This window comes from Scaptodrosophila lebanonensis, unplaced genomic scaffold (genome assembly GCF_003285725.1).
Source record: "Scaptodrosophila lebanonensis strain 11010-0011.00,11010-0021.00 unplaced genomic scaffold, SlebRS2 tig00000043-arrow-pilon, whole genome shotgun sequence".
In the NCBI taxonomy this organism is placed as follows: domain Eukaryota; kingdom Metazoa; phylum Arthropoda; class Insecta; order Diptera; family Drosophilidae; genus Scaptodrosophila; species Scaptodrosophila lebanonensis.
In genome coordinates, this window is record NW_022060545.1 from 8866311 (window position 1) to 8917769 (window position 51459).

Here is a 51459-nt window from a genome sequence, read left to right on the forward strand (position 1 = left end):
CAAGTTTAAAGGTCATATTAATCAACATTTTGTTATAATTTACAGGAACATTTTTTCAAATATGAATTCAATTAAAATATTTTATTATACTGTTTTGGTTTTAAGATTGATTTCCTTGTTGTAAAATAACTAAAACTGTTCATTAAATTATGCCAAAAGCATTTCGCCAAAGCCGTTTAACAACGAGTTTAACCAAAAAAAAGTCGCCAAAGAGCAAATAGTTTCGATGCAGCCGATGGTAAATTTTTAGATCTTTTTCCAGGCTGTTGGTAACACACTTGGTTACTCGCATGGCCACAGGGCGCTGTAGGCAGTAGGCAAAAAAAAAGAAAGCAAGAAAAAAGCAATCAGAAACGCAAAAATCTCAAAGCAACTAACTGCATTTTCTTGCCACAGCAGCGGCGGCTGCAACAACGCGTTGCACAGTTGCGCGATTAGACGCGTGGGCGCAATGCCAGATCTGAAAGCTGAGACTTGGCAGCTTAAGCGTCCACGTTCATAGCAAACACGTCCTACAGATTCGAGCGTCACTCAAAGAAAAATCTGAGCCAAAAGAAAAAAACAAAACAACTATTGGCCAAGCCACTGCTTGAGCTATGGCTTGAAGGCGATGGCAACAACGAGGGCTGAGCGCGGGCTTTGTGATTGGATTTATGTTAATTTCTGGCGAGAGATTTGTGCAACGGCTTTACAGTTGTTGTTGTTGTGTTGCTGTTGTTGTTGTTGTAGTTGTCAGTTGACGGCTGCAAGTTGCTTAAACTGTTTTGTGTGCGTAATTAAATGGTGACATTTTTGATTGGAAGTGTTTAGCGGCAAACTGACAAGTGGGGAAGTTATGGCAGTTAAATAATCTTAACTTGCTCTTATTGTAGCGTCTGAGAAAGATATACGAAGACAGGAAAGCGATTTTGACTTGAATTTCGACAATAGATAATGAGATTCTATTATTTAAACTTGTTGTAAGCTTATTAAGATAGATGCCAGTGACCATTGTTTTTGATATGTAGTACATCCTGAAAGAGCGCGGACCTTAATAGTATATTTCAATCACATTTAAGTCGAACGACCAAAAAGGTGATCAGCTAGGGCTACAGTTGTTACATTCCAATGGAAATCTAGCTAGCCATACTAAAAAAACCTTGATCTGCCTTTCATTAAAAAGAAATGCTATGTATATGTACATTCAAATGCCAAAGATGAATATTTTTCAAGAATTCCATGAATTAATAAAGAAGAAAGAATTAAAATCCTTATAGAAGTGCACGAAAAAGAAAACTTCTTACACAGAGATCCAAAGAAGGGGTTGTTGAATGAAATTTTCTTCACATTGCTCTACACGTATCTGCTTCTAAATTGAAAAGCAAATAAGAGGGATATCGAATTGGAATCTTTTTGGCTTTAAAAGATATTAAATTAAAATGGATTTTCAAAAATAGGTTGCATTTTGTAAATATATAACTATAAATTATGCATTTTTGATTCAATTTGAGTTAAATTAATTCTGTATAGTTTCCCTTTATCCCCTTTTGTGGTTTTGTATCAAAATGATAAGCCAATCATGATCTCGAGTCAGCAACACAGCTCATTAAACTTTAGGTTCGGCTATACCGACTGTTGCAGATCAGTTGGGAGAGCGATGTATGGATCGGTTAGCATCTTGCCATGTCTGTTTTGAAAACGCCAGCAGTGTATTGGGCGAGGTACTACTTCACCCAAATAGCCGGTGACCCAGTGTTGCTTACATTTCCTGCATCTGTCATCCGCTCTGAGCCCATCTTCTTGGCTACTAAGCACTGACCTGCGAGTTTTGAAAATTCGAACTCCAAAGGGGGAAAAGGTGCACCAACGTTGTTAAAGAAAGCCTGAATTTTCCATACGTTTAACTTGGTAGGGTATAAAATAAAGTGCACAATATTCTATATAACAATGTATTATATTTAAAATCAATTTCCGAAGAAATTCTTGTCATTTTATTTTCCATGTTCTGAAAATAAACTATTTTTTATTGTTTCGAATTTATTGCTCTTTTGGCTTAGATGCCATACAACCCGAATATTTTTGTTGTTGAGACTCCACTGCGCTGAATTTTCAATCAGCATAGAGCTTGTGGATATGTTTTGGCTTTCTGTGGGTCACTTAGATGTTGGCCCACTCGCATGCATTCCCACACCTGCCGTTGTCGCTGCGAGCAGACAACAGAAACAACAACGCAATCAACAACACTAGCAACAACAACTACAATAAAAGCAGCAGCTGTAACAAGAAAATAAACCAACGCCAGTGACAACCAAGTGCAAGCAAATGTATCATAAATTTTCATATAATTTCAAGTCTCGTTAGAAAAATAACAAAATATGTTGCAAGCGTTGAACAAAAAATGCGGCACAAGTGCCACAGAGGCTGCCACAGACACTTGGCGGTGGCCACAGGCATAGCCAGCTGGCTGAAGACAAAACCACAACAACAGCAAACAAACAAACAGACAAGCAAGTAAAGAGCAGTTGTAGTTAATTTTTCACATTTACCGGCGGTGGCAACAACAACAACAACAACTGCAACAACTTTTGTGCAATATGTATGTGCACCAAACTGACCTGTCGCGACCGTCGCCAACGTCCACAACACCACAGTCATAGTCATAGCCATCGCCATCGCCATCATCGTTTGAAGCCAGGTGCAAAACTACATAAAACTTTGACTTTTTCTTCATTTTTATTCTGTGGCCTGTTGCGGCTTTTCGGCAGCCACTTAGTGGCCAAAAGTTACGAGACAAAGGCAAAAGGCAACGTGAACGCGCGATAATTAATTTTGGCCATATAGTTGAAAAGAGGGGGTGATGGCGCGTTCGAGGGGGTGGTTCTCTAGCTTACATTGGCATGGCAAGGCAAAGACGAAGAGGAAAACAAAAAAAAAAAAAAAAACAAATCTTAAGCCAGTTCAATTATGGGCAGAAATTCTTTGGGCTTTCCATCAACAATTTGGCATTGCGCTGTGATTTGGCAGTGGGAATTGGCAAATTGGATCAGTTGTCGTTGTTTTTGTTGTTATTCTGATTGCTGTTGTTGTTGTTGCCATGGACAGCCTTGGCGCCCCATTTTTATGCCGCCAGCTGCACATTGAGCCGCCAACTTGGACATGCCAATAATGCTTTGGCAAATTCTCAGGCTTGTTAATTGCCATTGTCAGTTGGCGTTCGAATGCCAGTTGCGGCTATTTATAAAAATAAAACTCGAACCCCAACGAGTGGGAAGTGGGGAATAACTGGAGCGGCATTTTTGTGGTTATACCGTCCGAGACACACATGTGCACAGACTTAAGTAAATACTTATGCATGTCGCTATAAAATAAAGGCACTTATGAAGTGCTTATATTTTTATGAAGAATATCAATACCCATGAGAAAGCAATTGATTTTTTATTCCATTCTCAAAAGTGGTTGCTGCTAAAATTGTATATCACCTGAAGTTCTTCATTCTTGTAAAGGATGGTTCAGATACAGCACATCAACTATTAATTATGGGATTAATTGAAACATGGCTCTACTTTTATAGTAACTTTTAACAGTATTGTATCTCTTCAGCTTAAAATATTGAAAGGTTTTAAATATATTTATGTTGTCATTTGGTTTAGAAATGGTTTAATTTATTAAATTCAATTATAATGCTATAAAAGTGGTTGCTGCTAAAATGGTATATCATATGAAGTCCTTCATTCTTCTAATGGATGGTTCGGTATACAACACATTAACTATTAATTATTATTTATTTATTTATAAAAATATGGCTCTACTTTTCCAGTAACTTTCAACAGTATTCAGCTTTAAATATTGAAAGGTCTGAAATATATTTACAAGTGTATTGTCATTTTTAAACCACATCCATCATAATGTTATAAATTATTGGAAAACAATATTAAAAGATATAAGACACAAATCTTTTATTTATTTTTAAATATATACTTAAATGTTGCAAAGAGAATTTTTTCAAAATTTACATTTCCAGATTTTGAATATAAAAAAGGCGCTTTAAAAACTAATTAAGTGTTCAGTCTGTTTAAGAAAACTTAAACGAAGCCATTATTATATATATATTTATAAACTAAATAATTTAAACAACTTTTTTTTACTTTTCATTTATTAACATATTATTTATTCTAAAAACAAGTTGTTGAATGGAAAAATTGTGGCATTTGTGTTTTAATTAATTATTTATAATGACTTGCTTTTTATTTTTACAACCAAACTCCTCCCACTATATAGCCCACTATATACAAGGTTTTCTATAAAATATATCGCTGCTTTAGCTGCCTATTGAATGCGTCTCAATAGCCTACGAGTGCAGCATTCTTTCACAAGACCTGCATCGGTACTTGACATTTAGCTGGCATCTTCAAGAGCTATCTGGACTCGAAATCAAACTATTTTGCATCACGAAAAAGCTCTTAATCTGAACAATGGGGCGTTGCGATATCGTGCGTATGTCAATACAGTTGCCCCCAGAGGCCATGGTTGGTGTTATGGTTGTTCCGCGCCCATTTCGCACTGCAAGCAGCTGCCTAGACAAAACAGCTGGATATGGGCCCCAACAGCACTCTAAGAAGCCACCGCCAGTCCCCCCTCCCTAAGATGCCGGCAGGCACAGCTGTTGGGCCACTTTGCATAACAAACGACTTTATTAATTTTTTAAATTACCGAAAGTCAGAGGCCGTCTAGGCATTTTGCTTAGACGCGAGCTTTTTTTGTAGCACTTGGAAATGAGTTCGAGCACTTGGTGGGCGTTAATCGCGTGGCGCGTCAAAAAATACAACAACAAAATTATACTATATATATATAGTAAAGGACGGAATGGGGGAAAAAACAGAACTGTGAGAAAATCTTTGCAAATGCCGCGCCAGGTGTGGGCAGGTGGCGTGGCTTCAGTGGTTGTGGCTGCTGCAATTCGCCGCGGGCTCAGTCAAAAATGTTATGCTAATATTTGCAAACAGCTAAAAATCGTTTCTTATAAATCAACAAATTACCTACACGAATACACGGAAAAATATGCATTTTAAGCGCAAGATTGATGCGCGCAGCTGCTTTGTTGACAATTATCCGACTAGAAAAAAAATTGTCTTAACACTTGAATGGTCAGCTTCGTCTGATTGAATCAAAACTTAACCGAATGGAAACTTAGAGCTACGAATTGAGACCATTTTAAAGTCTCCGAATATTCGTCAATTGTTTTAAATCGAAAACGATCAGTCTACTGTAATGAGTTCTAGATATATGAATATAACATTTCAGACTAAAATCAGGTATGAGGGAGAAATTTCTAATTATTATAAACTTTAGTAATTAGTGGCGTTATGAGAAATTTGATCGAGCTGGACAAAAGGCAGTTCCTCAAACGGTAAGTGTTTAATAGTAGAAAATTCAATGAATAAATGCGTTTAAAATAAACTAAAATAAAACTCACAAATTGTTGACAATAAAGGAAACAAAAGTTGCAATTATTCGATAGTTATTTAATTTAATACACGAGCTTACAAAATTTGCTCTTCTTTTGGAAACGCGCAAACATTCTTGTGTAAATCAAACTTTTGTCTACAAATAGGAAAAATAATACAGGAAATGGGCATAAAAGAACTCTTCTTAAAACTCTTCTCTTGAGAATCAATTTCGAAATATGTACCACACATCAGGATAGGGAAGATGAAATTAAATCGAAAACAAATCATTACTATATATTTCAAATTCCTTGAATATGAATATTACAATTCGAATTGCACAAATTAAACAAATTGCTGCAATATACACATTTACATGGAATTAAAAATGACTTAACCGTTTAAGTGTTAAAGAAAAAACTACAAATTACAGATTTTATAATAGAAATTTCTCAATTTACTTGCAAGGCATTAACATAAATGTTTGGGCAATGTTAGGAAAATGCCCATAAATCATACAATTAAAAACTAATCAAGCAATGACACAAAGCATCAAAAGCGACAACCAGCAATTGCAATGCTACAACAGCAACAACAACAAAAACAATAGCTGCAGCAACAACAACTAGCATACTTGTCTATTGGCAAGTTTTTCTCGCCAGTCGGCCTTTTGGGCCACTTCAAAGACAAATTTATGTATTGTCAGCGACAAAACAAAAAGAACAACAATAATAAAAGAAAAAAAAAAAATAAGAAAAGGCTTACAACAACTGCATAATTCAAAAATTATGAGACCCATTAGAGGCGCTGGAAAACGCTGGCAACTTGGCAGCCGGCGGCAACTTGGAGGCTGGCAACTTGCGGCTGCGCCTCAGGCATTTCCTCACACACAATCTTAGACTAAGACTCTGAGACTCAGACTCAGTCGCAGTTGCAGTCTCAGTTAAAGACTCAAGCCCCAAGAGCCAGGCCGGGCCTTAAGCCGCAAAGCCGCACGCTGCAGCCGTAAAAACTTCAACTTGCACACAAATGGCTAGAAAATTATTTTAAGTTATTTGTTGATTGTTTTCAAAATTGTTGCAATGTAATGCGATGCCTGGCAATGCGTCAGACATTGTGGCAGCCAATCTAGTGAGGAGTAGTCGAAGCGCAGTTGGCGCGGGGGGGAGAGGAAAGAAGCTCAACTCCATTGTGGCTGAAGGCATGGCGAGACAGCTTGGCTTTGGCTTTTGTGTGTGGCATTTGCAGAGGCCACATTGTTGACGTTTAACGCTTTTCCATGGGTGTGTGGATGTGTGTGTGTGTGTGTGTTAGCGTGTGTGCTTTTGTGTGTATTGTGTGTGGGCAGGTGTAGGCAGGCCAAGGCAGCGCACAATTTGGCAGCGCCTAATGACTGCGCCCCCAAAGGCTGGGCTCTGGGCACGTTTCTCGCCATAAGTTATGAGAGTTCTTTCTGGGTTAGTAGTTGCAGTAGATTCATTGCTCATGTTTAGCATTTGCACTGCTATTAGTTTTGAAAACATAGGCGAGCATATTGATGAGAGAAAACTCAATTCTTAGACAAGTGGACTAACAAGGAATACAACTTCAACAATAGAAGATGGCAAAATAGCGGAAAAGCCCAGGTTTATCATTTGTCTAACCACAATACGAATATTCCAATTTTTTATAATTTCATCTTTTTTATTTATGAACGGAGATGTCACTTACTTTAAAACATTAAGCAAACAAATAAAGTCTTCAAGTATTCCATGTACAGACTATTATATTAAGGAATATTATATCGAATCTAAAATAGATTAAAAGGTTATTTGGAATTAGTCCAAATAGATTATCTAAATTCTTATCAGTAAAAGCTTAAATCATAACTATAACCGAACTTAATTTCAAATAAACATAACTCCTTCTTCTAGTGATAAAAAATCTAAAATATTAAACAAATTTTGGAAAAAAAAAACAAAAATAAGTCACTATGAAAAGCAATACATGAGGATGTCACAAAACGAATACAAAAGGTCTCAGTTTTCAAAATCCAAAAGTGAAATAAATTATGTTAACTGTTCCATTTAATAAATAACAACAAATTACAAAACATTTAGAACAAAATTTGCCTGCAGTTCAGTGCATATTAAAATTTCAAAAATGCAATCAAAACCACTGAAATCAAGCAAAAATTTTTATCTCCTTTTGACCAAGCACACTAATTTATTAATGCACCAAAGACAACAAAAAATAAATCGAATTGGGTGCGAATGCATTAGAATAAAACAAATAGCTTATTTGTTTCTACATCCGTGTGTTTAAATTTCAATTAAATTTCTTTTTCATTGCATGCAAGTGTGCCGCCTGTTTTTGCCACACAACGATTCAATCAACATTCCAAGCCAATGCCATTGCGGTGCACTTTCATATCCCCACAATACTCGTATGCAGTTGGAAACAAAAACAGAAACAGACGTTGACAACCGCCATTTAATTCGCCACAGCCATATTTAAACTTCAACTGGTGTTGAATTACAAATTACATGTACAAACGCGCAGCAATGAGCGGCTATATAATCTTGTTTAATATATCAAAATGTGTCGTTGTTGTTTTTATTATTATTGTTGTTGTTGCTGTTGTTGTTGGTGGTGCTGTCGTTTATTAAAAACAAATTAAATGCAAAATCCAAAGCCCTAGGGCTGCAGTCGCATTCGCAAGCAGCTCAGCACTGACCACCCATAAACTATAAAATAAAACCTGCACGCTCTAGAGGCGTTAAATGGAAATAGGTAAGACTGGTGGTAGCTGGTAAGCTGAAGTCCACACTTCACCCGATCCTCCCCTCCCATCCTCCTCTCCCACACATTTTATCCAACTAGGCAACACATTAAATACGCATTTGTTATGTGTCGCAACTGGGCGAGCGCCACGCCTACCATTGGCTGCAATTTGCTTTAAGGCGCAGGCGTAGTTAGCAATTTTTCAATTGAGCAATTTTCTTCTTTTTTCCTCTTTTTCCCCATTCTGTTTTACTTTTTGGTCAAATTTCATTTCGTCTTGCTGACAATTTGGGCAGCAACAAGCAAACACCCAAGGCAATTTTCTAACGGTAATTGCTGCATTGCTGCAGCTACAAAATCGACTTTTAAAAGGTACCCCGAAAAATAATTCAAAAACGAAACCAAATACAACAGCAACAACAACAACAACAAGAAAAACAGCACTAAGCTCTTTTGCTTAGCTACCGTTATGGTCCAATCGTGGCCAAGATGAATGACGTCGAAATGTTTGGACGTTGTTCAAAACGCCTCGCCTGACGGCTTGAGTGACGCACAGCACGACTGACTGATTTAACTGGCCGTCCAATTGTCCATTGGTCCATTTGTCCGTTCGTTGTACGCTCGTTCCATTTGTTCAATTCGCTCTGCTGCAAATGGCCAATAATTTCGGTTACGGCTTTAAGCAAATGCCTCAGCTTCCCCAAAAACAAACACATACACACACACGCGCTCTAGGGTGACCATTTGCTGCATAGTTTTTAGATACATTTTGCAAACCTCTTCAGATGTTAATCCAAATAATTCAATTCAATTTAATTCAATCCCCCATCTGAGAAAAAATGCTACTAAGGTGTCTGTCCATTTTGAAAAGTTGCATCTGAGATCGCCGTAGTATTTTTGGATGGTGAAGTAACTTAATTATTATTACAGTATACATTTTAAAAAAAATTATTATTGTTTTTTTTTGCAATAAGTTGTCTTTTTATACAATACAGCCTAGAAGTCAGATTGTACGCATCTTAGTTAGATTTAGTTCTAGAGCACAAATACTACTATTTGGCGTTATACTATTTTATGTAAAGGAAGGCAAAAAACTTTTAAAAATAAATATATTTACTATTTTATAAAACCCAATAGTTGTTTAAGAATTATTTAAGAATTGTGTAAATTTTTTACAAGTATTGCACTATCCTGCTCACTCGTTGTGGATATTTTAAGAAGTATTTGCCAGGTGTAAACAATAATATATAATTTTTGGATGACACGCGATCTGATTCATCTCGGTTTGAATCATTCGGCACATATCAGACACAATGATTTATTTCATTTATTTCATATTTTCAAAACTACTTATTTGATCGCAATTATTAAACCAATTATAAACCATTATTAACAATATTATATATGTATTTACTTCATTTAATATACTTGTAGTATGGTCAGCGTAAGACACACAGAGATAGAGCATAACCCTCACATTATTTGTAGCTTTATTTCTATCTAATTTTCATTCTATTTGGCGCACGTGCCACACGAACGAAATTGATTTTGCCAGTAGGTGGAAAATAAAATTAACTTTGCGGTTTGAGGCCGCCCCGATTTATTTCTGTTTTTGTTGCTCTATTTGCCCGCTAAATGAGTTTTTGGCTTTGAAATTAGTTTGATTTAAATTTAATGTATTTGATTTGTAAAAAGTTTTAGTGAGCAGCAGCGTGCTGTTCTCCAAATTTGCGTTTGTTGGTCAAGATCTAGCTACGTATCGCCTTACAGTTGTCGTTGTTGTTGTTTCTGTAACTGTTGCTTTTCTTGTTGTTGTTGTCGTTGTACGCCTGTCAGTCAGCCGGCAGTCGCAGTCAGTCAGCACGAGGTGGCTGCGACGGCGACGGAGAAGGCAACTGAGACTGAGGCGGCTGCCCAGTCACCGGACTGTGGCCGGTTACGAGGCGCCTGTGGCTATTTTGTATGGCTTGATTTATGGCAAGAGATTGGCCAAACCAACAAAAACAACAACTACAACAACATCGAGAGTAACTGCAACTTGCATTTGCAATTGTAGAAACATTTTTCAATGCATGGGCATTTTAAATTTTAGTTGCATTTGAATTTTGCTTTTTTCCTTTGGTTTCTTTTTATATACTATATAGATAAATTTTTGTTTTTGTTTGCTATTAATTTTAATGAAAAATGTTTATGATTTTGTTCGTTTTGGCTAATTCAATTTGCATTTTTAATTGATTTCCAAGCTGTCTTCAATCATTTTTGTGCCAATTTTTTAGCTGTCGATTTCGCCCGTCTAAACAAAAGACTTAGGTAACAAACTTGTCGCTTGCATTGAATTTCGTACCACGTCGGCCCCAAGCGCCATAATTGCCGATCAGCTCTTTTTTCCTTTTTTTTTGCTTGCCATTTCGTGTCTCTGCACAATTATCAATTATTCCAATCACTTATATGTCACATGCAAATGGCACTAATAATATGTTGCCACATTGCCTTCAGACCGTGGCCATTGGCATTAATTAGCTGCAATTTTGAGCGGCAACTAAGCGTTTAAGCCACCCACTAACATTGGCGCAAGTGTTGACGGCAAGGTTGCTTACCGTAATACACGGCGCACTTTATAGAGCGACACTGGGGGTAGATATTAGGATCGAATGTGGTTTGAATCAATAAGGAAAGAAGATCGAAAATATCATGGAAATTATATTATATTCCAATAGCATATGAATATACATATTTTAGGCAGCAATTAGGATTTAAAGCGCTCTACACTTATTTTAATCTGTTTACCTTTTTAATTTGAATACAAATTAAATACATCTACGGCATGATTTAAGAAGTTGCCCGAGCGCCAAACGACTGGGACGTACCACTGAAAAGGATATGGAACCTGATAGAATAATTCGTAGAACGTCAAATCACCTTATAGACAAATCATGAATGTACTACTTATATTATATAAACAAAATAGAGGAAGATACACTCGTTTTCGAAAATTTCATTTCTTACTAAAAATATTTAAAATATTTCTGATTTATTCATTGAACCCATATATAGTAAGAACAATAGAAATCTAAAATACAAAAATATAATAATATACTTTAAATTTTTACTAATTAATATAATTATTTTTCAATCTAATATTATTTTTTATAAGATCTATTATTAAGAACATACAAGTATTTAATAAATTTGCTGAGACTGATTGGTCCCAAAAAAGTGTAGGGAATTGTTTGCATCCCATCTTAAAAATACAAACCAATTATCTATACTTTTCTACTCTACATTTTTGATTTGATGATTTCAAATTTACCAGCCATTTAGAAAATTCATATGGTTATAGTACTACAAAGACTTTATCTAGTTTAACTGCAATTAAAAATTTGTTTCACTTCATATAGCGAAGGCGTCCGAGTAAAACCGCATACACCTATGCTGGCGAAATATTTAAGACAGTTATGTTTCTGTTATGTCTGAATGCATATTTCATGAGGCCGAACTAAATATGTATGCCGCCCCAGACCATCTCTGGGGTGTGCATAATTTTAAAAATGTAAGAGCCGAGCAAAGCGATTGAAAAGCCAAAGCCCCAACCAACTGAACGTCAGACCAGAAGGCTGGCCAAACATAGTCGGCAAGCGAGCATAATTCATAGTAACACTTTAAAATTTATATGCAATATATAAGCTGCCATAAGTATATTGTATTATGCCCATCGAGTTGCACAATTAAAGCATTTTGCAGTTACTTTTTCAGCGCCAAAGATTTCCCGTACTGGCACATGATTGCAAAAATAAATAAAAATGCAAACAAAAAAGATGAAGAAACGCAAAATAAAACTACAACGGGAAATGCCATTAATTGAATTATGCAAGACCGGAAATTATAAATGATGTGCCCATTATCTACGTTTGCATGCAACATTATTTTTCATTACATTTTTTTTTTATTAGATTTTGTATATTTTTTTATTTTATATATCAAATCAATGTACGCCTTAAGGTTGGTAGATTGGATCATTTGATCGCTGCTGCTGCCGGCATCGAAGCCGTCGAAGCACAGTGGGTCTAAGATCCAATATTATACGAATCTACATATAAGCTAAATAGCTTGTGTTTCTCTTGTACTAAATTGTCTAATATTTACAGTAATAATTTTAGTATTATGCATTTAACATTCCTATGTAAATTATACATTATAGTTTAGACGACGATTCACGAAAATTGTCAAAGAAATATAAAACCATATTCATACATATTAAAATGAAATAATAATTGATTTTCTCTACTCTTTTAGAGAGAGAAAGATCTCTATTAATAATTAAAATACTCAGTAGATTTTTGCGATGCATAATTTAATTTAATGCAAATTATTCCCATGAAGATTTGATTTAAAAAAATAAAGCCATAGATATTTAAATAATAATAAAAATACTGCCTTTGTTAATAATTAAAATACTCAGTAGATTTTCGCGGGACATAATTTTAATAGAAAAGTGTTTCCACAACGATATTGTTAGTCTTCTTCTATAAGTTATTTTGAAAAATGTTTTGACGTTTAGCGATTCGATAATTAAACAAAAAACCGAGTTTGTCAATTTTTAAAACCTTTCCGCCAATAAATTTCTTGAACTGTAGGCATTGTTATGTTGTATAATAACCTTAAAGTTGAATGCATATTGTGTTTCATTCTAATTTTATATTCTCCCAATGAAGTTGATGGTATAAGATAAGAATTTATTTAAGAAACTTTAAGGGAAATGCAGTTTTTTATCAAACTAAATATGAAATTGAATTCACTGTATATCGTCGTCAGTTGGTAAAGTTTCTCAGCTGTGCAGCTTTCAAGGTTGCCTGCATTGACTTTCCAATAAGAACACATGATACGCATACATACGAGTGTGCAGACACACATGCACTTGGCTATGATTGATTTATAATGTCAGTTAGCGACTGAATGGCTGACTGGCTGATTGCACTCAGAAAACCGAAGGTTCACTTTTAACACTAAGCCCGAAAATGTTTTATAAAAATAGCAGAAATCCCTTCAGTTATTTATGTACAATGGTCAAGAAAAAATGAATTAAAATTTTTGTAAAAATGTAGGGTTTGTCGTATACATATCTGAAGACTAAATATTAATTATAAATTAGAAAAGGTCTACCACATATTTATGTCTTGTCTATTGTTAACCTTTTATAATAAAACTATATGTAGAAAACAAATAAATACCAATTCATACGTTAATTGTTGAATTGAAAGTGTTGTGTAAGCGAAAGTTGATCGATTTGGAAATATAAATATGTTCATACATACATATGTATATACATAATTTTCTAGGATATGGAGCTTAAGAAATATTCCGAGTGTAGCAAGTGGTCCAAAAGGGGGCGTATTGGTCGGCATGTGAGCATAAATGTGTGCAATTTGCTAATTGTAACATATATAACGGCTTGCTATTGCTATCTCTGTCGCTTTATTTGAGAGTCCCTTTCGCGCACTTGTCTTGTCATTTGATGTGTTTGCTGTTGACGCTAACGCTGAGGCTGAGGCTGAGGCTGCGGCTGACGCCGACTACACTCGTTAACCGTTTGTCATTGTTGCTATTGCTGTTGTGTTATTGTTGTTGTCGTATGGCCTTCGGCAACATGTTGCCGTGGCTGTGGCTGTTGCTGTTATTGTTTTTGTTCTTTCGCTCGCTTTTCGCATTGATGTTTCAAGGTTGCCCAATTAAAAGTGACATTTTGCAACATAATGCGCCTGCACTTAACATGTTTTGCTTGCCTTGCTCTTTGTGTGTAATTTGCCGTTGTTTCTTTATTTTTTTTCTTTTTTTCTTTTTGTTATGTCTATTTTTCTTCATCTAACAATCTAACTAACTCGAAGTTAGTTGTTGTTGCCGTTGCTGTTGGCATTGCTAATTCGCGCTTAAATTATATAATTGGCGTAGGTTTCGTGAAAATGTGCATTAAATTCCAATTTACATTCTTATTATACAATACTTTGTGGCCCAACTCTTGGCTCGCAAATTGCTCGCTAACTACAAATCACGCAACTAATTTTTGTTGATTTGCCAAAGACTCTCGAAGAGGCTCGCGCTTCGATTTATGTATAAAATAAAATGAAATACAGCAGCAGTAATTGCTGACTCGTGAAACCTTAACAGAAATATTAATGAATGCCACTATTTAATAATTAACTACGCCATCTTCATGAATAACTGACGACTCTCCCAGGTCTTGATTTTTGACATAATGCCAATTTTTGTAAATTTGTTAACAGAAAATTCCTGTTAAATGCAAATCCAAATACATATAGAAAAGTATAAAAAAGTTATTGAACATTTCAATAGTTATCAATATTCACTCAAAGCAGATTTTTGCTCTGTTGTTTTGAAGCCAATAAATAAATTCCACATTTAATAAATTTTCTGATTAATTAAATCATACATCTATTTGTGTAAATAACAAACTTAGAACGTGTATTTAGAAGTAACTCAAAAGCTTTAAGAATTGGCGATATATAAATAAAATAAAGGTCACCGAATTCCCCAAATCAATGAAGGCAAAAAGCTTAAGCAGGCTAGAATGTCTCTTATTCCAAAGATTTTAGATATATTTAAAGTTATAATAAATCCAAACCATTATTCTGTTTATTTAGGCAGAAACTATTGGGGTTTGTTATTCTTTTCTCCACTGTAATACAAATCAAGTGTCTACCCTCGATGGCCTAATCTTACAACATTTTTTACAGAATGTTTGTAATTTTACATTAAGGAAAAAGTTTGCACACGCATCTACTTACTATATTAACAGCTGTTTACTTTTTCAGGTTTACTTTCCAAGTCTCACTTCGCAAGTACTTTAAAAATATTTGGGTATTATAAAAAATTTACCTCGTGTTTTGTACAGAAAGCCAAACAAAATATACAACAAATAAGGAATTTATTTTAAATTTTCGGTTCCGGTTTCAGTTGAAACCAATAAGTAACTCCTAAATTCCTATTGCTGCGAGCTGTTACTTTGCCGTTCTCTTTCTCTTAAAAATCACCGCCAAAATACCGCAAGCTAGCAACAGCTAGTAACAGCAACAAGGCATAAAGTATTTAGTGTGATTTGCAATATGTATTTTAATTATAGCCACATGTGTGCGGCAACAACAAGAACCGAGCTTGGACACCACATGAAGTCGCCAACAGAGACGGAATGCCTTTGGCAGCATTCGCCACAGAGTGCTGGAAAGGCACAGCCGGCGGCAATTGTCAGCGTAAGTTTTTCTTGTCTTGTCATAAAAATGCGCGAAATGCAACAATTTAAAAATGCAAAATATGCGCGTATGCGTGGAATGATTAGCACTGAGCCCGACTCCGACTCCGACTCTGACTCCGAGTCTGAACCGGTGACTTAGTATGAGTTTTGAGTCTGAAACACCGACAACCGACGGCGATCAGGAAGCTATGCCTGTCGAAGAACTTTGCCGGCGGCCTAACTGGCTGGTATTAAAAAGCGGCAACTGTTGCGTTTGGTAATTATGCGCACAACACGTTCAAGGCGGTAGGTTGCAGCATGTTGCCACTATTGTTGTTGTCGCTGCTGCTGCCGTGACGCTGGTGACTGTCGCCCGACCATTGCGTAAACGCTTTGAAATTGCATTAGAAAATCACTTGACTAACACACTAAACAGCGGCAACAATTAAAGCAAAACTCGCATGTTCTCTGCTTCACCTCTCCAAGTCGCATGGGAACCGCATAAAAGTTGCCAGCGCCGTTCGTTTGCCTTCGTTTTGGCGTTCTAAAAAGTCACGGTTGGATTTGACATCTGTGTGTGTGTGTGTTGGCAACACTGAAAGAAATGTGGACACAAAAGATATTCAGGTCTGATCCTATTTCCCAATTCATTTCGCTTCTTCATTTAATAGAGACTGGAATCAATTCAAGAAAATCAGACAACGAATTTCGGGAAATTTAACGAAATTCAGAAACGGGAATAGGCTCCATAAATATAATCCTTTACATTTCGCCACATTTCTTTAAAGCAGAAAAATAAAGTTAGATTTTACACTTCTTCTAAGATTAAGCTAACTCCGCCACGATTTTGGACTTTAAGAAATTTTTAAAAATATATGAATTTTTTCATTTCAAAATCAATTACGATTGGTGTTAATAAGTGGCTAAAATTGGATCTATGTTGTAATTTACATCTAAAAACAACATAAACCAACATTTTAGTTAAAATTAATCCATCTTCGATAAAAATAAATTCAAGTTCGTAAAATACTTTAAAATATTAAGTAAATTTGGAATAAACTCAATCGGACTGGAAATGTTATTTGCTAGATAATAATAAACTTCGATCCAATTCTTTTCTTATCTTACAACACATATCATCATACGCTAGGTGGTCTCGAAATTAAGTATTCTTAGAATTCCCCTTTTTTTTTGGGGAACTTTCCTCCAATTCGAAAACTAGCCAATACATACATTCAAACAAATCTTAGTTTCGTAATCTTCAAAACATAATATATTATTTTATAGTTGTATTTTAAAATGTTGATTAAATAAAATTCAACTAATCCTAGCCCGAAACCTAAAGAAATTTAAATTTGCTATCTCCTCTGACAAGAATATTATTATGAGACAAAAACTCACAGCCCTACAGAACACAGATATCAGAAAGAATAATTTATAGCAGTGCGGAAGATATTCAAAATCAACTATTTACTGTTTAATCTATGGACAGTTATTCAATAAAAAAAGTTTAGAAACAAATCAAAGCAACATGTAGATCAGTTGTTACTCTTTTTTTCGACAGTGTAACTGACTTATTTGTTTGTATGGAGATGTATATGTATAAGTACGCATGCGTTACCGTCTCCCCATAATGTGTACAATTTATTAGCATTACAAATCTTTGGGGCGATGTTAATCGCGTACAAGTCGAGCGCAAGCCGCTAGTCGCTTTTATTGTTGCCGTTGTTTCAACTTGTTGTTTGCGTTGTGGTTGTTGTTGTTGTTGCTGATGCTGTTGCTGTAACTGGTGCTGCTGCCGGTGCTGCAGTTTCTGTTATACATGGTCATAGGCTAGGCTACTTGTAAACCCTTTGGGGCAAAAGCGACGACCACACGACCAGAAAGCGTTGATGGCGGCGGCTTGCCTTGGCGCAGAAAACAGAAGACGAAAAAAAAAATCAGCGTTGAAAATTTCAGCTATTTTTCACCAATTAAAAACGGATTCTCCGCAATTCTCCATGCTGCAGATCGGGGCGCTCCCAGCTGAACCTACACACAGATACATACATACATACATATATGAATATAAATGTGTTCATCTATAGGAGCAGTGATTGTGTGGACGCTGTTGTTGGCGTTTAAGTGAAAAATGCAATTTGCTTTGTTGCATGTTTTTCCACTTGCCGTCACATGCATTTATTTTAGCATAAATGTAAATTATTTTTGATACACACACATACAAACATATATAGTAGATGTGTGGTTTGGTGGAGACGCGTATATAATTTACATTGCCCCAAAAATGTTTCATGTTTATTTATCATATTTAAAATGCAATAAAATCGCGCTTCATGTCAGCGATCGAGCAACACATAAATTTTGTTTATGCATTTTGAGTTGTGCGTTTGCGCAAAGCCCTAAGTGTCAAAATAATTCATTATAATTGCCCACAGATCATTTTTGTCAACGTTATTTTTTTCTGCCTTTCCTTCTTCATTCTTCCTCCGTTGTTGCTTTGGCTTCCGCGCGCGCGCGTTTTTTGCAAGCACGGAGCGCGTTTCTTTGGCGTTTTTTGGCAGCTCTACTCAACGACGCGTCGTCCATATCCATATAGTACTTGTATGTATGTAGTCGTCGTCACCATCACTGGGCATTGAGTGAGTGAATAATTGCAGGCATGCCATGTTGTTTATACTAAATTTAATTAATGATGACTTTTATTTATGAACGTGTGGCATAGGGGCACCATAAATACTATGGTCGCTAAAGCTGTGAACTGACTATATAATCGCTGGGTGAGTTGTTCACCCATAGAGCCGACTTAACAATGCCCATAACTGATGGATTTGAAAATAACTCATTCCCATTGCTCACTGTCATCAAAAATCATGGAATAGGCAATCACAGGCTAATAAAGGCACCACACATATATTGTAATTTTTTTTTCGTCATATTCACGATATTCACGGGGGTTTTTGAAGTTTCACGGAATTTTTTATATCTTTCGATTTCAATTCTGGCAACTTTGCCTACATTATATCCAGTGGCTTAAAATTATTTTGTTCGTATTTTCATTGTTTGTTTATATATAATTCTGGATGTTAAAAAACGTTGAAAGAAATATTATAATGTAATAGGTACTTCCAGAATGTATATGTAGACATTTTTCGAGTAACTTATTATTACATCAATAACTTTCGTAAAAGTTCTTCCACCTTACAGGAAATTCACGAAACTTCAGAATTTCACACAGGACTCTTGTACATATCTATAATGTAAACGCTCTTCAAATCGCAAACATATTTATGTTTTGCAATAATCTCAAAAATATGATAATTTTATAATACAGCGAAGATATTATTATATTTTCGTATACGATATCTCCTTTTTTCGTGCTATTCTTTATTTAAGATTTAACCTGGGTTAAGAAATTATTAAATTTTTTTAGAGCTCTTGACTACGATATCATAATTTAACGATACAGATTGCGACGTGGTTTGAACCGAGAGAACCTACTCTGGAACAAACTCAAGACGAGTGGTTTCCTGTTTTCAAATAATAATAGTGTTTTTATATAGAACCCACAGGGCTAAAGGCCAAGTTCATCAGTCTGTCTCAGAATACGGAAGAAGTTTTGTTCTCTTTATATAAACCCTTTATATTTCCTATGTTTCTAAAAGAAGTCATAGTTCTTTTTAGAGATAAATTGAATCCCAATCCTTCTCTGCCTAATACAAAATAAAGGCACAAACGCGATGCAAATTTATGCAATTAAAAATGAAGTTAAACAAAGCCATGTAATATATGTAGAAAAATGATCTGTTTTATTATTTTTAAGGAATTAGTTCGAGATTTAAGAAATTGAGCTTAAAATTGCATTCAAGTACATTCTCGCTTACACTCTAATAAGAAAATTTGTGTTATTCAAAATGTACCAATCCAGCTAGAAATGTATTATCTTTATGTGTATAGTTAATGAAACAATCATCTGCTTGTTTGATTGAGGAGCCAACAATATTTTGCAATTGCTAAAGATTTTTTTGAAAGTTAAAAAAATGTATGCGACATCAAATTACATAATGCACATAGCTACATATTTATTTTATTTCTTAGCTATTTGCTCATAATTGTATACGACTTTTAACAATTTTAATTAGTTTTATGAATGCTTTGAGCGTTCGTTCCACTTACAAAGCTCGCAAACAAAAAATCGGTTTTGCCCATTTATGGCAGGCAACAGAAAATATTTAGCCGAACAAATTTTTAGTTTATTTTTGTTTGTGGGCCATAAAAATGTTAACATCATTATAAAGCTTAACACCTGCACACAGTTGGTGAGCAAAAACGACGACGACGACGACGACAACAACAACAGCGAAAACCACACTTTTTAAAGCATCCATGCAATGTACGCGTTGGTTTCGCATTTATCGCTAATCGAATTGAGTTGGCCAATAACAACAATAACCATAACAACAACAACAACAACGAATACGACAAAAAACTTTGTCGGCAGCTCACTTTGCATTCATGCTGCATTTTCTCACGCTCCTTATTGGATTTGGAACGCAAGTGCACGCGATCCACACACGAAGCGCGCTCGCGCCCGAGGGCAAAAGTTTTGGTTTCTTTTTTTCTCTCTCATTTTTGAATGTGTTTCTTGAATGTTGCCACCGATCTAAGCGGCTTTTTGGCGTTGGCGGCGCATCGCGCAACTTTGTTGCCTTCGCAGGCCAGATGTCGACTTTAGATGATTTATGCGCTACAATAAGCCCCACACACTCACATATACATACATACATACATACGTACAAACGAGGTGCGGGCGGTCGCTCAATTGATTGGCTCGCCGTAAATTTTCGTACATTTTTTATTTAAAAATAATAAAACAATTGATTGTGCATTCATTTGCGAATAGTATAAAAGATATACCTATATGTATATTAAAACTAAAAAACTTTCTATTTATGCATTCACAGCAAGTTTAGTATTTCTTGGAAACATTCAATTCTTCTCAAATTTCTATTAGCAATTAAATCATAATTTTTATTTAATTCATAATATATATATATATAGGGCATATATATATTTTTAATAATAATAATAAAAGTATTTATTTTTTTCAAGAATGATTATTTCCTCGCTTTTTGAAAAAATTTTAATACTTTTTCATTTTCTGTAGGTTTTAAATAATTTGAAATGTTTATCCAAGTTATTCTTTTGTGGAATTAATTAATTGTATTTGAATTATAATTTTATTATTATATATTATATTCTTCCGTTTTCACAAAATTCTTGCTGGACCACGGCTCAACATTTCTTTAATATAACTCTAATAAGTTTTAGAAGTGTATGATTATTATTTTTTAAATCTTTCACATTATTTACAACCCACTCTTATATCTCGTAAAAAGTAAATAGAATTCTGAGTATTCTCACTCACGTTTTCTTCATCAATATAACTTTTAGTTATTTCCATAATGCTTTCTAATTACAAATGTTATATACTATATATCATAATTCAATCTAAATTTAAATACAATATATAGTTATAGCGTCCATCTGTAAAATCTTTAATTATATTATTATAAAAACTACCAACTTCTTATATGACCTTCAATATGACTCTACCTTTTAATCATATGCAGCCCACTTCAAATTATTATTCATTTCTATTCATAATTTCTAGTGCACATACTAGTTCTTTTATTCGAATTATATGATTCCTTTTTATATCATCTTTAAATATTTGATTTTCAACATTTCTATTTAAGTTATTGAAACGTACTCCACATCTTTGTTCAAAAATATCTCATAGGAAACATAAACCTCATGTCTAATTCATTTCGTATTGATACAATGTTAGTAGTTATTTGATAAAAACATCAATAAAATATCCTTATTAAATGGCTGAATATCATTTTAATTACAGCTATTTAGAATATGAATTGGTCTTTGTACCATATCATTTGATTAGCCTTGTTATTTATGAAATGTATATAGTTCTTATATTTTTAAAAAATGTGAAGTTTCAGGCTCTAGAGTAATTAGTAATTAACAGGTTCCCGTATTTTAATGGGAATTGGTGCAGCTGGCCACATAATCATAAATGAATCGCAGCTGATTTTGATAGATTTGCTCCCACCGATGACGATCAAGAGCTAATCGATTACCAATCTGATCGTTTTCGCTCAATGTGTTCTCGCTGTCCGAGTCAGTTCCAGAGCCCTGTGAACTTGGTCCTGTCAAGCGCATACTGCTTTCATTGCCGTCTTCGTCTAAATCATCCTCGTCTTCTTCTTCTTCCTCTTCATATTCATCTTCATATTCCTCCTCGGTGTAAGAGCTTAGGGGTAATGACGAATTGGTAGAGTATTGGGACGTATCAATGCCGGATGAAGCGCTTTCATTACTCTCTACGAAGCCACTCGATGAAGGTGCTGTTGATTCATAATCCAGATCGTCTTCGGGTCGGGTATGGGAGGAACTCGTCTCTGTATCTTCATCGTAAGATTCTTCATTCGCTAAATCCGCAGCAAAAACTATTCCTCCTCCTCCCCCTGCTTCAACTCTATCAGCTATTACGGGTGCAATGTTCACCTGTTCATTCACATGAACACTTAACTTTTGTGCATACCATTCCGCTGGCGAGTTATAATGAATTGGTTCCGAAGATTCCGACAATTGTGCAGCCCGCATCATCGGTTGCAAAGGCTTTGACTTATTATGGTCACGATAATACAAATACTGTGCTGCCTCATATAACTGATCCAGCCAACTATGGGTTTGGGCAATGCTCCATCCGCATTGTTTAATGTAGAGATGTAGACGTTGACGAATGCGGTTGTGATTTTCAAACTTTTCAAGTAGCAACAAATTCCTGCGACCTGCCAGAATCAAGGGTAGTGCAAAGTCTTTCGAGCTTATTTTCGGTGTCTTGAGCTGCTGTAAAATGGAAATTCAATTCATATATATTAGCATTATATTTTTGTTCAATCATTTTTCAGAATGTGAAATTGAAGCACTTTGTTACCAATTCAAAATCGATTTATGGAAATTTATGACAACAATATATATAAGCGCATTGATGACATTATTTGTGGTTGAAAACAATTAAATATTTATTTTATCGAGTTGATACGGCTATATTGATTCTGTTCCAATATTTCATATTAAAGTCTTTTCGTTTTCGAAAAGTTTGACCCTAAGGCTATATTGATTCTGTTCCAACATTTCAGATTAAAGTCTTTTCATTTTCTAAAAGTTTGCTGCTGTCTAAAACAAGTTCTTGGCGGACATATCTTTTTGATTCGTTGTCATATCGATGAAATACATATATATCTATGTATAATGCGGGGTCTGCCACGCCTCCTTCTGCCTGTTACATTTATTTGGACCTAAGTAAGACTTTCTATAAATAGTTTTTACTCATAACTTATTTCTTCTATCAAAAATTTAATCAAATACCAAATTTGATTTGATTTCTATCCTAGATGAAAGTTTGAACTTCAAAGGAGGAAAAAAGGGCTCCAAATTCTATCTGAAAAATCCGCTTTTTACATCCGATTAGCTTGAAACTTAGTGTGCATACTTCTCAGAAAGAATACTGTAAACTGTGTTTGTTTGGCTTTTGTCTTGGGCTTGCATTATTGGGGGAATTTAACATTTATTCGGTTATTTTTAAATAAATATTTTTTGTCATAAATTTTGTCCGCTCGATTTCATCTTGGGATTCATATTCGGCATTTAACAATTTTCAAAATATGGAAATAACACACACACGCACACACACATTCTGAAATATACGCGACTTAGGGATGACCATAGGCGGTGTTTGTAGCCCATCGTGCACACGCGTGTTTGTTAGGTGAAAAGTTTTTGTATTTAATTTCGTTCGATTGATTTTAAATTAATTATACATATTCAACATAAAACTTGGCATTTAATAAATTTCAAAATATGGAAATAATTTTTTCACTTCACACATGCAGCAAAAAAAAAAAACCTCTCTCACACACACATTCTGAAACGTAAGCCAGTTAGAGATAAGCATAGGCGGTGTTAATGTTTGTAGTCCTTCGTGCACACGCGTGTTCGTGTTCTTATTTCGATTTCGACCGTTGTCGTTTTGAAAAAATAACGACCGAAATATATCTTAAAATTAGAAAAAAAAAACTATTAGAATTATTCGAGGTTCTTGAACATACGAACATACATATATATAAGCCATAAGTGCATAATATAAATTGATATTTTGCAAAGCATTATTCCATTTAGCATTATTACTTAATATCTAATATTGTTTATCATATTGAAATATTAGTCCGGAAAAAGTATATAAAAATAAATTATATAAGTATATTGTAAGCAAAAATAAAAAACAAAGACGGGCAAGACATGCTTCAGCTGATAAGGAATGACGTGTTGTAACGATTGAAAATGTTCTACTACAATAAACCCCTATTTGGATTTACTTTTTCATGGATAATTTTAAAAATTTGATGATTTTCGTAAATGTTTAAATTTGTTTCATTGTCATGCATTTCGTGTCTGAGTCAAATGCACAAATAAATCACAATTCCCTCGAATTCTGAATGATTATCTAGGCTCAATTAATGTTCTAAGTAAACTTACTTTAAAACTTTTAACTTACCGTTTGGTTCATTTTAAAATCGCCTTTCTTCTTTAGCGGTTTGAGGTATTGCTATTAAAATAAAATGCATAGAACTAATTACAATTGTTCAAACACACTTCGGAATGCAAATACTTACATTATCTGTTTCGTTGATATTCATCACAGGATTAAATTTCTAAAATATGAATATGGGAACATAAATTATTAATGTTTAATAAACTTTTAAGAGTTTTAACACTTACATTATTCTTTGGGTTGGTTAGATCAACATCTTCATCAATTTCTTCACTCATATCAATATTAATAATATCCTTTTCCTCCTCATCTTGATAACTTGTTTCAATCACCATTTTCTTAAGTCTTATACGACGTTTCTTCAACCGTTTGCTTGTATAACGATGCATTTTTTTGAACTTTTCCTGCGACTTATAGCGTTGCCAAATGACTTTCTCATCGCTTTCGGAGAAATAGCTAACATAAGATCCATCACTGGCATAGCCATTCTCAATGCTGTCCGATATGATACTGCTAGCATCGTCCACCGTATTGGAAATGGCCAGCGGCATCAGCGTGGTTGAACTTTGCTCGGTTGGCACAGCCAGGCAATATGTTTTGTTATCAATCTCACTGGTAGTGGCAGCACTTTCTATATCTTCAGCTGGTTGTATGAGCAGCGGTGGTGGCGGAGGAGTTGGCTCAGCGATTTGGGGAACCAATTCATCATTCTCTCCCTCCTTGGGATTCAGCCCTATTTTAGATATGTCTCTTGTGCGCTTTTGGTTGGATTCGGGTAAATTAGGGTTTGAGCGATTCTCTTTGTTCTCCACAGCGCTCAGTAGTTCGGCTGCATTTTTCTCCAGTTCCTGATATATGGTGTCGATTTCTTGAAGACTTTTCATCAGTCTTGTTTCATTTCTCTTACTTTTTTCGATGGGCACATCAATGCTGGATATGCGATCTATACTATTTATTTCTCTGTGATGGTCTGCTTGAGTGACTTGAGGAGTTGCCTTCTGATTCTCCAATTTACTTTTCTCCAAACTTTCCCTTTCTGTAATTTGCTCAGCACTGGGGCTTATCTCAGAAGATTTATGTTCAATTTCGTGATGAGGTTGACTAGTGTTCACCGATTTCGGTTTATTTAACTTATTAATTTCAGCTTTAAGCTTTTCTTCATCCGAATAACTTTCGAGATGTTGGCTTGGTTCCATCACAATAGTTTTTTTCTTATTATTATTTTCAATGTGCGCATTTATGTCGGAGATTGCATTGCCTTTTGGTTTTTGAGGATGTTCCTGAGCCATCGGCTTAGATGCATTTTTCTGCTCAGGTACATCTGGTTTCATGAAGTATGGAAACTTATAGGAGTCGAAATTCCAAAAGTCGTAACCTTCGATATTTTTCTCCGGAAAATATAAAACAGACATGCCTGTGCCCGCATTAGCTATCATTTCCCTGAACTCCTTGCGCTGTTGGGGTGATGATAAAATGGTGATAGCAATGCCCTGAGCACCAAAACGTCCAGCACGTCCAATTCGATGTAAATATGAGACATAATCCTTGGGTAAGTCGATATTGATAACCAAATTGGCGTGCGATGAGTCCACGCCGCGTGAAAACACATCTGTCGAGACAATTGTGCGCACTGTAAAGTTCCGATAGCCCTGGAAGGTCACCAGACGCTCGTTTTGCGGCAATGCTCCCGACATAAGTTCGCATTGAAGTCCATCGGCACGCAGATAATTGGTGAAGGAATCCGCACGTAGCTGTGAGCTGGCAAAGATGATGCACTGCTGATAGGTTAGCTGCTCAAAGATGCGATGCAGTGCCGCTATTTTTGCCTTCATTTCCAGCATTTTGTTGACCTGTGCCGGCAGCTCCAAAACGAATTGCCGTACTCCTAAAAGCACGGTGGCACGCTCGCTATTGGATATTAGAACGGGTTTTTGCATTAGTTTGGCAAGCTTCTCGTCCAGGGAATTCTCGTAGGTGGCACTGCACGCAATAATCTGACGCTTTGCCGGCAGCAATCGTATAATGCTGGCGACTGTGGACTGCATACCATCCTGCCCGTACAATTGGTCAGCTTCATCGAGCACCAACAACTGGATCTCCGACGTGTCCAGGCAATTTATCTGCATCAGGTGCAGCAACCGACCAGGTGTGCCCACAATGACGCGACCCGTGACCGCACGATGGCGATCCCTGCCCAACTCTGTGCCGCCAAAGAAATGGACCGCCTCGAAGCCTTTTATTTGCTCACCCATGTCATTCAAGGTATCCTTCACCTGAACCGCCAGTTCACGTGTGGGCACAATTACTAGAGCATGGGGTTTACGGGTTTTGTCTTTGAGCGACTGCAAAGCAGCCAACACAAAGATGAGCGTTTTTCCCGTGCCACTCTTCGACTGCACGAGCAGATCTATTGAGGAATGCGTTAAACTATATCTGTTCACTGTATTGCACTTGACACTTACCGATTTCGCTGAGCGCCACGGGTATGGCCGCTGCTTGGATTCTGGTTGGCGTCACAAACTTGTGTTTGTGCAAAGCAATCATAATTTCATCGCGCAATTTTAATGGCTTGAACGACGTCATGGGGCCCGCGGCCACATCGCTGGTGCGCCACTCGCCACTCAAATCATGCCCAATGGCCCTGTGCATTATAAGCAAACTTACGTTTTTCTTCAATTCCAATACAATTTTAAATGCACACTTTTTACAATCAAATTCAATGAGAAAATGAAGCCGGCTTGCCTGCCAACGCGTTTAGTGTGAACGTATGGCACAAATGAAAAAATACTGCGCAGCTATCGGCGCTTGTCAGCTGACAGTCATCGATTAGTCGATATGAGCAGTTTGGTATTTAAAATATCAATACCGCATACATTTGAAACTTTTAAACTAAACACCGGTAACTTTCTAGTTGGTAATATTTGTGAGTAGACATATGCATTAATGTTTATTTTGCAATTTTTTAAATTTCATATCTGCCATGGTAAAATTGCAGATAACAACAATGTACCAACAGTGTACCAATAATTTTCAATTCTGCAGCGAATGCAGCATGCATCAATTATTCGATAAATTGGTTCAAACAGAATTATTAACTTCCTACACTTTTATCGTTGTTTTTTTTTTTAAATAAATTTATTTATTTTAGAAAATTATGTAATTTTTATTGTATTTACTTTAGAACAACAACAAAAATGTTTTTTAAGCGATAGAATTCCACAAATAAAAGTATCGCCACTTGCCGTGGTTCCTTATTTTTTTTAAATTTTAAATTTACAATTAATTTTAGTTTTACAAATGTTTTTAAATATTATTTACAAAAATATTAGAAATTTCCTAATGCAGCCCTAGCTTAACCATTCATTAATTTCTAAATTATTCATTCTTTATAACAACATTTTGGCCTCTAGAAATAAAAATTTCAAATTTGCCTCTTTTATAAAAAGAAATGCCTAAATTTCTGTATTGCCTGCTATTCCTTGCGCTGACTACCCTCCATATTTGCGCCCATCTGCATCCAGTGGTGGAGGCCAATGCAACCATCAAGTCGAATTATCCGGAAGTGGATCGCAGCATGAAGCTGAAAATTGGGTACGAATACCAGAATTCGATGCTCATACAGGCGTTATTCCACTCGGCCTTGGTGCTGGTGGGTGTTTGGCGTTGCCGGCGGCATACAGTGAATACAGAAGAGCAGCTGCTGCAGTTGGTGGCATCCAGGCCGAACATTCTAAAGACGAGCTTCACGGACCTAACGCCAGCGTTGAAACTGAAGCAGCTGGGCGTTTGGTTGTGGTATGAGAAGCGACGCCTTCTTCCGCTCCAGAACTACTTCTCGTGGTTTCATCTGCCCTGGCTAATTACTGCTGCGGTCTGTAACGTCCTTAACTACATGCGTCTGAATCTGGTGATGCAGCATTTTTGCGCCACTCAGCTGGAGGTGTTGGTCCTTTATATTCGTATGCAATTGCTCTTCCTCGGACATGTGGCAGCCGCTGCGCTACAGCCCTATTGGACCCATATGGCGGACGTGGTGCAGGGCTTGTCGACAGCACATGTTAGCTACATTAGCTACGATACGGGCCTGCTGCTTTGAAGCCAGCTCGGGTGTTTCTTTGGACCTTAACGTACACCGTGAAATGATTTGACGAACTCACAAAACACTTGAATGCCTTCTCAGTCCACATAGAACTCTCTCTCTCTACATATTTTTTGGTCAATAAAACTGCATTTGTTATTCCCGAAACTGTGCAAAAAGTTTCATTTAACTTTTGCTCCCCTCCATACAGCTGTTGTTAAACTCGACCATTCCTTGGGCTTGGTTTTTGTTATAATTGTGTTGTTGTTTGTGTTGTTGTTTTTGTTTGTATCAGTTGATTTGTTGCTGCTCTCCTCCGCTGGCAAACAACTTTTTATACCCTCCCCCGTAAGATTAATAAGCCCGGTAGCTTTTAATATAAACGTAGGTAACGCATATGATAATTGCATTCTATACTATAAGTTGCTCTAAATTGTTACTGAAGCTCAGAGAATCAATTGCAATTTCTTACCAAATGATAGTTTTCCGATTCAATGAAGCTCTTGTGGACTTATTTTTAAAGTTTATTAATTATTAAAGCTTAGTTGTCAAATGCAATTTATACATATTTCATATCTTCATAGTTGACTTTGCAGTTATATTATGCTTCTTCACAAGTCTCATATAGAATCTTACTTCAACATATGGCTATAGAATCTTATTCTACTATAGTATTGAGAATGATTTTTTAAATAATTTAATAGAATATATAGTTGGACAAATATTTATGTATACCCTGAGAATTGTTTAATTAATTAATTTATTTTTATTTATTTGTAATTTATTTTTTATCATAACATACATCAATCTTCAACTTCAACCTTGGAGATTATGTTTACCCTGCTGGGACAAGATTTTAAGAACTGCATCGTCTTAGAAATAACAAATATAAATATTGTTTCTATTATATGTTCATATTGAGTCCATTTTGAACAGCAAATTAAAAATAATTAGTTCAGCAAAATTGCATTCTATTAACGTTGAACTAAGTAGAGTATCCAATGGCCGACTTCAATTGATTATTGCCTTCAGGCTCATTTTGTATGATTCTTTGGCCTTACCTCGTGGGAAATATGAAAAGTTTTGTGGCACAACAATTAAGTCAGTCCGTTGCCAGCAAAACCAAATGACAGACACTATTCGTACAGAAATTAACGGGAATTCTACTACCACCGCCTAACACAGTGAACTTTTTGTTTTCAGATAATTTTTTCTGTACTTACAGCCCAGTAGGCTATGCTCAGTTCGTATTCATCACACAATACCAACTAAAATACATAAATAAATTTAAAATCTCAACAATACTGCTTGGCTGACTCGGCTGTAAATTGTAGTAAAACATCAATATAATCGCGGATATTCCGTACTGCCGCATCCGAGGACGTCTCTGATGCATCCCATCAAGAAATCAACGAGATTGGCCAGCTGGTGATTGTATCGCCTGTGTGCGAAGTCGAACACAGCAGCAGTAACACTGAATTGCTCCGAGAATTGCCTTTCAGTGCAATACAGCTGGTGAGTGGCTATTAATATAAGTATACGAATATAGAATCGCTCGCAGACTCAATTAAAGGGTTGCAGGCATTAAAGACCTAGGAATCCCATTGTGAGTTCGTTTCCGAGTGTAGACAACAGTTCAAATCACGCCACAAGTAAAAATAGCTTGAAGAGCAATACTGAAATTTCACTGTTAAAATAAATGCTAATATCCATCATACTACTATATATAAAAAGACGACACAATTGGTGATGGCGATTTCCTTCTAATAAACGTGGACTCCCAAATAATTCTTCGTACTGATAGGTGCTAAGCAATCTATAGTAAAAACAAAATAAGGCCTACTTGATTAAGAGCTAGTTATTGTTGCATATAGAATTGGGTTGGTTTAAAGCGCACTTTCAGAACCAGCTCCCATTTAGTAGCCCTATAAAAAGGCTTCTTCTACACTATAGCAGATATTTAATTGGTGAGCTACTTGCAGAATATTTGGTTGTTTGAAACGCATTTTCAGAAGTGGCTCCCCATTTCGTAGCCCCATATAAAGGCTTCTTCTACGCTAGATATTAAATCAACTAAAGCTGCAAAATTTTAATCTTTATTCGGTGGGCTACTTGCAGAATATTTTGTACTGTTTCGATGGCTCTCTAACTAGAAGTAAGCTTTGATTAAACGGTATTAAAGATAATATACAATCGTGCCCTTATTATCAGGGTAGAGCTTCATTTAATGAATAATATAAGGTTCCTAATAAAATTCGATCGTTTTAAAATGCAATTCAGCACTTTATTTGCTGTGTATTAATTATATGTTCTTAACCAGCTAATATATATACGCATCTTAGCCTGAGTGTGGAAATTCCTCAAATATCTAAATTTTGCAAATAATTTAAAGAATCTTATAATACACCGATGAGAGTGTTTGCTCAAATTCTGATATTCTTTAGTCCCCCTACGATTGTTCGTCTTCCCTGTAGGATTCATTTGCTCGTTGCTCCATTGTAGTTCCATTGATCTATTCTCAGTATCTCAGTCTAGTTGCACCTAAATATGTGTGATCCTTATTGGCATTAAATATTTGTATGCAACTAGAGGAATTAGCTTTATTGATACAGTTTGGAAAATATATGAAAATATGGCTTAAAAGCTAAATGAAGCACCCTTTTTTGATGTCATGTTTATTATTTTCTATTTCTATTTTCAACATGGAAGACCCATTTTGAATTTAATTTAATTTCCCTAAACCAATGGCGTAGGCAGGGGGGGTTATTTTTTAAATGCATCGTGCATTATTTAATCAAAATTTTAGTTTTTTGGGCCCCCCTTTGGTAAAAGCTGCTTACGCCCTTGCCCTAAACTATTGTTGGCCTTCATTTGCTGTTGCCTGCGCATTCTCTAAAGCTAAGCGATTTTTATTTTCATCTCGTTTTTGTTTTTGACGCTCAAATTTGTAATCGCTAACAAATCAACCTATCTATTTCTTTTCAGTCAACACAACGTTCGTTTAGTTATTAATGTCACCTTATTCTACCGACACCTTTCTACAAATCAGACACAGATTTAAACTTTCTGTTCAGTTACCTTTTAAATATATTTTTTACCAACTGATATTATAAGGTACAGACGCAGTCCCCAATTTGCAGTAAAAACAAACGACGGGAACTGCAGTCGCGCTCTAATTCAGATCCAAAAAACACGTTTACAAATTTGCGGCACTTATAAAGCAATACGAAATTATTAGCATACACTAATTATATAGGCGAACAAACAACATGTCCTTGCGCGGACAATTGCTATTGATGAATGGCCACAGGCTGCTCAAGAATCTGCGATGGGATCGTTTTCCTCGCATTGGTAGCGTAAGAAATGCCTGCGCGGATCCTCGTGGAGGGAAAGGCCTAGTATTAGGTCTCTACCAGAAGGAGAATGGCAAAGGACCGCGCCTAACGCCCGCCGGCGAGAAGTTCGACGATCGCGTCCAAGGCAAACTATCAGAGCTGATATGCGAAACGAAAATTACTGGACGCCTGGGACGCGGTAAGGTATTTAATAACTTAGATCCCGATTTTCGTTCCATTTGCGTTGTGGGTGTCGGCCTCGAGGGTATTGCCTTCAACGAGCTGGAGATGCTGGACGAGGGCATGGAGAATGTACGCGTTGCCGCGGGTATTGGGTCTCGTTCATTGCAGAGCTTGGGTTGCATTGAGGTCCATGTCGATCACATGGACTATGCTGAGCAGGCGGCCGAGGGCGCCGCACTGGGCGTCTGGCGCTACGAGGAGAACGTGAAGAAGGAAAATCGGCATGTGATGCCGAAACTGGAGCTGTACGGCTCACCCGATGCAGATGCCTGGACACGTGGCCTATTCAAGGCGGAGGCACAGAACCTGGCGCGTAGAATTTGCGAGGCGCCGGCCAATTGCATGACACCAACAATATTTGCTCAAGCCACTGTCGATGCCTTGTGTCCGTGCGGCATCACTGTCGAGGTGCGCACCATGGAATGGATTGAGTTGCAGCATCTGAACTCCTTCCTGATGGTCGCCAAGGGCTCGTGTGAGCCACCCGTGCTATTGGAGATTGCGTATTGCGGCACCGCACCCGAGGATAAGCCCATTTTGCTAATGGGCCAGGGCATCACCTTCAATTCGGGCGGCATCAATCTGCGCGAATGCAAGGGCATGGACGAGTTCCGTGGAGATTTGAGTGGAGCAGCTGCGATTATGGCCTCGATGCGTGCGGCCGCTGCCCTGTCCTTACCCATCAATATTACGGCGGTGCTACCGCTGTGCGAGAACCTGCCATCGGGCATGTCCTGCAAGCCGGGCGATGTCGTCACTCTGCTCAACAACAAGTCGCTGGCAGTACGCAACATTAGTCGCACAGGGGTTGTAGCTCTAGCCGATCCAATGCTTTATGGACAAGTTACTTATAAGCCGCGGCTGGTGGTCGATGTTGGCTCCATGTGTGCGGGTGTCAAGAAGGCTGTCGGCGGCGGAGCCACCGGCATCTGGTCTAACTCCCATTACATTTGGAAGCAATTCCAGCGCGCTGGCTCTCTCACCGGCGATCGTGTTTGGCGTTTCCCGCTCTGGCGTTTCTACAGGGATCGCGTAGCCAACAATCTCAGCTTTGATCTGGCTAACGATGGTGATGGCTTGGCATCCTCTTGCTTGGCTGCCGCTGTGCTCCACGAACTCATTCCATGCAGCGATTGGGCCCATTTGGATACTTTTGGAACCGGCCTACTCAGCAAATTCGGCCTAATTCCATATTTAAGCGCTAATCACATGACGGGTCGTCCAACACGTACAATCATCCAATTCCTATACCAGATGGCTTGCCCTGAACAACCCAAGTAATCATTATTCCATTCACGAGAGCCTCCATTTGTTGTATACACTAATACACTATTTGACTCAACTGGACTTGGGCTTAGAAGAGATGTTAATTTAGCCCCAAAGGAGGGAAAAATGAGTTTTTAAAAATTTTACTTAATAGACAATTTTACGACCTGATCAAATTTTTACTGATAGGACACAGACACAGACACAGAAATCAGATTAAGGTAATGCTTTTGGTTCCACGAACACTTGAACAGAAACTAAAATTGTTATGGTTTTATGATTGGTTAGCCAAATTTCAATATAGGTATATTGTAAGTGCGTTTCGTTTGATGGACATTAAAGAAAATCACAAAATTGTTTATAACGTTACAAATAAATTTGTTTTATTTGTTGGAAGCATTTTTATAAGCGAAAGGATGAAGAAAACCTCAACTTACATATCTGTAGTAGAGGTCTTCTTTAGTGTGGTTCCAGAAGAGGCTGTTATTGTTATGCCCAGTACCGGAAGGTTTATATCACACAGTAGTATAGTAAACGAGTATACTTGTATGTTATTAATAAGCATGACGATACAAACCTTTGCGCCTGTCAAAGTCTATATAGATTTTTTGTTTCAGAATCAATATCTAGATGGGTTCAGTGGTTCTTGTTCTCGGGAAGCATTACTGACTGATTAAGTCTCACCTTTCAATAGAGAATTTCGTCACATACATTGGAGGAAATATTGGAACATTTCTTAAGCAATACAAGTATTTTATTTTTTTGTCTTGATCTTTATTTAAAATCTGTGCTGAGTTGGACATGTATAAAGTTTAATTCGCCTTGACAGATACTACAAGTATATACTTATAAGATAAGGAGTACGCAAGGGAAGATCGAGCTTTCAGTTGATGGCCAGGGTTTTGTAGACGTTGTATGTTCCCATACATCGTTGTAATAATCAAATGTGTTAGAAATCTATTTAAATTTAATTGTCCCCTATAAATATTTCCATCAAGCTATAATATATTTATCATCTCAAGTTTAAACAGTTAAATTGTTTTTTTTTTTTAAATTTGACATGAATCCAATAAATTAAAAGGTAAATAAAGAAAAATCGTAATCGTGTGTAAATGTATTTAAAAGATTAATTATGAAATATTTTAAGCATATTCTTTGTATATAGAATTTGTTTTTGTGAAATCATGGATACCCCGTCATGCATACATTGCTTAGATGACTTCATAGATGATTTGTGAAGTATATGGTTTACTTTTTAAACGTCGCTGATATAGTGTTTATTTATTTATTTTATTTTATTTGTTTTGAGATAAAAGGAATTTTTGTAAACAAATATTTCGTACGTCCGCTCTTTTTGTTGGCTGAAGGCTTGCAACCAAATTCCTAAACAATAAGTAAACAAATAGGAATACAAACATCAGTGTTGGGATATATACAAGTAGTATTTGCAGCTGGCTAAATATCCCTCCTTTCTAATATCAAATCTGGGAAGAGATAGCACGTTGCACATTATCTGATGCCGGAACGTGACTGAGCTTTTGCGCATTGCTGTCAAGACGGCGAGGGGGACAAGCAGGGCTGGGTTCCCACCTTAGAAATATGCAAGTCAAGAATATAAATAGTGGAACCTAATTCCACTCCAGTGCAAAAAGGAATAAGAGGCAGAACGTCATTCCAACGAGCACGCATATTAAAATGCACTTGGGCCAGTTCTTTGCCATTCCTCAGTGTCTCGCACTTTTTACATATCAATGGAGTAGTGTCTCGGCTGTCTTTCCTTTTCCTTTTTCTTTTTCAAAAAGTTGAGCTCTTCAGCTGGACTATCAGGGGCACGTGCCGCAGGTTACTTAAGCCGTTGCTCCTCAAAGAGAAAAATTGAAACTTTATGCGGCTTATTTGCGGATAGTCGCGTAACTATGGTACTTAAGGGCACGCACATATATATTTACGTAATTCAATATACATATTTAAGCTTAAAAGTATGCTGGCCAGATCGAGGCGGCTATTAAATGGGCGGAGGCACGAATTTATCAAAAAACCAGCGCACATACGCGCCCACAATTTGTTGCAACTGACGCGCACCATTAATCATTATAGAATAGGTCCTTGGCAAGGGAAAAGGAAAACAGTCATGGGCAGGAATTTAAAGTAGAGTGCATTGAAAATTTAATGGTAATTAAACATTTGAAAAGTTCACTGAAAACTTTCAACATCGCAAAGTTGCGACTGACACTTCATAAATGGCAGGCAGCATAATTGAAATGACTACGAATGTGGCTATGTGTGTGTGTCTGTGCGGGCGTTTGTTTATATGTGTGGGTATACTTGTGAGTGTATTTGTGTGGGAGTGTATTTACATATGCGACTGTTGCATATGACTTAATTAAGTTTATGCCTGCGCAGGTGTGTGTAAAGCACTCATAAGAGCGCCACTGCAAGTGTGGAATATGTTTCTATTACACTGCCACACAATTTGCTTAAGAAATAATTATATGTCCCAGAATAATTGCAAATATTAAAGGATTTTTTTGTTGTCAATTTGGCAGATTGTTAAAAAACTTGATAACTTACAGCTCCTTATAAATAAGGAAATAAAGAGTGGAGAAAATTGGGTTTTAAAGCTTGATACGAAGCTTGTACTTAAACAATATATTTATTTACAATTCTGCTCTGGCAATTGTGCAGTTTGTTAACGAACTGCAATTCATACAATTTCAGTTCATATAGTGGGCTTGAGTGCACACAACCCTTCGTTGTTATCAAACACCATGAATAATTAGCGTACAAAGCTTTTTTCCGTATGTAACAGAAAAATGCAATTATATAAAGAGAAAAAAATCATTTACAATTGACAAAATACATTTAATTTTAAATGAAGTTTCATGTTTCCCACAGAAACGTAATGAAATTTGATTTTCAGTTTTATTTCTGAAGAATTAACAGTTGTTTTAATTTAAAAAAAAAACTTCAAATATGAACTTTGTAATCTTGACTTTGTGTCGAGTTGCAGTTTGCAGTTATTTTTAGTTTTTATCACCCCAAAGGAAATAAGACCGGATTGGACAAACTCCACTACATAATTCTTTATCCACGAATAAACGATGGCCTGAAGAGGAGAGCAACAAAAAGAAACTACTTAACCTATAGCCTCCCTGTATAACGACACCCTGGAATGGATAGGGCGTCGTTATAATACCATACCATTAAGAATATATAAATATGATTTAATATGAGGGGTTAGCTGGACTGCTTCCCAATAAGTTTTGTTACAAGAAAAAATGTTGTTTATATTTACAATTAGTAAAATAACATTGTATAATCGCAAATGAATTAAGATTTTGAAAGTTTATGGAAACTATTAAATTTATAACAAAAAACTCATTTCTTTGGCTAGAGATTATGTTTTGATTTATTTACGAATCATATTAATAAATTAATAATAATAATAATGAATTAATAAAATATTACAAATTAAATTAATAATAATGAATTAATAAAATTACTTTATTTATTTATTATTTCCTGGCAGTAAATTCCTTCTCGATCATTCTATTTGTAAGATACTATATTTGTTGACTAACATCTAAATCATATAGTTGAATGAATAATTAGTTAGTTAGTTAAAAGTTTGCCAAGCCATGCATATACTTGTGCATAAATTTATTTGATTTTAAATAGTGTACAGAGTTGGTTACTCATGTAATAAATCGATGAATTTATTTGCTTTTTTTAATAACCAAATGGACAACAAACAAAATTGAACAAATGTCTTGTCTTATGCAGAGAATAATCAAATAAGTATTGTCTAAAAATTCGCATATTGAATAATATGTTTATCGAACCGTTCGTATAATCTAAAGAGATTTAGAAGAACCTCATTCTATTTATTGCAATATTATTGCAAAATTGAAATCAAAATTTGTTTCTGAGCTTCAGTTGAGTGCAATTTTTTCTCAAAGTAGGAACTATGACAAAACAAGGAAAAATAGAATAAACAACAATCATTTGTGATGGATACGTTTCGAACTTGTAATGCAATTATAAATTTGATGAAATAATTATAACATTAAAATTAAGTTAAGTATGGAAATTCGTAATTTATTTCCTTTTTTTTTGTAAATTGCTTTGTATTTTTAGGATCCAAGGAAGAGCTTATGCAAAAAAAGTGGGAAACATTAAACTGCTGCCATGTTTTTTAGTCTGTTTTCCATAAAATTAATTAATCAAACCGCACGCACAAACACATTCCCATGAAATCGCGCTTAGGACGCGCCAACATTTCGTGCGACCTTTAACGAACTCACGGGAGACCAGCGTGTCCGATGTGGCCAACCCGTAAACCCCCTCGTACTCCTCTTCCCGGCAAGCGACTCATTTCGTGGCCTGTCAAGTTTCCAATGATAAAGTGTTGGGCTTTAATCTTTAATACCTGCACAAAGTGCTGACAATGCTGCGTGTTAAAACTTTGGCAAGGAATGCGAAGGATGTGGCGCTCGAACGCGAAAGTTTAATAACTTTATTTTTAGCGGCGGAAGGTATTTAGTTTAGCCACCTCGGGCACTTTTAAAAGCACGTGCCATTATCAGCTGTTGTTGCTGTTCTTGTCAGCAGCTTTTGTTGTTTGGTTATCAGGACTGCAAGCTGATTTTAAGTTGAAGCGTTCCGGACTCTCCGCTTTTTTGGTAGCTTAAGCCATTAATTATTTTAAATAATGGACCCGTTTGAATATACTGCAATAAAACTGCAATAAAACTTTAAAATTCCCAAAGTTCAATTATTCATTTTGTCAATGAAGAATGACATCAGGTATAATAGTTATGTATTTTAGTTAAAAGTTAACAATCAAAGTTAAATTAATTCCTAAAACAAATTACATAGAAAAGAAAACAATCTTTATTTTAGGAGAATAAAATTTAAAAGTGCTCAGAAAACACGGAAAACTAATAAAATTGTGATGATAAAATATTTGAATCTGGAAAAAAGTGAAAATCGGTGAAAAAAATGGCCAAATAGTTCGTCATTTCAATTTTTTTTAAAAGTAACTCTTGGTTGTTGTCAAAGGTTTTTCGCAAACAACTTTAAAGATTATTTTACTAATAATCATGTATAATTGTTGCATTATTGATATTAGTTTCATTTGTAAAGTGATATTTATATCTGGGCTACTAATTCAATACTTTTAAGTTTTTATAACAATTATCAGACTTTTGGCAATCCATATAACGGTATTGTACATTGATAAGTTAAATGAATAATTGTCTAAGTCATTGTTTTTGTGTTTGTGTTTCAAACTAGTTTAATAGTAGAATAGTAGAATAGCAATTACAACATTTCTAAGACATAAACGAACCCAATCTGATTCCAATATGGGAGCATTTTGCAGCCCTACTTGGTCTAAAAATTTATATAGCTCGTGAAAAGCCGCGAAGCGCCATTGCTAATTAGAACTTTGAAGGTTGACTTGTATTCAAGTTTTGAGCCCGTCAGCATCAGTGGGCTAATCGAAAAACTCGAGCGTAGTTGAAATTGAGTAGCGACTATCCTTTTATCCTGCTGTCTTGCTGTCATTTGTGTGCCGAGTGCAGCCAACGACGGCATCATGATGACGCTCTATCTGGCCATCTCTATTGTTATTTATGATGGGCATTGGCAGGAAACGGAAAGGATATGCGTCCGTGAGCTCACACTTGACGTTCACGTGTCGTGTACTCGTATGTGTAAAAGCTATGGAAACTCAAAATCATGTGTGTGGCTTTTAGCTGTCTTTATTGTTGCTGTTGTTGCTGTTGTTGCACGTGTTGGCTGCGGATTGGTATCGCGTTCGTAACGCAGTTACAGTTCGGACAACGTCAGACAAATCGTTTTGACTGTAGCTGGTTGGGGAACGTTTACAGTTATTGTGATTGCATTGTTGGCATTGTGTCAGTGTGAAGAGTCGTAAAAAAAATCTGCGCAATAACGTAGAAGCTGATAGAAGTGGCACAGAATGAATAAAGATATGCAGGTACATTTGGGTTTTCATTTTTTGTTTTATGGAAAATTTGGATATGTATAAAATACTCGTAGGTGGTGGTGCAGCTCACTCCATTTTCATTTTAAATGCAGGCATTCATGAAATAAAAACGTAACTTGGAAGCGATTTTGTCAATCCCATAATAATAAATATTTTATGTTCATTTAAAAAAAAAAAATTTTCAAATCCACCTTTCTAAAAAACTCCCAGCCTAAAGCCAAAGTGAAATTGTTCTCTGGCCTGGCCTGGTGCTTGCGGATTGGCCAGCCTTTCAAAAGATGAGAATGAGAAACATTGGAGTGCAAATGGAAAATATCCTAAAACTTTGAAGCCCTATAATATAAAATATAATGTCACAACATATGTTAAAGGTAAAGAGCAGATGAATAAACAAAAAACGACAAAGACAATTGTTGTTAAATAAATGAATGCCGTTAAATGCAGAGGAGTATAACCGGCTGCAAAGTTTTTAGCAAAAAACTCTTCATAATAAATCAATAAAAAAAATTGTTTAATAATTTCAGAATAAATTGAAATAATTTATATTCATTGGTGGAATATTTATAAGCAAATCTGGCAGAGTCACGTGTTGTCAGAGATTCTGTAGTTATCTGAAAAAAGAGTGGCTTCTAAAGAGAGAGAAAGAGAAAACAGCGTTAGGTTGAGAACAGATGGAAATAAAAGTTTTAATTTAAACATACAACACGAAATGCATAAGCAGTTGTGAAACTAGTATTAAGGAGAGGAGGAAAACAGTTTCTTGTTATTCTGCCAGAAATTGGGAATTTAAAACATCTTCAAAGTCTACTTGAGTAGATCGGCAATCGGAAGTTGGAACTGCAGTTTAGCTAAGAAGAGCAAAACGACGGAATTGTTTCTGAACCGGATGTGGAGATTGAAGCTCAATTGGAAATAAAAAGTACTCTAAGATCCTCGACTGGCGTTACTATTTAAATTTTGTATATCTAAAGGTTAAATGCAAATAAACACAAAATACATTTTTATAAACACACTATTTTAAAATATAATTTGTTAACTGTTAAAGCAGAATAACTGCTTTCAGTGTGTTTAAAAATTCATTGGCATACTGCATTACACAATGCATTATTAGCAACCATTTGCAATTAAACTGCAAAATAACTTTATTTACCCCTAAAAGTAAAAAAAGTTGCAACTAAAACGAAACCAAATTTAAATCGCAAAATATTTTTAAGCTTTATTGCAACCACACACTATGGTGGGAATAGTGTGTACTAATGTCTTGCCCTGCACTTCCCTATACCCTTGCCATACTCTCAATCGTAAATGACCAACATACAGTCTGGCCTGCGGACACGGCTCAATCGCTTTTAATTAATGCAGCGGCGCATTCATGGCACATAAATTGCGCCAAATTCATCCACAAAGAGAGCATGAAAAAGGGGTGTTTTGGGAGAGGAAGCCGGGGTGCAGAAATGCAAACTATTTACGTTTCAATTGCGTGAAAATTATGTGCAAAATGGAAAAGTTAAATGGGAAAAATGCGCACATTTCCCTTTTGATGCCAAGCATAAACCCACAAAAAAAGCGCACAGAGCATGAAATAAATAAAACAAAAGAAAGTACATTTGAATTATGGACTATAGAATTTATTGGCAGCCATGATGAGGGTTGAAATTTCTTTTTTTGGGTGACAGTCAATTGCTTCAGATACTGACTGAAGTAATGAACGATTTAAGGTTAAAGTAAAAATAAAGGGTAAGCAAATGTAGTATATATATATTAACAAATGTATAACCATTTACCTAAGTACCATTTGCCAGCAGTATTTATTGCATATTGCCTTTAAAGCACTGATTATAGTTGAGAAGAGAATCTCTTCACTATCTCAAAGGATAGTTAGAATTTCTTTCACATCTTGAATAAAATATTATATATTTAAAAATATTAATATTGGCAAAGGAAACGGTAGATAATATAAACTTTCTAATATAAAGAGAGGAGTTCAATTTTTCTTAATTACATAAAATAGCTTTAAAGGCATAAAAAAAAATCTGAATACAGACAATCGAAATCAGAAGGAATAAAAAATATTGTGATATTTTATTGCAATTGATTTTTCACTGAATCCATATGAAGTCTAGACCCTTTATTTAAAGCACACACAATTTTTTTTTAATTTCAATTAATGTAACTTTTGACGTAGTGGCACAAACGGGCCCAATCGAGTAGGAAGTTAAAGTCGTGCCAGCGCGACTCTGTAACCACGCTTTTCACCACTATAAAACGTTTATTTAAAGCAGATATATCTTCAACAAACTTCAGAGCATTGTGGGATATTATAAAAAACCCTTAGATAAGATTATGTGTATAAGCAGACGACAAATTTAAATGCCTAGTTTGGTGTCCTTTGTTATTTTAGTTAAAAAGAAGTCAGTGTTCGTACAGACGGACATGATAAAAGTAAAATTAAATTAATATAAGAGGAGCAATTTTTTGTCAAGTTATTAAAATTGAAGCATTTATTCAAGATAATCCTTCTATTAAATTTGAAAATCAAAAATGAAAGGGTGCAGCCCCACTTTTTATTAAAGGTTAGGTTATAGAATTATTGAATTAAATGAAGAGTTTAATTCAATATTAATATTCTTTTTTAATATTATTATAATTATAGAATACAATAAAACAGTAGAGGCATACGATAAATCTAAATGCCTAGTTTGGTGTCCCTTGTTGTTATAGTTAAAAAGTTGTCAGTGTTCGTACAGACGGACAGACGTTCATTAATCTAATCAGGCTGGCCATGTGGACTTGCATTAGACTTTCTAGTATACTCTTGAACTTTTCGGGTATAGGGTATTCAACTCCTCAACACTACAAACAACGCACATTCCGGATTACATACGCATGGCGTCTGTGCGAGGTAAACAATTTAATTAAAATCAAAGAGGTCGGTGGTGGCGACAAAGCGCAGCGCGGTATTAAAACTGCCAAAGAGATAGGCCTCGCACGCGTATACACACAAGTATGTACTCGTATGTATACACATACATGTGTATTTATATATACATAGATGTCGGCACATGGCTTTAGTGCACGTCGAACGTTGTAAGTGGTCATACGAGCTTGTTTGCACGCATGTACTATATCCATACATTAATGTCGTGTTATCTCTGTATGTATGGATAAGTGCGTGCCTCTTATGCGCGTGTGTGTCTGGCACATATTTTATTACTGTTAAATATGATAGCATGCTTTTGGGGGCTACCATTTGCCATCATAAATACACGCATAGGAAAAAGGCGAAAAAGTACATAAGAAGCTAAAAGAATTATACAGAACAAAAACAAAGTGTGACTTTGTGTACGACAAATATTTTAAGTAGAACTGCTCACAAACAAGTTGTTGAACAAAAGTAGGCACATTTTTTGGTTTTTTATTTATTTCTAAAGTCGACAAATAAAAGTGGGTTTAACAACAAGAGCTAATATTTTAAAAACAGAAGAAGATTTTTATTTGCAAATATTCGTATTTAATAAATTAAGCCAAAAGAAAACTTAACAATATAGCAAAATAAATATGCAATTGACAAATTCTCAAAGTCCCAAATGCCAGCTGTGACCCCACACAGCGATACACAGAGATAGATTAAATGAGACTCTCTCTCTCTGTCAACTCCATTAATTTAAATTTATTTATTTATACATTTATCTTATGCCAACATAAACTAATGCAATATGTTCAATATATATTTAATTACAAGCCAAAGTAAACGTTTATTTTTCGAAATATCTGATGTCTTCAAGTAATCATGAATTTGTGGTAATTTAATCATGTTTTAAAACTCGTGCTCAAAATTATTTAAATATGCATATGTGCTCGGCAAATGTAAGCAATTTAAAGCTTTTGACAGTCATTCTACAATCGTTTATTATGAGTTTCAAATTAAATTACAAACAAGGTACTACTTTTAACTGGGTATTTACGAATACGAATATTGTTGTTTTTTTTTTCTATTTTAAAAAATTATTTGGAATCAAGAAAAATCGCATTTAAACAAACAAATGTTATCACAACCATATTTCGTTAAAAGACATGTATCGAATTACTAACAGATTTATAGAGGACGTTTTCACTCTGAATGACATGTGCACATATATGTATAGGCGGATACATTGTTGTCAAAGCAAATCCACTTAGAAATGACGCAACTGACATCTGTCACCTGTTGTAGGTGGATTCGCTGACGTCTACAATAACAACAACAATAGCAACAACCGTCAAGACGACGACAGACCTCTTGACACACTATATACTATGTACGTATACACATAAAAAAATTGACAAGTCAAAATACGCAACCAAATGGCGCGCTAGATTTTGTTGACTTGAACTTCTATTATTCGGGAATGAGACACACACACATACGCGAGCTTAAAACTGTTGGCATAAAAAGCGGAAGTTTGTGTTTTCCGCAGCAGAAGAAGAAAAAAACTTGGCCGCCGTTGCTGCTTGAAAAATAAAAAGCCACAAAAAAAGTACAAACAAAAAATAAAAAACCGGGAGAGTGAGCGAACAAAAAACGGAAACGAGCAACTTGATTCAATTCCAGACGTAAATGAAAAACAGAATGGCGGCAGCCACCACCAACAACAATAACAAAGCGTTGTAATCAAAAGCAAAGCTTGTTAAATGCAGAGCCAAGAACCAAACAAAAAAAAAAGGAGATATTCGAGAATTTCGGCGTAGGGGCTAAAGTTAAAGGGTTACAATGTTGCGCAATGGCATGTGAAAAGTCATAAGGGCGGCGTAATACCAGCAAGAAAAAAAAGAAACCCAAATTTCGTTATGCACTAAATTTAAAATTAAAGTGGCAAACAAGTCAGCTGCGAATTGTTGATATATGTACACACACCCACACACACTCCCGCCGCATCTCTGCCATCCAATTTGGCGCCCTGCGTGCCAGTTGTGTCTGTTTTCTTTTTGCTCATACGCACACTTTCATACATCAAATTGGAATTAGACGTGATTTTTCATGCATGCACGTACCACTCATGCACACCAATACACACAATAACACACCGCGCCCCCCTCCATTCGCCACCTTTTCATCGTTTCCCTACAGTCGAACCAGGAGTGTTGATAAAAATCAATACCTAGATGTCTGTCGCTTTTAAATATGAAATCATATTTTATAGCAAATATATATATTGTGGTATCAATTAAAATATATTTCCATTATGGTTTTTCAGTCGCATCTCGAGTAACCTGAAAATTCGTTGCTGTAAATAAAATAGAATTCTGATTATTGTTTCTATCCTAAATTAATATTGATATTTAAAAAACTCTTTATCGAAGATCACAATCAAGAGCTTTCAATCGACTAGTTCCACACAAGGTAAAATCTATCTCCCTTCTGTTGTTTTTGGCGAAGCATGAGAGTCGGCTCGAGCCATAGATATTATTAGTTTACAATCAAATTAACATAAAAAGCTTATCATTAAAAGCCGACTTAATTAATTTGCGTGGATCTAGGCTTGCCGAAAGAACTAAGGCAGCTGCCAAATAATCCTTGATAACTAAAGAATTATACTAAATCTATACATTTTTTAATAAATGAGTAAATAATATTTCTTCAGCTTAGCAACAATTTTGTTTCTTTATTATTACATATTTCGCAAATTCATATTTCTGCTGGCATTTCTTTAAAATTTCTTTAGCTACAAATATTTATAAACCACATTCGTTATGGCAGAATCTGGAATCTGAACTAGGTGTTCTTTTGAAAATATTTAAAGTAATTGCAACATTTTATTTAAATTGCCGTATTATATACCTATCTATCTGTCAATCTTTCTATGTCTTTGAATAAGTAAAAGAGGAAGAGTCTATTGTTTATTTATTTACGTCGACAAAAAGTCGATTCATTGACTTTGCACCTGAGACAAAAAAAAAATAAACCGAGAAAACAATGAATTGGCTCTAAACAAGTTACAAAGCAATCCCACCTTCAGACAAGGCGTTCGTTTGTGGGACACATGTGGCATCATTTCTATTGATTATCTTAAAAAGGAAGACATACTCAACTGCGAACCTAGTGCAATGTTTGAGTAAGGAAGTCCATAAAAGCAGCATTTACAAAAATTCAATTTTCATTTAAAGCCAAAAATATGCATGAAAATAAAGTATAATATAATAGAAATGGAAAAATCACATGCGAGTCCATAGAGCTTGACAGTGCTATAAATATATATTTATAGAACTTGACAGTATCTCATTTAAAAGCTGTGGGAATAGAACCAAATATCGCTGCCCTTGAACATTATCGCAGAATATGGTGTACAACACAAATTTGATTGCACTTGCACAAGTGCTATATTAATCTAGAATAATAAATAAATATGATATCGTAAAATTATGCAACTCGACTAATTCGCTCTAAGGGGAACGACGTTGACACACGCTTTAACGTTGTTGCGTTACGCATACGACGTGTAGGCACGAATTGAAAAGCCTATAAACTGGTTATTTGATACGCTGTTGTTTTCATTGCTGTGGCCTGCGCACAATTAAATTTGCAATTATTTGTCAAAGATTATGTAATTTGGCCCAACATTTTATATTCGAGTACATGCATACTACTTGTATATTACAATATTTCATTTAGTTTTTGTTGTCATTTATTTAGTTGTTTGCTTGCCCGCCTATTGGTTTGTGATTTTCTGTCTCTGGCCTCTATGGTTGATTTGTGCGCTATTTGTGCGAGTTTTTTTTTAAAACATTGTTTTTGTTGCTGCCACTGGTGCACTGTTGTGGCACAAAAATGCCACTCATAGTTATTTGTCGTTCGGTTATTTTAACCAGCGAGCAATTTCAAATACGCAGCGTAATAATTTCGCTCAACATTTTCTGCTGCCTCATTGCAAAACGATTGCAGATGCAGTGAGCGAAATTTGTGCATTCATGCTGCAGCACTAATTTAAGTGACTGTCAATGGAACGGAAACATTATTACCTTACGATTTTCGTTACAATTTGTTTGACTGCAAAGCTTTTAATTGCTAAGTAACAATAGCTTTGCGATTATCGACGCAATCTCTTTAGAAAAGTAGCAGAGCATTTATCCGATCGATTGTTTTTTTATTCCTAAAAAAAATTTTGCCTTCAAAAAGGAAGCATTCGTTACTTAGCTTCAATACTTAATATTTATTAAAGATTCTTAAATATTAGCAATAATGTAATCGATTTTTCGGTCTAAGGGAAGTTTGGAACACCCTCCAACCCCGAGCTAAAAGAAATATGGTAATGCGTTTACATGGATTTACAAGAAATAAAGTAAGTAAACTGTTAAATTTAATAACTCTTTCAAAGAACAATCAATATTTATAGCATCAGAACAGTACCGAACAAGAAACTGCGTGAGGTGTGTTAAAATTTTAATTCATTAAGCCCAAAAAATCCTCTAACTTTCTACTGGAGAAAAGTTATATTTTTTTAACAATTACTAGGAGCAAATTGATCACCTTTTTATGTTTATAGAAGTAGTCAAGATTCTTATTTTCGTAACATTACAATAAGGCCTTTAATTGAAGATACTTATTATATTAGAACTGCGTTTTGTCGGTAAAAAAAAAAAACAACAACAACTAATTAAAGTGCCACTATTTTCTTTTACGTGCATTTTTGAACCTAATACGGTTATCTACTTTCTGTAAGTGTAACTGTATCCACTTACATTGATAATGTGGCATAAATAGATGGAAATATGTGCGCATATTAATTGAATATTTCGTTTCAGACAAGCATATCTCAATGATTTATTTTGAATGTTTTTTTATACTTATTACACGCAATCAAAACATATTTAGGGCATTGCAAATTGAAAAATGAATTGAAATTTGCTAAACATAAATGGAAAATATCAAAAATTATTTAGGCACGCCAATTTGAATACAACTGAATACAAATATAATCATGTGCCTTGTTACTTATACTTAATTTACGTGAATCTTAAATTACTCTGATCTGGCACGTGTATTTTGCTGAGCTTGCCGATTACCCAGCTCACAAATAATCAGAATAATGCCGACAACTTGATCCAATTGTGTTTGGCCAAACAAACACCGAATGAGAAAGGAAACAAGGCAATAAGCAGCGCACCTTACGTGAAGCAAACGGAAAAAAGTGCAGAAAAATCCCCAAAAATTTGTTGAATACATATCACAAAACTTAAAAAGCCGCCAAGGAAGTCCAAGGAGTCCCTGGCTTCCGTTCTCAATACCAAAAGCAATGCCAACAGGCATTGGCAATCCAATTGAATTATGTTGCCCGACCTGTCAGCAAACTGAGCCAGGTAAGCAGGAGCAAGACAGTTTAAGTTCAAGCTGGTTGGGCTCGGGCTGATATGGCGTTGATATGGTTACCCACATGTAGCAGCATTTGGCTTGCAGCTAATGCCAGATAGCTGATGCCTGACTTTGGGCAAATGCCCTTAGCCACAGCTCTAATTTCAACACCTTGCCGCTGCATAAATTTAATTTTTGCCACACAAGCCCTAGAATCAACATCAAATATTCAGTGGCGTGTGATGAAACTTTATCAATAAATCTTACTAATTAGTCTGCCTATAAATGGAGGCAGGCGACCTACTCGTAATGCCCAATGAATCTGTATCAAAATTCTACCAACAACCATATTTGCATACACATACTATATATATGTATATGTGCGTGTGGCAATTCTATTGGACAGAGTTTTAAGAGCAACTGTTCTAGCAATAAAAGAGCAGCAAAAAGTTGAATGGTATGTAACTGTTATACATTTGAACTTATTTTTTTATAGCCAGATTTTCTTTTCTTTGCTTTTATTTTTTGAGTGTTCGCGCTACTTGCGTTAAATTTTATTGCCATGATGGGTTTTATGGCTTGTGGTATAGGTTAGTGGGTTTGTGTGCATTTTGAACATGTGCTTCAGGGTTAAGCAATTTTAGCTGAAGTTTTCGGGTGATTGCCTAAGAAATTAAAATTGATTTTATTTTTCTGCGAATGGTTTGCAGGTCTTTTGGGCTTTTTCTCTAATATCGTATTCTGTGCGCAATCGTACGCTTTATGTGTATGTGCGTGTGTGTGCTTGACACTTGACTTGGCAAGCAATGTACAGTTGAGGGCGCCAAAAAATCGTAAATTGTTGCTTTTGTATGCATTCAATATACTTGTACTTATTTGAACAGAAATTGGTGTTGACGCTTGAAAGGCTCGCTGAATTATTTTCCTATAATCAGCAAAATAAAATAGTTATCGCAACATTTTCCACACCTATAATGAAAATAGTAAGTTCATTTTCTGTGATTTTTGTCCTCAATCATACACTTTGGTACTCATCCGGAAAAAGACTCGACGTCTCAGCAAGTGGATTTTTGTTTACTCAATATTGAATTTGTAAAAAATGCGAATTCTTACTCATTAATGCAAATATAAATAAAAAGCAGTAGGTTTCAGAACGAAAACTTTGTTTCCTTCCTTGTGTTGGTCTTGATTGTGTCAGCCTTGACATCGAAATTATTTTGGTTAAGTTGTGGATTTACAAACTATTAATCCAACTAACAAACTAAACTAACAACTAGCAAGTTCAACTAACTAGTTAAGTAACATGAAAAGCTGACACAACATTTGCCAATTCTAATCAACAAATCTGCCAAACATATGTATTTGGAAATGTGAGACAATTTGTTATTGCATTTCTAAGGCATATACGATTTTATTGATGACTGATATAAGAAAATGAAAAGCATGAAACAGAATTACTAAATTTATGCATATTTTGTAGAAATGTTTGTAATTTAAACGAATATGCTTTTAAATCGATTTGTTCGTGCATTGAAAACCAATCAAATATTTATTTATACATGCTTCGTGTAGTGATTATTTTGAGCATGAAAATGGGATTTCTTATACAAAAAGGCGACTCTTTTTTTTTAAATATTACCTATATTTGTGACTACCTCGATATGCAGAACATTTCAATTTCATTTAATGATTTATTCTTTTAATTACGTATGCGCATATGTGCTTGAAACTTTCGTAAGTAAAAAGTTTGGCGCGCTAAGAAAACAGGCTGCCAGCAACGGAAATGTTTCATCTTTAACGGGCCAAAAGATAAGCCAAAAATCTGCAACGCTGCGCACACATTTGCCAACAAGAATTATTTTCCTTTTCAAACTCATTGCAGAGACACACATACTACAAGTATAGTATACTATGGGAGTATGTACATACGAGTACAAGTGTATGAAGAATATAGCAACTATAAAAACGAACAGTCAAACATATAGCTGAAATTTTCTATTTAATAACAGAAAGAGAAATTACACTGCAGCAGAATTTTAGCTGCGCAAGTGTGTGTGTGTGTGTGTGTGTGTCCTTACATGTGTGACTGTGTTAGTGTTTGGGTCTGTCTGTCGCTGTCTGCCATGCTATGTGTGTGTTTGTATTGTGCTAGTATTACGACTGCATTAATTTATGTACGAAACGCAACGGCAATGGCACAATACAGACAACACACACTCATACACACACACACACACACGCATAGAGCCCAGGCACGTACCAACACAAAGCCAGAAGTCAGACAGGCATAAAGATGCAAAGCCGGTGGCAGGAAGTGTGCGCAGAGCATGTTCGAAAGCGCAATGGTGGGTGGCGGAGGGCGAAAGTTTGATGGCCGGGAGTGAATTGGCAAGGGGTTCCGGGCTGATGCAGCTGCTGGCTACAAGAGCCAAACACTCGTATAGGTAGAACTAGACATGAGTTTGCCTTTGGCAGCTGTAGAACTCATTACTTGGCTACGCCAGCTTCCAAGGCTTCACCCAATTGCTACCGACTTTGCCACTTCGCTTGTGCGTCATTGCCAAAAATCGTTGAATACAGTCCAAATCAAGCATATTCTACCCGAAAATATTTATAAGCTGCTTCAATATTCAACTCAGCGCCGCCATGAAATGCGATAGCATAAATTCCTTTACGATTAATTTGGCAAAAAGCAATTGCTTTGTTTGGGATGTTGTTGTTTTTAATTTGTGAAGATCCACATTTTTGACTTCAACTACATAAAGTTCTCATGCCAATAATTGTGCAAAGAATAGAGACCTGCATTTCATTTGTCAACATTTTACTGCAAGAATGTTAATTTCCAAACCAAGTCGACTGCTTTAATAGAATATACAGCGATCAGGCAATTAAATCGATTTTGGTTTAATTGTTCAAAGTTTCCAAAAAATTTGTAAAACAGTCCAAATTAGAAATAGAGAAAGAGAGACTATTTATAAGGAGAATGTCGTGCTTCAAAAACTCTCCGGCATGGTGGATATTGGAAATTTGAAATAGAATTTGAAAATTGAAATATATTTAAAAAAAAGTTGTGCAAAGGGAAGCTATTTAGGTTAACCTCTTGCCCTTAAAAATTAAGCTGGAGACCTGCTTTTAAATACGTGTACCGAAACGTTTCTTCAATCAAAACTATATATATCGAAATTAATCTCCCCATTTCTTTGTAGCCATTGTTGCTTAGGCGCTAATTGAAATATATTATAATAGGTAACTCAAAAATCTATATCAAAATTCTCTGGACTATAATGATAGAAAAATGATCAATTTCGATACACTATCTGATTGGGTCACGATTTAATTTTTATAAATTCCATACATATCGAGTTCTTTTATTCAGCATCTAGCAACCATGGCATATATGGGATATACCAGCCTCTAATTTATGAGAACCACAATCTCCATTCTTACTTATTCCTTCGCATTCTTTTTATTCAACATGTGGTAAGTATATATGGGATTTACAAGCCTCTAATTTATGAGATCAACAATCGCCATTCTCGCGTATTCCTTTTTAGGTTCCTTTGCAGCAATTTCAACTGTATTTTGCATTTGCCTGTTTGGTGTCTGTGTGCGTTCTTCAAACTCCGACAACCTTTCCCACCCGTGCTCATTTGTCTGCAAGCGCTTTAAGCACTTTACTGCCACTTCAATGACCACAAAAAAAGGAAAAAAAAGGAATTAAAAGTGTGCAAAAAAATATCTTTGTTCAACTTGCTTCGAGTTCCATGCAAAACTTTTCACAGCTGCCGTGTTAATATGCGTTTAAAGTGTCCTAAACAAACTAGCAGTGACCCCTTCCTAAAAAAAGGAAGCAAATGAAGAAGCACAGGCCAAAAACCATGGAACGCGCGCCATTTTATTTGCCATCGTGGTGGCCTTTTTCTTGCCTGTTGTATTTGCTGTCGACACTTTTGCTTATTTCCCTTTATTTCCGGCGCCCTCAACGTTGTAATTTACATCTAAATGACATGATAAGCTTGCATGCGGTGCAGCGGCAATTGTTGTAGCTACTGCTATTGTTATTGTTGTTATTGTTGTTGCTGTTGCTGTTGCTGTTCTTGTGGTTGTTGGCGGCCGTTTTCACAGCTCAACAAGCGA

At 35.7% G+C, this 51459-nt stretch overlaps 2 protein-coding genes and 1 pseudogene across 3 annotated transcripts; 2 read left to right on the forward strand and 1 right to left on the reverse strand.

Moving 5' to 3' along the window:
* Window positions 1-21095: 21095 nt before the first annotated feature.
* On the reverse strand, window positions 21096-26777 carry LOC115622258 (probable ATP-dependent RNA helicase DDX20). 2 transcript variants are annotated; one of them, XM_030516159.1, is made up of 5 exons: window positions 26524-26777; window positions 24289-26468; window positions 24183-24221; window positions 24065-24115; window positions 21096-22353 (listed from the first exon to the last, which is right to left on the reverse strand). In XM_030516159.1, exons 1-5 carry the CDS (start codon window positions 26708-26710, stop codon window positions 21484-21486), a joined length of 3327 nt encoding a protein of 1108 aa, XP_030372019.1. In that variant the 5' UTR covers window positions 26711-26777; the 3' UTR covers window positions 21096-21483. The 2 variants fall into 2 exon arrangements, with proteins under 2 accessions (XP_030372019.1, XP_030372018.1); XM_030516158.1 differs by having other exon boundaries at window positions 21096-22356; window positions 26524-26776.
* A 679-nt stretch (window positions 26778-27456) lies between these two features.
* On the forward strand, window positions 27457-28307 carry LOC115623057. The gene has a single exon (XM_030517236.1). It carries the CDS (start codon window positions 27510-27512, stop codon window positions 28155-28157), a length of 648 nt encoding a protein of 215 aa, XP_030373096.1. The 5' UTR covers window positions 27457-27509; the 3' UTR covers window positions 28158-28307.
* A 1142-nt stretch (window positions 28308-29449) lies between these two features.
* Window positions 29450-33356, forward strand: LOC115622698 (annotated as a pseudogene).
* Window positions 33357-51459: the final 18103 nt, after the last annotated feature.

Bases quoted from the DNA above. Each gene is read 5' to 3' on its own strand.
- LOC115622258 (XM_030516158.1), bottom strand. From the start codon at position 26,710: ATGCACAGGGCCATTGGGCATGATTTGAGTGGCGAGTGGCGCACCAGC. The intron at 26,469-26,523 runs GTAAGTGTCAAG...ATTCCTCAATAG, and splicing joins CGTGGCGCTCAGCGAAATCG to ATCTGCTCGTGCAGTCGAAG. The intron at 24,116-24,182 runs GTAAGTATTTGC...TTATTTTAATAG, and splicing joins ATATCAACGAAACAGATAAT to CAATACCTCAAACCGCTAAA.
- LOC115623057 (XM_030517236.1), top strand. From the start codon at position 27,510: ATGCCTAAATTTCTGTATTGCCTGCTATTCCTTGCGCTGACTACCCTC.